Genomic DNA, 72,089 nt, shown 5'->3' on the forward strand with positions numbered 1-72,089 from the left:
AACAAAAAGTTCATTAACTAGTGAACCTCTGCTTATCGGGATTACTATTTCTCTTTTCTTAAAAGGTGCCTTTATCCTCTGATAACTGAGGTGTACATGCTTCAGGATATGAGCCTGGCTTAATATCTGAAATAGTCACGGATTTTCTTATTGCACCTGGGAGCCCTCCCACCTCACTCCTTGCTGGACAGAGAGAGCATGTAAAATGAAAGGACGTTGACAATGGCTATAAAACTTAACTTTCAAAGTGAGGTGGGCAGGGGGGAGGGGGAGGACGGCTGCAAGCAAATTTAATTCACAGACTGGGAATGGAAATGTCATTGCCTCACTCAGAGGGTTAATCACTTTCTAATTTAAACTGGCAAATTTTATAATGACACTGTGAAATTAGCAGCATTTTATTGTGTTAATTATCTACAGGACACTACATCATTGCTTCTAATAAATGTAAATGAGATTGTCTCTCCTAGGACAATATAGAGGCAAGGTGAATTTTTACTGGCTAAAAAGCTATTTACTTGATTCCAGGCAAATCTTGCCTTTCTCTCCTCCAACCCAACCCATAAAATACATTACATGATTTACTGTGCTACACTGTCTTCCCTGAATTTGATTCCCATAAAGTATAGATATTTTGTAGAAGGTCATTACAGTCCTTTGCTCATTTGAGCCAATTTCCACGCAAGGGAAAGCTTAAATTCATTAAACTGCACATGTATGGCTAAAATGTAAGGATTTGAAAATCTATCAATAATTAAGAGTGCAATCCTATGCATGTTTAGACAGAAAGTGTCCCACAAATCTCAGCCTCCCCCAGCCAGCATTTGGGGGAGTTATAGGACATTTTTTCTGTCTAAACATGCATAGGATTGCATGTGTCCTAAATATTTCAGACTGAGAGATAAAATTGTTGTTGAGAACACATTAAGGGTGCAATCTAGACACACTTATCTAAAATATGGATTTTGGAGAAATCTACCATGGAATCAAATGAGTTTAGATTTCTATGAATCTGACCCATGGATTCCACAGTGGACTACTTTTTCTGAGAATGTTTCCTGAGACTGACTAGTAGACCATTTGTTTGTTTGTTTGATAGTTTTGGTTTTTTAAACTTTCTGGAATTTTACACATATCTAGTAATTGAAAATACATAACATTAAAAAAAAAACTGGCAAACATATGCATTTCTTCCTTAGGCTGAAATGTGAAAATGCACATTTGGGGGGGGGGGGATTTGTGTATTTGGGGGGAAATTTGCATGTGTGTGGGGTTGCACTTTTGTGCAAGTGCAAATTTGTAAAAATTCAGGAAACTGAAAAAAACAACACAATTCTGTCAATGAGTGGTTGACAGAATGAAAAGTACCTGACACTCTGCAAATCCCAGACAGAACAGATTTTACAAAATCCATAAGTAAAGTTAAGTAATCTAGGAGTAAGTCCCATTGATCTCTGTAGCTTATCTTTTGGACTCATCCATTCCCTGAACTGTCATCTACGAGCACCATTTCACCTGGTTTCAGCAGACTGAGAAATGGGGCAGCACACTCCATTGTACTGGCCTGGCTACAGTGAACTACCATTTGGATTCTCCTTCCCAGAATAGTCTTTGTGAGCAGCCAATCTACTTCATCATTCACTCCTTCCATGCATTTCTCGCAAAAAGGCAGCTCCATGTGTTGTAAAAAGCAGCGGCATCATGCCACTGCCTTATCCCTATGTTCACGTGTTGAGCATTGATGTCAACAAAAGGGAAGCCTACAGGCACAGAAAATACCTGCATTGGCTTCCATGAGATGGGAAGTTCGACTGATCGGCTTTCTGATCCTATGGAAACCTAGGCCCTCAGCATTCTATGCATGTAAGCATCCCTTTTGCAGATGTCCACACTCAATGTGTGGACCTTGGTGATTAGAAAGTTGTGTGACTTTGGGGGGTGCGGGCAGTAACAGAACCCCAGGACTACTACAATCTATGGAGCCCCCTTTGTGAGTAATGCATAAAGGGGGCTAATATGTAACTTGCAAACACTGGTACCTGTTTTTGCTTTTTCCTCTCTCCAACCCATATATTTTTCCTTTTGTGTTGTGTCTTTTTGGTTGTAAACCTGAGGGCAGGGACTGCATCATTTTTAAAATCTTAGCCTAGAAAGTGGTAGATGATAAATAAATATGCAAATAATCAAATATTGTGAATTTTTTGTTTGTGTCCAGAATACTGAAGAAATGCAGATGTGTTTGTTTTGCTATTGGCCTTTTGAATGGTGGTGAACATCATAAATGTCAGGATATATTTCTTGATAGAGCATGTAGGGGAGGCTAAAGTCAACATTTGGCTGAGTTGGCTTGGATAGTATTTGGTCTTACAGTCCATTAACTCCAGACTTCTTTACAGTATAAACAAGTGCATCCTGGATCCTGTGTTTAGGTGGGTTCTAACAACCTGCTAACAATAGACTCCTATGGTGACAATCACATTTCACGGGAGCTATTGTTCCACTGAAAGCTGCTATTAAAAGAATTAAGAAATTAAAAGAACAGCTCTGTTCACATGTTACAATCAACGGAGGTGAGATTAAGATGGTGTATGTGACCCTCCCATTCTTGACCTTGACACATTTATTGTGACATGCGACAGGATGTATTATCTTACAGTAAGCCAATCCATGAGTTAAAACGTGGTAATTAGAGCAACAGGATAGTGAAAAGGAGGCAGAAAGATCTGGAAATAAGGTCTTATGAGGTTGGGTGTATTGAGAATTTTAGTCTGAAGATGCGAAGATTAAGGAGAGGGGTGATAGCTGACTTCAAACATCTGAAGGGCAGTCACACAGAACATGGAGCAGATCCATTTTATATTGCTCCTGAGGCAAGGCTAGAATTAATGGGTGGAAATAGCAATAGAACAGATTTCAGCTAAACGTTTGGAGAAGCACTTTAACAGTAAGAGCTGGTCAACAGTGTGACATATTGCCTTGCAAGATGGTGGACTCACCTTTGCTGGAGATACTTAAGCAGAGGCTGGATGGCTGCTTGTCAGGGATACTGTAGTTGCAACTCAGTTGCACTGAGCAGGGCCTTGGACTAGATGACCTCCAAAGTACCATCCAGGCCTAAAATTCCATTATTCTGTGAATTCTAATCACGTGAATATTCATGTTCAAACATTCATGCTTTGAAATTATGCTCTGGTCCTCTTGTGTGTGGTTATTGGACATCATACCTTAAATAACTGACTCTAGAATCTTGAAGTGGATTCTTTAGATTAGGAAGTGGAGCTCCAGGGTTTTTCTTCAGCACTCTGCAAGCATGGAGGTACAATGAACAAAAATAGCACAAGGGTTGGAGGCAGGGGACCCCAAATATTCTTAGTAAGTTCACAGATTATGAATGGAAATAGTCTAAAATCTAATGGACTTTTCAAAAATATTACTAAGTACTTATGTGAGGTGGTTTAAATATTTAGCTGTTTACTACTCTAAAGAGTGAAATCTAAAAGGACTCACCAGGACTGCATTATAGTGGTATTGAAGTGCACTTTTAACTGTTGGGGCAATTGCACATTCCATATACCATTTTCATAGAGTTATTTCCTGCGTTTTATTCCATGTTATCCAAATGTCATTGTGTGTCCTATGAGCACAAGAGAGATATAGTGTTGCCATGATGGGACTGCAATGATTTGACACAAGGTGTAGATCTGGCCCAGTTCTTTAGGCCAGGGCTGTCATCAAAGTAGGCATGGTCAGGCAAATGCCAAGGGCCCACATCCCTGCAGGGGCAGATTGACAATGCCCCCTGCAGTTGTTCCTTCTCTTAGTTTATGCAACTTCGTTGTTCATCTGCCTCTTGCTCTAACCTAGAATGTGATGATGGTCAGAAGGAGGAGCAGTAGATGCCCATGCTTATAGAATCATAGAATAGTAGAGTTGGAAGGTGTCTATAAGGCCATCAAGTCCAACCCCCTGTTCAGTGCAGGAATCCACCTTAAAGCATTCCTGTCCCGCTGCCTCTTGAATGCCTCTACTGTGGGAGAGCCCACAACCTCCCTAGGTAACTGGTTCCATTGTCGTACTGCTCTAACAGTCAGGAAGTTTTTCCTGATGTCCAGCCGGAATCTGGCTTCCTGTAACTTGAGCCCATTATTCCATGTTCTGCACTCTGGGATGACCGAGAAGAGATCCTGGCCCTCCTCTGTGTGACAAACTTTCAGGTATTTGAAGAGTGCTATCATGTCTCCCCTCAATCTTCTCTTATCCAGGCTAAACATGCCCAGTTCTCTCAGTCTCTCCTCATGGGGCTTTGTTTCCACTCACTGGCTCTCTGCCTGTCAAGCAAGCAATAGCAATGATAAGAAAAAGGATGAGGAGCAATGGCAGCTGGAGAAAATGGCCATAAGAAGGCAGATTCACTGAGGAAGGGAGCCATTGAGGGTGTCTTGCCCAAAGGCCCTCCAAAACCTTGTGCCAGCACTGCATAAGGCACAGCCCAACCTGAGTTTTCAACCCAAAATCCCTTTATCATATGTTTTGGGGGACATTTTAGATGTACATCTTTTGGATCCACATCTAAGTTTTCCTAGTGGCATTACTTAAAGAAAAAAGAAGGGTTTGACATTAATATTATCTGATTTCATTTTATTGCCATGGCATGCCTGCTTCTGCTTTGAATATCAAAATGATAACCAAATCTGCTCCTCATTATAATATGCATTCTATCTTGTTGGCTGTGTACCACAGAACATGTTGGCTACACCTGCACAATCTGATTTCATTTCTCAAGGCAAGGCCTTTGATGTCTGTGTAGTGAAGTGACTGGTTTTGCTTAAAAGTTTCCATCTGGTTCCAAAAGTGTAATGCCCCAAGCCTTTAACCAAACTAAGCCATACTGTTGTACTTAATGTCTTCTGAAAAGAATACAGGTTGGACCCATTCTGTGCCCCAGAAGATGCTTTTCCTCCATTTGCTCTAAGATATTTTGCTTTGTTAAACCTCTGGGTCAACTTCCTAATTGCTCTGGGTAGTCAGCAACCTCTATTATTGAGAAAACAAATTAAGCACTTCCCAAATTCTCTCTCTACACAGACTAAACTGAAATCCCTTGATTCCCCCCCCCCCGATTGCACACATCTGGAGTTATCCCAAACCTACTCCAGGACTGTGCAATGGCATGCTGCTGAGACACTACACCAGATGTTAGCTCTTTCGTTCACTAACACATTAATTCTGCAGAGTACTTAGCTGTATTTGGAACTTTAATCACCTGAATTGTTCCAGTGAAGCAACTCAGGTGATTGTTTTCCATCTCTTACTGTTTCTCTTGGAATGAAGGGTGACATTATGATCAGCACAGTCCCTAGCTTCTGACTTCTCTGTTTTCTTTCAAAGACCAGTCATTAGCAATGCTAATGATGAATGACCCCAGTCTCTTTGGAGGGCCTAGGACAATCCATTCTGCAGATGCATTTTCAGTGTAAAACATATTAATCTATCCACCAAAGGTGTACCCAGATCATTTCATTTCACCTTTGTCCCATTTTGTTCCAGGGTTGACCTTTACATTGATCTTTTTCATATGAGCTTCCTCCTCCCACAATCACAGCACTAAGTGTTTTATTCCTATTCTAAAATATTTCTGATAGTTTTGCAATTGTACATGAGCAGAAAAGATTAGCAAGATTTTTATGGTCATATGTGCATGGGTACAACCTGTAAATTCAAAAATAACCCAAGAAATGCAACAACACCATTCCACTAATGAAGAAAGAAGGGGTGATATATATATTAGTCACAAAGCGGATACAGTTTACTGCCCAGATCAATCACGTTAAGAAGTATTCCTCTTGAATAGAGAAGTGGAGAACTACACAGAAATTACGACTTCAGATGATCTTATGATTTGTTTTGCATTGCACCACTTCATTGCATGTTTATGACTAGCCAATTACAGGAAACAATGCCTGTTTGAATGCAACCTAAGTCAGACAAGAACAGATCATCAAGAATTTGATACCCAAGATAGACGAAGGCTGCTAACTTATACCCACTTACCTCGGAATACTCCCATTGAACTCAGTAGGATTTGTTTCTGAGTAGACATTTATAGGATAGCCATTGTTAACATAGCTACAAGCATGAGTTGCCATTGAATTATACCCAAGCTGTAATTTGAACGTGGATTTCTTATTTCTCCCTAGTGGAACATGTAAATCCTTTGAGAATGCAATAAAATCTGCTGCTGTTCCAGTCAGTCTGAAGAGCTATCAAAGCCATGAGGAAGCTCCTCAAAAAGGAGGACAAGGCCTTCTGAAAAAGAATCAACATGGCTTCCACAAATTTAAATCCTGTCTCACTAAAGTTTTAGAGTTCTTTGAGAATATCAATAAACATGTAGACAGGGGTGATGTGGTAGACATTGTTTACTTGGACTTCCAAAAATCCCTCACCAAAACTCCTCACCAAACTTAGCAGTCATGGAATAAGAGGAGAGGACTTCTTATGGATCAGTAACTAATTAAAGCAGAGAGTAGGAATAAGAGGAAAATTCTCCCAATGGAGGGAAGTAAATAGTGGGGTCCCACAGGGATTGGGATTGGGACCAATTCTTTTTAACTTGTTCATAAATGATCTGGTATTAGGGGTAAGCAGTAAAGTGGCCAAGTTTGCCAATGACACCAAATTATTTAAGATTGTTAAAACAGGAAGGATTGTGAGGAGTTCCAAATGGATCTCTTCAAGCTGAGAGAGTGGGTATCTAAATGGCAGATGCCGTTCAATGTTAGCAAGTGTAAAGTGATGCACGTTGGGACAAAAAACCCAACTTCAAGTATAACCTGATGGGATCTAAGCTGGTGGTTACCAACCAAGAAAGAAATCTTGGGGTTGTGCTGGACAGCTCAATGAAAATGTCAACCCAGTGTGTGGCCAAAATATAGAGCCTCCAAGTTCAAAGGTAGTATGTCACTGAATACAAGTTGCCAGGGAAAGGCCTTCATGTCCTGTTTGGGAGTTTCCAGATGAACAGAGAAACATAGTAAGCTGCCTTATATTGAGTCAGACCATAGGTCCATCTACTGTAGCCCAGTATTGTTAACACTGACTGGCAGTGGCTTTCAGGCTGGAGCTTTTCCTGCCCTACCTGGAAATGCAGGTGATTGAACCTGGGGCCTTCTGCAGCTAAACATGCACTCTACCACTGACATATGGCCCTCCACTAACTATGGGCCCTTTTCTAAGAGGTATTTGATTGACCACATGGGAAATACTGGACTAGATGTCTGATCCATCAGAGACATATGTTTATGTTCTTATCTGGCTTGCTAAAGTGGGAAACAGATTGCTGGACCAAGCAAGGCGATGGTTATATTCAAATGCAAAAATAATATTTTAATTGGCCGGGGAGAGATTATCTTGAGCATTTTAATCTACAACATCTGTAAGATAATTCTCCCAATCATTTTTATCCTTTCTTTATTCTTCCCCTTCTGGCTGCTCCACTCTAGCTCTTGACAGTTTTCCTGTCACCAGAACAACAACATCCCCAATGGATCATGTAAGCTGCATTCTATGAGTTCAGGGATGACTAGTAGATTTCCAAGATATCATCCGGATTTTACCTTCAGCGTTTTGAGGGAGACACAACTTTAAAAATCCCTGACTCTATCTGTTCTGTTGAATAGAGTTAGCACTTTGTTGACCCCCATGCAGCCTCTGTAGCTGCAGCTTATTCAAGGAGTGTGATTTTATAACCTAATCTCTGTATTTAAATGAGACTGAATACATATTATCTGAATTCTCCCTAATAACACTGGCAGCTAGGAGGAAAACCTCAACCACTTGTTATTTCTGAAAGATTTAAGAGTTCAAATGTATGAGTGCAAATTAAATAAATAACCCACAAACAATTGCTGAAAACGTTTGAATGTGGGCTCATATTGACATTAGTAGAATTGCTAACAAAACTGATAGAATTGCTAACAAAACGGAAGTGTGTCTTTGGAGTTGAACACTGAATATTTATTTGTTTTATATAACAATTTTTACCCCACCTTTCTAGTGCTTTCATATCACTAAGGATGGCTAACAACAATTAACACCAGTTAAAAAAAAGGAATAATAATCCATAAAATAAAATATAAGGTTTAGCAGACAAAACAATAGTCTCAGATAGAAAATTATCTACCCAATAAAACAAAAGTCTAATGAACAAGAAAAGTCTTCACCATCTGGTGCAATACAGCAAGACGGGGCAGAACATTTAAAAATTTGGGTTAGAAAAGGCCCTTTCTTTGTTATGACCAACTAATATTCCACTATAGTTGGGACATAGTGGAGGGCCTGTCCACCAGATCCTATGGCATGAGCAGGCTGGTATGGGAGAAGGTAGTGCCCGAGGTATCCTGTACCAAAGCCAGTTAGTGCTTCAAAGGTTATCACCAGCACTTTGAATTGTATCTGGAAAGAAATCGGTGACAGCAATACTGTGGGTGAACACCCATCAGCATTCTCACTGTTGCATTTTGTACCAATGGCAGCTTCCAAGCACTCTTCAAAGCTATCCCCATGTAGCACACATTAGACTAATCCAATCTAGATGTAAGCAGGGCATGTGTCACTGTGGTCATGGCTGACCTCAGCAAGAACAGATGAATTTGGCACACTAGCCTATGCTGGTTAAAGAAACTCTTGGCTACAGCTATGCATCCAGGTACAGAGCTGAGACCAGAAGCATATCTTATTCTTCTGCCTTCAATTCCTATATTAAAGTCCTAACCAGGATAGGTATGGGTGGATTATTAAGTATGAACATGGTTGTATACACAGGGATTCAAACCCCAACTTTTAAGAGCAGAACACTCAAAACTCTGGGCCTCAGTGACTTTGGTGAAGACAAAGTTTATTTAACTACTGTAGAATAGTATAGGATACTATCGATAGCTAGCAAATACCAGTTTCTACAGAAAAGAAGCAGAAATGTTGTGTTGGCTGATAAGCTATAAGAACTTCAGTGCTACAAGGTGGGGGCTCAGCTGGGTGTATGACTTGTATGAACAGAATCTGAATACCGGCAGAGAGAGGGAGAAAGAAATAGCAACCAACACAGGCAGAACAGCAGATAAGGGGAAAATATTAGCAAGCTGTTACAGCAAAATTTCAAAGTGAGAAGGAAAGTTGTCAAGAGAAGAACAAATGCAGATAAACCCACAGAAAGCAAGACAGTGTATAGAGGGAAATTATGACATTGTGGAGATGTTCTTGAGCCAGGTACAATCAATCAGGGATGGACAAATCTGTCAATTTCAGGTTCTCATTTTCCTAGCTGTAAGTTCAGTTTCCATAACACTTAAAGGATTTCTTAAAAAAAAAAAAGTCTGCATGAAAATTTGGACATTTTTGTGCACCTCTGTAAATTCTTGAACACAATTTAACCTAATATATAATTCTTTGCAAGCAGCTTTTCTGAATAAATCTATATGTAATTTCCCCTGATACCTTCATTTTTGTGTGTACTTCCCCTAAGATACACATTTTTGCATGCCAATAAAAAGAATGGACAACTGCATTGCAGAATCCAGAGAAGTGCAAATGTTGAGGGCTAATTGCATTTTAGTTTGTGTATTGGTTCAAAGGTACAGAAATAGGAAATTTGCATTCAAATGTGAAGCAAATGCATTTCCCTCCCTTCCCTACAATCAATCCGTAGAGATGGAAGCAAGGTTACTTGCACTGTCCTCATGCCTGACCTTCACATATTGATTGGGCCATCTGCATAGAGCATATTATTCCTGCAACGAGCAAGGGGTTGGACTCAATGGTCTTATAGGCCCCTTCCAACTCTACTATTCTATGATTCTATATTAGATAAGCTCTATGAACATTGTCATATCCTGCTTTTCCAAAGGTTACAGACTCAGCAGAGACAGCCTATACATAAAGCTTGTATTTGTGTAAGCAACGTCCAGAAAACCTAATCAATGTATGGAGGTTGAGAGACGGACTATTTAGGTCTTTCTTCTTGTATGTATTGAGTCTGCTAAGTTTTTGTTTTTTGCTTTTTTTAAAAGAAATCTGAACTTATATATTGCCTACATCAAGATTCAGTTAGCATTTTTAAATACAATAAGGAAACATGTGAATACAAACGTGGAGAGAAAGATTGCACAATGTCTGAAACATTTCAGAATGTCACTTCAACCAATATAAAGGATGGGGGACAAATCAACTCATGTTTTAATATGAACTTACCTAATTCCTCAATTTAGAACTACTACATGAACCAAAACTCAGTTTTTCTTCGAAATTTGCACTTCTACGAATTTTGCAGTGGAGTCCTCCAATTAAACATTATGTTAAAATTCAAAAATACATTATATTCAGACAATTGCTTGCAAAATGTGTACATTACAGGCAGAATCCAAAGGGTCACTTACACCGATGCTCTTGCACTCTGCTGATTCTGCTGTGCACTTGGTTGCTCTCGCCAATTCTGTTGCACGGGTGGGAGCCCACCCCTTGCACAAGAGTGATTTAGCGCTTCCCAGGGGAAACCCTGACATGAGCAAAAATACTTTTTTTTTTATTGGGGCAGGTCGGTGTAACTCACTCATGCGAGCTCTGCCAACCTGTCCTTTCCAAAAACAAGCATTTTTGCTCGTTTCCAGTTGCCCTGAAAGTATTAAAATGCATCCAACGCTGCATGTTCTAAGAAAAATGTACACAAAAATTCACATTAATTTTCATGCAGACTTTTTTAAAAAAACTCCATGTTTGGAATGGATGAACCAAGCTTAAGACTGGGGAACTTGTCAAAGATCGAGAAGAACTGAAATTAAGATTGGAAAAATGAAGAAACGAGAGTACGGAATTTGACAAATTCATCCATTTCCATCTTGCACCAACCCTCTAAAACAACAACAAAACAGAGCTGAGCTGAAAGACAAAAAATATCTTGGAAGTCAAGGTTGCTTGGAAGTGGCATTGTCTCTTATGAATGTTCTGTCTGTTTGTCCCAGATGCAGAATGTGGTGAGGAACATACATGCTTCACATGCTCAGAGGAATTCTCTCTTTTAATATTTCTCCGTAAGTCCTTGAACAGAGTCCTGGGGGCTGTCTATATGGCGCTGGGTTGCTGCTGTCTTAAACAAAAACCCCGTGCTTTCTCTGCAGTGGGGTGGCATTGGCTAATCCCGGCACAGAGGGAGGGCACAGGCTTTCTGGCGGCCATTGACATACCGGGCCTGCCCCTGCCTTCTTCCTGAGCAGACGGTAACTAATCAGGGGTTGCCATCCACCCGGGAATGCCTCTGCTGCAACTCCAGAGCAAGGATAGACAGCAGATGCACTGTACTCGCATCATTCTGGGGCGGGGGGAAGTTGGAGTAAATCCCCGACTTTTTAAAGTTGCAGCTTTGCGAGGAAGCCTTGCAATGGCTGTGAGGTGGCTGCTGCATCGCAGCGCCATTGTGCACCCACCGCGGGACTTTCAGACTGTCTAGGCAGACAACTGGATTCTGGGGTGAAGCTGGGGTGAGTTCTAGGGTGAAGCTTGAGGTGAGCCTTTGTTAAAAGGAAGTCCTGAAAATGTATTTTAAAGATTTAGCTACTGTGAAATGAAACCCATTGTGGGTGAACATTGGGGTTTCTAATTATAGATGTACACACACACACACACACACACCCTAAACATACCTCTGTGTGTGCATATTATGCATGGGAAGCTCCTTTGCAGGATGCATTTTATATTATTAGAAAGCAACAACCAGATCTAGAATATTCATAAACTGGCTGTAATAAAAAAATGGGTTAGTCAAAATCCCTTGAAACAAACTGAAACATTTTATAATAAACATGTCCCTTCTAACAAAGAGAAACTAAAGAGGGTGTGTAAAATATATTAGGGGAAGTTTCTGGCATTAACTGTGGCAATCTCAATCCTATGCATGTTTAGGCAGGAAAATGTCCTACAACTCCCAAGCTGGCTAAGGAATGCTAGGAGTTGTGAGATTTTTCCCCCCTGTTTAAACATTCATAGGATTGCACCTTAACTGGATGATATCATGGTATTTTTCACAGAGCTGATCTTCTTGATAATAAAAAATGTTCTGAACACTGTTTTCCCCTTAAGAAATATTTTTCAGATTTGCAAGACCTCTGTTGGATGGGAGGGCGCCATCTTACAAATTGCAGAGTTAAGTTCCCTCATTATTGTATTTGCTTTTAAAAGCATCATTTTTGAAGAATAAATGTTTTGGGAATAAATGCTGATGTTATTGTTTTCTAAAAATTAAACATCTATAATTTATGTGTTGCTGCCAGCTATGAAATAGATTTAAAGAAGGCTATTCTTTGCAATTTTAAATCCATTGACTTGAGTCCTACTCTCTGGAATGACAGATGATGAATTGATGTCATCTTCTAAACTCTCCAAATATTTGAATATTGCTATCATGTAACAATTATGTCTTCTCCAGGATAAACATACCCGGCTCCTTTAACCTTCAGTAATCAGCCCTTAACCATCTTTGTTGCCCTCCTCTGCACATATTCTACTTCCTGATATACTTAGAATGATAGAATCACAGAATAGCAGAGTTGGAAGGGGCCTACAAGGCCATCGAGTCCAACCCCCTGCTCAATGCAGGAATCCACCCTAAAGCATCCCTGACAGAGGGTTGTCCAGCTGCCTCTTGAAGGCCTCTAGTGTGGGAGAGCCCACAACCTCACCAGGCAACTGATTCCATTGTCGTACTGCTCTAACAGTCAGGAAATTTTTCCTGATGTCCAGCTGGAATCTGGCTTCCTTTAACTTGAGCCCGTTTTTCTGTGTCCTGCACTCTGGGAGGATCGAGAAGAGATCCTGGCCCTCCTCTGTGTGACAACCTTTTAAGTATTTGAAGAGTGCTATCATCAATCTTCTCTTATCCAGGCTAAACATGCCCAGTTCTTTCAGTCTCTCTTCATGGGCTTTGTTTCCAGACCCCTGACCATCCTGGTTGCCCTCCTCTGAACACGCTCCAGCTTGTCTGCGTCCTTCTTGAATTGTGGAGTCTAGAACTGGACACAATACTCTAGATGAGGCCTAACCAGGGCTGAATAGAGAGGAATTATGATGCCCAGAACTTAAACTATGATGCCCAGAATTCAACACAGCACTCCTACCGAGTTCTGATTAAAGGATTAAATCTCAATGTACTTAAAAAATGCATTCAGATAATTTACAATTTAATCAACCAAAAATTGCTAAAGCCACTGATTGTTTAAAGGAAAGTCCTTCTTCTATATTTTATTTTTCATTCCCTGTTACAGTAGCATACATTAAAAAAACGTTTGAAAAGAAGCATGTCTGTGACCTTAACTTGAAGTCTTGGTGATCAAAATTGCCCCCCTATTATTATTATTATTATTATTATTATTATTATTATTATTATTTATTTATTTATTTATTTATATAGCACCATCAATGTACATGGTGCTGTACAGAGTAAAACAGTAAATAGCAAGACTCTGCTGCATAGGCTTACAATCTAATAAAATCATAGTAAAACAATAAGGAGGGGAAGAGAATGCAAACAGGCACAGGGTAGGGTAAGCAGGCACAGGGTAGGGTAAAACTAACAGTATGAAGTCTGCACAACATCAAGTTTTAAAAGCTTTAGGAAAAAGAAAAGTTTTTAGTTGAGCTTTAAAAGCTGTGATTGAAGTTGTAGTTCTCAAATGTTCTGGAAGAGCGTTCCAGGCGTAAGGGGCAGCAGAAGAAAATGGACGGAGCCGAGCAAGGGAAGTAGAGGCCCTTGGGCAGGCGAGAAACATGGCATCGCCTAACATTTTAGTTGATTCATCTATCAATTAACCTGCTTATAGCTTGCAGCCTTTATATTTATACCTTTGCATCAAAAGAATTTAAGACAATTTTATGTTATATATTTGGAATAGTGATGCAGAGAGATTAAATGCTTTGCCTCAGTTACTATGTTTAAACAAGGATTTGCCCAATTTAACAGCCCAATTACCAAGCACAGAATCAGAAAGAGGTAAATGCTTCCCAGATGTAAATATGAGCAGATCTCTCAAGATGCTTACATTTTCCGGGGTTTAACTTCAGAACCAGAGCTGTCCCTAACATTCATCAGAGTGGGGCAGCCTCCACATGTTGTGAATGCTGAGAGTTGAGGAAGGGCAGCAGCAGCCCCTGGACATTCCTCCTAAGCCCCCATTAATTTCTGTTGGAGGACAAAGCTGTGTATGCTTTCCACTTCTGCTGTGTTCTGCATCCTTAAACTAGTCTGCGACCCTCAGGTCGAGTCTAGGATGGTGTCCCATTGCCAGTGTTGAAGTAAATTTCAACTTTCGGTCCAGTGTATGTGGAACAGGGTAGGAATATAATCTTGTATTTTGCCTGAAGTGGCAAAATACCTCAGCAAAATACCTGCGCCCACCCCTACACAGAACTTTCAAAGTCCTGCAAACACATTATTTTTGGATTATTGATAAAATGGATAAAGTGCAGTTTTAGGAACATCACAAATATTTAATGCATACTAATATATTTCTGACTGAAAAGTTCATTCCTCAAAATATTGCTGGGTGAAAATCCTCTTTTTTCCATTCATTTTATTTTATTTTATTTTATAAGGCTTGTTTTTTTTAAAAAAAATCTGATAAGTAGGAGAGTATGAGGGCATACCATGAAGTATTTGACTTAATTAAACACAAATCCACATGAATTCAGACACCATGGTCATGCTTAACATAACTAAAAGAAATGTTTGAGTAAGTATCTAGAAGGCTTGAGTGAAGAAAAGCTGGGGACATATTTTACCTGGATTTTAGAAAATGCTTTTTGATACAGTGCCTTATAGGAGGCTAATCCATAAGATGATTGTTAAATACACTAGGAAGGTGAGCTGCTCAACTAGAAAAGCAGTGGCTTGTCAGCTGAATAGGTAGAGGGTATGAAAACCTTTATGGTGCCTTGAAAATTGTCACTGTGGAGCACTTGGGATGATACCTGTCAAGTTCTCTGCCCCTCCCTGCCCAATCTACATCATCTAGTAGGCATCATCCAGTGAGCCATCATCTGTCAGCCTGGGACCTTCCAGGCCAGAAGATGTGGCTTTACATTGAGGAATTAAGGGAGCTACAGGAAGCAGCATTACGAACATAGAAACATAAGAATAGCCATGTTGGATCAGACCAAGGGTCCATGTAGTCCAGCGTTCTGTTCACACGGTAGCCAACCAGCTGCCCACAGCAAACTCACAAATATGAGTGGAATGAGTAGGACATGAATGGAATACTACTCTCCCCTCATATTCCACAGCAACTGGTGTACGTATGCATACTGCCCGATACTGGAGGTAGTATATGGACATCAGCTGCTGATAGCCTTACCTTCCATGAATTTCTCTAATCCCCCTTTAAACCCAGCCATCACTACATCATGTAGAAGCAAATTCCATAGTTTCACTGTGAGCAGGTTATCTGTCCTGAATCTCCCACCAATGAGCTTCGTCGGTTTTAGTATTATGAAAGAGGGAGAAAAATGTCTCCCTATCCACTTTCTCCATGTACAACTTTGTACACCTCTGTCATGTCTCCCTTTACTTGCTTTTTTCTAAGCTCAATAGTCCCATAGGGGAGTTGCTCCAGTCCCTTGATCACTTTAGTTGCCCTTCTCTACACTTTCCCTAACTCTACATTATCCATTTTTTGGTGCAGCAGCCAGAACTGTACATAGTATTCCATGTGTGATCGCACAATAGATTTGTATAAGGGAAGTATGATTTTATTTTCAATTCCTTTCCTAATTATACCTAACGCAAAATTTGTTTCTTCACAGCAGGTTGATATTTCCATTGAACTGTCCACCACAACCCCAAGAACTTTTTTGTACAGTCACTGCTAGCTAAGATCCCATCAGCATATATATGAAGTTGGGATTTTTTGCCCCAGTATGCATCATTTTATATGTGCTTACACAGGTTGGTCAAAGCGCTTGTTCACAATGATTCCACTGCATACGCCAGGACCCATCACTTCTGCAAAAAAGATGTAATGCTTCCTATGGGAAGCCTCGAATAAAGCAGAAATGCTTGTTTCTGGATTGGGAGAAGTTGCTGGAGCTCCGCTATGCAAGCTCCACAAAGCTGCTCTCGAAGCTCTAAATTTCTGTTGTGCAAACATTGGCTCACATTTCCAGAACAGAATCAGTGGGGGTGCAACAAAATCTGCCAGGGTGCAGTGCCCCATTGGAACACAGCCCCATTTGGAGATACTGTTTTTGAGCTCTTTACAATCCCTTTTTGTTTTAACCCACCTAAATAATTTAGTGACATCAGCAAACCTGGCTACCCTACTGGTCACTCCTAATTCCAGATCATTTCTGAACAAGTTAAACAGCATTGCTCCTAATACATATCCCTGTGAGACCTTACGGTTTATATCCCTCCATTGTGAGAATTTACCATTTATTCCTACTGCCTGCTTTCTGTTCTTCAACCAGTTATCAATCCATAAGAGGACCTTGATTCTTATTCTATGCCTGCTATGTTTGCTCTGGAGTCTTTGGTGAGGGACTTTGTAAAATGTAGGGGAGGCTGAAATTGGCTCTGCCACTCCTGCAGCCTGGCCTCCATGAACCGGGTCATGTGAGCCCCTGCTGAGCACTCATGAGGCTTATGAGTGCTTGGCAGCTGCCATTAACGCAGCAGGGGGAAATGCGGCCACCATTAGCTTCCAGAAATCATGTGTCTCCACCCCCTGCACCAATGAGAAGCTCAAAGATCCTAATTAAGGCAAGGATAAAGGTTTACCTCATAAAAAGCCTTTTGGAAGTCCATATAAACAATGTCTACTGGATCACCCCTGTCCACAAGTTTATTGACACTCTCAAAGTAATCTAGAAGATTAATGACATAGGACTTACCTCTGATACTTTTTCATCAGGCTTGTTCTTCTATATACTTACTAATTTTATATTTAACAGTGCCTTCCATCAGTTTACCCAGAACAAACATTAAGCTATTCAGCCTGTAATATCCCAGATATCAACCTCTCCTAGCTAACAGCCTCCCCTAACCAACAGTTGAAATAGATGAACCATCCTCCTCCCACCCACAATCGTCATCATAACACAATACATCAATAAGGCAACAACAGTATATTGGTGGTATTCTGTGCATCTGTACTTCTGATGTCTGTAATAAATGTCCTGCTGGAAGGCTGAAGAAATTGATAAGAAAGGGGATTAGAAATTGCACTGAATTTTATCTGAACAAATTTGAAGTGTTTTTGGACATTCCTAATCTGGAAAAACTTCTGAGGAATTTCAAGAAGTGACTTGGAATTAACTTAGTATTTACAAGCTCTCTCAGTGAGCATTTAGAAAAGAGTTCATCTGTTCCTGAGAGTTCTTTTCTAGCTCATAATGTTGCCATACTGATAGTGCCATGCACATGTGCATTACTGAATTGCCCTCTCCATGGTGGAGAGTCCCAAAAGGAACACATTCAGTAGCGAGATATGTTTTCAGTATGGGCAGGGGAAGGACAACAACCATGCTTGGAAGAAAAAACTGAGAGAATTGGTCAACATAGAGAGAAGACGCTCATGAAGCAAAGGCAATTTGGTTACATGAGCTCATCACATCTCTCATAATAATCAGTATGAACTTCACCTAGAGTAAAAAAATCTTGTAAAATAATTTCTGACTGTGGGCTCCATCACACCAGTGTTTTAGCGCACTCTTGTCATGCGTGGTTTGCAGTTTTGCAGCATGGCATTCAGATGACATTGTGCCTGTCCTGCAGAAACCCCACCTCTTCCACTCCCTTTTTCGTGTTTTCCTAGAGTGGGAAAAGTCTGGATTATTTTCTCCAAATAGAATTAAAGCACCCTTCAGCGACATACTTGTATGCAAACTGTGAGATTGCTATATAGTCAATCACACTACCTCCATGTTTTGTAAAGTGGGTGTATTTCCCTGGTCGATCTCTGTCTGCCATACCATTTAATATTAACAATTCCCTCCTCCTTACAAACTGGGCTAAACAAAACCCTGATTGTAAGCCTATGCGGCAGGGTCTTGCTTGCTATTTACTGTTTTACTCTGTACAGCACCATGTACATTGATGGTGCTATATAAATAAATAATAATAATAATAATAATAATAATAATAATAATAATAATTACATTTGGAATCTTTAGAAGATCGGTAGGTGCCATAACCTGAATAAATGTCTGGCTCCAAAATCTGATTGTAATGGGTATACAGTTTTGCATCATCAGCTCCAATACGTGCATTGAAATCCCCTGCAATAATAAATACTGTAGTAGGATATGACAGTTCTAAAGACTCCATATAGTTCTCTAATTCTGCCCAAATGGTATTTACAGTGGATTTTTTTAAGCAGGGTGGTATATAAACATTGACCAGCATTAAACATATTTCTAAGACAAATGCTAAGGCCTGTGGCTGATGCAAATAAAGGAATTCATTCATTCATTCATTCATTCATTCATTCATTCATTCATTCACCCTTCAGCCCCCATGTAGTGTTGTCCTCTCGCTTGTTGGGTGGTGCTTTGAAGGGAGAGCTTGCAGATGAAAGGGGAGGGTGGGGTATTTCTCCTCCAGCACCATGTCAAACCAACGGACTTGTTCTGAATCAGTTGAATGGACTTCCACTGCTCCAACCCCACTCTCATTGCCTGCAGAAACAGAGCCCAGCTGACGAAACGTTAAATTGGTAAATCACTAGACAACAAAGCCAGAGCGGGTCGGGCGGGAATAAGCCCATGCCCATCACAATGTTGCAACCAATGAACTGGAGGTGGAAAGAGAAGGGGCTGGGCAGGGTGGAGTGGAAGGGCAAACAAGCAAAAGGGAGGTTTCATCGGTATAGGGCGATACTACAAACCTATGAGAAAGGGGCCATTACCTTGACGTGCTAATGAAATCATGGAGACAAACCAGGGGGTAAAAGTAAGTGTGATGAAGCCCTGTGTAGCTACAGAGGATCTGGCTTTGTAGTTCATATAGTTTCTCAGCAAGCAACAAGAGTTTAATTTAGAAATTCATTTGGAGTGTGCATTTGCTTACATAACACCTGGTAAGCTTGAACACTTGGTACATGTGCAGAACCTCACTTTACTTTCCATGTTGTAAAAGAATTGCAGAATCAAAGAATGTTACAATTGAAAAAGAACCTGGAGTTCCTCTAGTCTAATCTTCTGCTTAATGCAGGAAATTCTGAGGAAAATGACACTCAATCCATAATGTCGCTCAGAAATATAGAGTGGAAAATTCATAGTATAAACCAGTAATGATTAATTTCAGTCTCATTTGTAGTTTCAAGGAAGGGGGAAAGAGTTTGTACATAGCTAGTAAAATTTCTCAGGCAGGGGTGGGGGATTCTGCACATCCCATTTAATTGTGGCCCTGCCACAAGTGTTTACCTTTACAGAGAAAATGTACGATTTAAAAATCCTTTAAATTCAGATTCCATCTACTCATGCTAAATGGAATGGATCTAAACCACAAGACACTTTCACTATTAATCTCCCAACAGAGTCAAGGAAACTGTTAGAGAAAAGAAGGCTTCCTTCAGAATACTGAAGTTTGACCAAATGAGAACAAATAGGAAGGAACACAAACTTCCACAAAAGAACTGCAAGCAGAAAATAAGGGATGCAAAAAGGAATTTTGAGGAGCATATCACTGTCTCATATCAAAGAAAGGCATGTTTCCCTATCTAAGGACTAGGAAGGAGAACAATAGTATTTAATTTCCTTCTTTGTAAACTGCCCAGAGAGCTTTGGCTATGGGGCGGTATATAAATGTTAATAACAACAACAACAACAACAACAACAACAACAACAACTAATATAGTTTGAAAGCAAATAAAAGAAAGCTATCTACATAAAATAATGGGCTATCAGGTAAAGATTACTAGATATTTTATTTTATTTGTACCCAATATTTTTACCACGATTAATGGCACTAAAGGTGGCTTACAATAATAAATAAAACTTGATTAAAACAATAATAAAAGAATATATTAAAACACAATAAAAATACAAGTCCAGCCCATAAGTCTTATTTCAGAGTGTAAGTTTTTATGTTCTGCAATAACTTGTTCAATTTCCGACTGTAAACACAGGAATGTCTGGTGCATCCAGGATAATTTCTCTTCCAGAGTACTCTAGGAATTATCCCACCAAAATTAAGGGCACAATCCTGTCGGATGTGCCCTGGGTACTCGTAAGCCTCTGAACCTGGAGGTGTACATGTATCCAGTGTAGAGCTCTACATTTTAGCTAAACACACAATTTCGTCCATGTAGTGGAGTCTTCGAGGAGGTCTAGGAAAGGAGGCTGGGGACAGCTGAGCAATTATTGTAGCCTCATGTCTCCAGTCTCCTCCCCTCCCAGTTCCCAGGAAGACCTCCTTTTTCCCCATTTCCATGCTCCATTTTGTGAATGTGGAGAGGTTGCACATGATGTGTTGTGGTTGCGTACATGACAATTATTTTGGAATGTTTCTACAGAAGCTGTAAGAGGAGCATTTTGTGCTGTGACGTAAGGTGGCCAGGAAGAAATGGGTGGTATTACAGACTGGAAAGTCAAGAATAATACCGAGATCCTTCTCTTGCCTGGTCTTTAGATTGGGAGACATACTCTTCTTTGGTATGAGACCCATCTATTGTTTTACTCAGTTCTGCTCTCTTTGCCCAGGGCAAAAAGTATGTCCTTAATAATTTAGTCTTACAGATAACCCAGAATCATCATATCAGAGCTTTAGCCTTAAACCAAAGCTATTCATGGCCTGAACTTCACATTGCAGCTTTAAAATTAATGACCTTGGGAGCAGAAATCCATTTCAAATCTCCCTGCCCCCACCCACACAATACTTTTTTATATCTATAGACCATCGGGGCTTAGATTCATCATTTTTCTTACTTTCTAAAGATTGTGAAAGATGAAACTAAGCTGCTGTGACTAAGAGCTTGTGAACAGTTCTTGTGATCTCGGCTTCACTGCCAGTCTTCCCAATGCTAGAAGTAAATTATTTCTCATTTGACAGCCAGTCTCAGTCACACTGCAATCATCATCAGGGATCTTATACAAGCATCTTGCTCCCTGTGTATGTTCTATGCAAAGTTTCTCTGATTGGATTCTATCGATGGTCACTGATAAAGCTGCAGCTCAGAATATTATCCAGTAATTTAGCAGAATACGGCAATGCATTATCCCCTGCATAGTACCGTAGGCTTGGTCCCAAAGATTCCACTGTATGAGTGGAAGGCACTTCCACTCATACAGGTGTGGTTGCTGATTTACTCTCCATCTACATCCCCATCCACAAAAAATGCTCTGGAGGATCCCTTGCACGTCTCCTGAATGTTGTGAGGATGAGAAAATTTGGTCATCAAGTTTTTGAATCCAGAGCATTATTTGGCCAATAAGTAGTGCAGAGGAAGGCAGAAAAGTTTTAAATGGATGTTGGCTGTGCAAGTTTTTTAGCCAGAATATATTTCTTCCTGCTTCTGGTTGGCATATTCTGCCCTACAGCAAAAGGATCCTGTTTACTTTGTCTAGCTGCCCTCTCAGGCCCCAGCTGTGACTTTACAAGATCAGGGCTTGGCAATGAATGCTGGTAGAACTAGGTCTTGTAAACCAGCCAGTCTAAGTGCACAGTGTACAGACACTGTCAGGCCGAAAAGTTCAACACCCCACATCAAGCCAATCAAACATCCAGCCAAGGTGGCAGGTTAAGAGGCAAAGTGAGTTCAGATGAGATCACCGCCAGTCTTTGGACAGAACTAAAGGCAAGCTTCTGAATTCAAGGATGAACAAGCCAAGCAGAAATCTGGATCAGAATGAAGATCTGGATCCAGGGATAATATACAGAGAAAGCTGGAGTAGGAGCATGAATCAGAACAGTGGGTAGCTTATTGGGAAAGCAAGGGATTACTGCTGACCAGTGTGTAGTTATAGGGATCCAAGAGTATGCGGGCCCAAGCAATCTGGGTGTTGTTCTCCTAGTTCTGGAGTGGATAAATGTAAGGAAGCTTGCAAATAGTATTCCTGGAAGACAGAATGACTTTCTTTGGGCAGGCTGCTTTGCCCAGGGATTCAGAGTTTAGTTTCATAATGCTACAGTCCTTCAGTGCCTATAATCTCAGAGTGTATTCACTATGTTAAAAGGGTTTCAAACACTTCCACCACCTCAGACCGCAAGGCGATGTTGATCTGAAAGGCTGACCACAAAATTTCAAACTTCATACCATCAGCAGTACCATATTAACATGCTTATGTTTTAAAAGGCACAACCTTTTAAAATACCGGCTGCATTTGTTGACCTGTTTCTGAATCAGAGGCATGGCTCAGTGGTAGAGCACATACTTCAGATGCCAGAGGTTCAATAGTTTGCATCTCCAGGATGCTGCCTATAGATCTACATACACAAGCACATTGCAGATCTCCACCAACCCATGTTTGGACAGGCAGACAAACTTCCAAACCAAATCAAGCTCAGGAACATTATTGCCAGCATAGTACCATAGGCTTGGTCCCCAAAGTCCCACTGTGTAAGTGGAAGGCACCATTCTTTCTATTCCAGCAGAACCTAGCTGTGCAATGTACTGATTGGCTAGCTCTGGCAACAATTCATGTGCTGATTGGCCAGTACTTGTGGCACTCTCTTTGCACAGAACAAGTTGCATAGAACAAGCACATTCTGGCCTCTGACATTGGGAGATTACACCCCCATGGCTCCTAAGAAGGGTATCATGGCAAGGGGGAGACCCACCTGGCCCCATCCAGTGGCCAGAGAGGGAGAAGCTACAGGGAACTTTTCTTGAATTTCCTGACACAACCAAGACTCACCTCGAACTGCCAGTTGTCCTGGGATGGGAGAACAGTAGTGAGTCCAGCTAAGCTGTGTGTTTATGTGCAAGGGGGGTGTTGTTGCATTATTACAACCTGTTGTGAGCTGCCTTGAGAATCATTCAATTAAAAGGCAGGATATAAAACTTCAAAATTAATAACAATATTTCAAGGGTTTTTTTTGGTTATTTTTCAAAGATTGGCTTTTAAAAAGGTGCTCTTTAAACATTAACATGGATAAATCGGTTGGGGGGGGGAATGTCCCCATCCCCCTGGAGGGATATATCTGTATGGAGCCAAAAGAATCTCAGGTAGTAGGAGTACTAGTGAAGCCCTTTGTGTGAGAACCTGGGGAACACAGAGTAGTAGGGAATGTGGTGCTGAAAGACACCAGTGCACCCTCAGACACCTGTTTTGGTGTCTACCAAGGTGCCCTATCCCTCCCATTTAAAATAAATTAACACATTTTCTAACTGGAAACTGATTTCTATTGGTGCTGAAAACTGGGTTCAGAGGAGTAGATTAGTATGTGGGGGCTCAAACCTCACTTCTCTCTTCTACAGTTTCTCAAATTATCAAATGTGGTCATGGCCCCAAAAGGTTGCCCACCCCTGAAGTAGACAGTACTGGTCTAGGTAGACCAAGGGCTAGATATAGGTATGTTTACTTTAAATCTAGAGAATCGTTTTGGGAATTTTCCCTGTTCAGATTCTATAGCATTTAGGAGGGAAATCAATCCAGTTGTTAATAGAAAATAACATCCAGTGATCCATTCCTTTTTAAAGACTTATTTTTCCTAAAAGAAGATAGATAGATAGATAGATAGATAGATAGATAGATAGATAGATAGATAGATGATGGAAAGAAGAAGAGTTCATTTTCCATTCTACAGTATGCTTGGAGATATATTCCAAACATTCAGGCCATTGCTTCGGTAATCTTCTGATGATACCATTGCTAATCATATCCAGCACTTTAAAATCATAATGAATGCATAAGTCCCACAGATTAATAATGTCATGCCAAAATATTTCTATTAAGGTATATAAACTTGAAGCAGCTGGGAAATATCTGTCAGATTAGCTCTATTGTTTCTGATTTGCCATTTTTCTTGACGAGCATGCTAGATGGACTGGAGCACGATTACGATCACGATCATTTGCCAGCGTTTGAATACGCACTTGAACAGCCCCATATTCTGGTTTCATATATTTACACCCTAGGAAAATCAATTCGGTTTAATCCTCGCGTTGCAAGCTAACATTTCTTCCCAAGGCAGCTTAAGTAGTTTTATTATAACAATTGCTACCCCATAGGGAACCAAAAAATTAAAAAAATAAAAACCAAAATAAATAAATAAATGCAAATTTAAATGCCTGTTATTTTAAGAGGTTGCTGGGAAATTTGCACTATATAAGCAGAATGAGAGATGCAGGATGCGAGGAATTACGAAGGATGAGATGGGAGAGAAGTACTGATGTGGCTACGCTTCTCTATCTTTATTTGTATGCATACAGACGCGGCACTAGATGAATGCAATTCGGAGCATGTTTTTAGTCCCAGGTAAATTCATAGAACTGCAGCCTTATTTGGAATTCCCCTCAGCCCTCTCCATTGATATGGAAAACAGAATGTCCCAGCTCCTCTGTATGTTGGCCTGAGTCTTCTCAGAAATATGAAGCCAACCTCCTCCATTCCCTAATTCAGGAGTGGGCAACCTCCATATGTTTTGGCCTACAACTCCCATTGGCCATTGTTAGCATAACCAATGGTGAAGGATTATGGGAGCAGTTGGCCAAAACATCTGGAAGGTCGCAAGTTGCCCATTCCTATCAGTCAAGACAACACTGTACCACTTGCCAATTGGCTTTTGAAAGCCCTGAGCTCCTTCGTAACCTTTCTGAAACTCACCCACCAGAAAAGCACAGATAATCATCCTCTACTTTTGTGCATCTGGAACACTTCCTTTCAGTTGCTACACTAATTTTTGTTCAGGGTTTGAATATTGGTTTTTTTGTTTTGTTTTTACCTTTGTAAGACTATGCACACATTGTGTCAAATCATTACAAATGTGAAATAAAAAACAGAACTCTATGAAAGCAGTATATGGAATGTGTAAAGTAAAGTAGTTATCAGCACACTTCAATACCACTGTAAACAGTAGTGTAGATCTAGCCCAGGATTGATTTTGGAGACCTATACATTTTTTTTTAAAAGGAGAAGGAGTGCATGAGTGTTCGACCACAAAACATGTGTTTTTTAAATAAATAAATAAATAAATTTCCCTGCTCACCCCACCTCACCCCCAATGGGCACAGAGCTCCTGAGGAACTCCGTGTTCCATGCCCATGTCCCAGCAACTTGCAGTTACTCGTGAGGAGCCGGGACAAACCATGACGCCCGTTCACACATTCCATGGTCTTGGGATCATCCTGAGACCATGGAAAAAGCAGGCTAAAAGGGTAGGGCAATATCCCAGGCAAGGGAGGGATCATCCCTCCCTGCTTTCAGGATGCCCTGTGTGTCATGTGAATGCACAGGAACAATCCCAGGGTGATCCCAGGGATATCGCCCCATTTAGCCATGCCCATAGTCTCTCCAACTTCTACTGCTTTGCATCCATTCCCCATGGCCCTTTCTACACCTAAGGATTATCCCAGGAAAATGGAGGGATCATCCCTGCCTACTCCCGGGATCCCCTGTGTGTCATTTGGATGCACTGGGATGATCCCGGGATGTTATAGCTTTTTTACTCCCTTCTACATTACTCATGTAAGTGATCCTAGCAAATTGACAACATGAAAATCAGTTGGTTTGCATGTCACAGAAAGCCACATTGAAAATAAGCCATTGTGGGTGGGTTGTTCAATTGCTAACCCACATGACTCCCATCAAACAATACGATGGTCTGCTGCTTGCCATGGTTTGTTTCCCCCTTAGTCTTTCCACCTGCTACCTGCATGTATCCCAGGGGCCTTTGCAGCAAATTCCTCATATCATCGTATTCCCTACATTAACAAACTTTCTAGTGTTGGTCCACTGTGTCCTCTGGGCAGGTTTTGCATTTGCTGGCTCTCAAGGGAAACGTTTTTCTTTCTTTTTTGGTCCTTTGCAAATGACACTTGAGAATTTCCTTAATGCATTCATAACCTTATTTAAAAATATATTTTTTACCTTTTTGGTCTTTCACAAGTTCGCAAGTGTGTAGATTTGTCTGTCTGCCATTTACATTCTTCAGCAGTACAGTTGTTACCACAGTAGTCCAACATAACAATATCCCCTCTCCTGTATTACATCTTGAAATGAAACTTGTCAATTTCCCCCTTCACACTTGTACTACTGAAGAATGTAAGTCGCAGACAGGCAAATCTGCACACGTGCACAAGTGCAACAGGAGGAGAAAAAAAGCTGATGTGTCACTTTAAGATGTAATACAGGAAAGGGGTTATCATTGCGCTTCTACACTTGTATTACTGAAGAATATAAGTAGCAGACAGATAAATCTACTCATTTGCAAACTTGCAAAAGACAAAAAGTGTTGTTGTTGTTTTTAAAAAAGTGGTTATGAATGCATTAAGGAAATTCTCAAGTGTCATTTTTATCGATGCATTGGAGGAAGGGAGGAGGGCACTGACAAGGGAGGAGGGAGATGGCTCTAATGAGATTGTGAGAAGCGGCCAAGTTTTTTCGCTGCTCATGCCAGATGGCTCTGTAGACCTTTCCAACAAGCCATGAACAAGCCACTGTGATGGGTTTGGATGTCATGACAAGCCACATTGAAAATAACCCAACAATAATAACCCATCTTTAAGCCATGATTTCTCAGGGTGACTTGTACATGGTTAATAAACCATACTCAAGCCATCATGTTGGGTTTGGACAACACGGCAAGCCACACTGACACAAACAAGACTCACTACCCACCATGGGTTGTTGTGTCATATGAACCAGGTTTACATAACAGAGGCAATTATATATTTGCCTAGGTACTGATGGTAAACTAAGCTAATTCAGAGTGATGGCAATGCTGAAAAGGTTACATTTTAACAGATGTACTGAAAAAATCACCATAATGGGGGAGCATTTCAACACTGCCAGAGAGAGAGAAAGAGAGAACTTTTGACTCATCGATGCAGCTCTATGTAATTTCAAACAGAACCAAAATGAAGCAAGGATGACTAATACTTTAGTGAATTATTTGAACTAAAACTTGGAGGAAGACTTTGTTCCATTTCTGTCAATATTATACCTGGCTGGTTCTTAACATTTCTCAAATTTATGGGATAGGTGCTATAGGAAAATTTAAGTCTATCACATAGCCTGAATTTACCTAACACGAGTTTCAATGCCATTTTTATCAAGAGTTCAGTGTTCATACAAAGGTTTTCCATCATTTTTATATTTTTTCACTTTAAACACAATATATTGTATGAAAATCATATAGATAGGCATTCTATTCAGGCATTAAATCCTAACACATGGCAACACATGCTGACATCCTATATATCCCAATGCATGCCAATCTCATATCCTAAGTTCCTGATCTTGTTGCATTGACTTACAAGGTCTGAAGAAGCGTTTTTCTTGTACCCATATCTTAACTATTCTTTCATGTAGGAACAGAATTACTTCTACATTTCTTGGTAACCAATATTTTTACAGCAGCCAGCAAATCCAAGGCCTATTCTATCTTTAGAGGTTCAATCTGTCCATTGAAATAACTGAGTAGGATTGTTATTGCATCACAAGATATAGAGGACTGAATGATTATGAAAATTGTACAGACAGAAACACTAAATAGTTTGATTAACAGACAATGCCACCGTATGTGAATAAAATATGCTTTTGTTTGCCCACATCTCCCACCAAGGTTGTACCCAATGTTAGTCGAACTTAATTAATTTCTGAGTAGGAGTAACATGATTTTAAGGTTGTCAGAGGAATCCATTGGGGGTGGGAGTAGAACTCAGCAGGTTTTTGGTGGCTCAATCCCCCTGACTCCATTCCATCTTATGCTAGCTGGCCCAACTTGGCAAACAACAAGTATTAAAATAAGGGTTCAAGCCAACACCTTCTATTATCTGTTATAACTGTGAATGCACAGATCAGGCTGGGCCAGCTCATGGACTTTCGCCACCACCATTGCCAGACGTGCTGTATGCAAGTCTCCCCCAATTCTCTTAGGCACCATAGGGAGAAATAGAGACTTGTGCACAGTGACTCACCATGGCTGGGAGTCCATAAGCTCCAGTGGGGAGCCCATGGCTTGGTTCATGAATGGAGTTTCTGGGGAAATCTGTCAAGCCAAAAGAGGGACAGGTTTCTCTGTACCAGGCATCCGAAATAACTTCCCATTCCTTTTTTCTTCATATCTTCATATCTACCTCTATAGCTGTATGTGTCTTTTCCCAGTTAACTTTCATTACTAAATCCAGCATCTTTTGCTGGGACCTTTGCTATCGTGGAATGTTTCTTACTTGGGGGGCTTAAAATAGAGTGTGTTCACTTGAATCCTTATTTTAATACCCCCAAATATGTCCTGAAAGGTCCCCTGGCTCAGGCTGAGGTTAATGTTAAGGTGTGGGGCAGTCTACTGACTAACTTGTTGCTCTTGCCTATACAGGGAGTTTCTCCCATCACTGCCATTTAGTTCTACTCAATGCAAGAAAGCCAGAACTAGAACATCCATCTAACCTCTGCTTGAAGACCTTTAAATCCAGAACTAAAGGGTTGTGTTTATCCATCAGTGGAACAGACAGAGCTGGTGGTACAGACCCCCTTTTCCACTGCAGCTCCCCATGTGCCCCCAGAATATCCTCTGGAGGGTTGGTGCACACACGAGAGCAGATTTGAAGGAGCACCAGGAAGTGCAGGGGAGTAAAGGAACGGAAAGTCCACTTGCATAATGTTGGATATTGCCCATGGTGCTATAGTTTGGGATTTGGGAGTTTAGTTCTAGATTTAAATATAGTATACAACACATGACAATTATTCAGGCGGTAAAGATGAGGGGTAGAGGAACTGATTACTAGCTTATTTTTACACTCTTTAAATAAAATAATGCAAAATCTCAAATACATATCTTTCTTATAAACTGCAGACATACATCAGTGTAACAAAATTGTGTTTAATCGGGGGAACGATTCAGTTCTTAAGGTCCAAATTCTCTCTCTCTCTCTCTCTCACACACACACACACACAAATCAATAAAATAAGAAATTCTTTCATAAACAGTTTCCAACTTAAACTTTCCTTTCTTGCTTTTTTTTAAAAAAAATATTTTAAAAAGCCCTTGGAATGTATTTTATCATCTGTCAGTTTTGCCCTATGATATGTCCTCTTAAATTGGATCTGTAAGCCCTTCATAAAGTTTAATAAATCTTCAGCATTTCACCCTAAGGAAATTATATTAAAAACCTTCAAATGTGAAGTTGGGCCCGCAGACACACAGCGCTGGGAATTATATCACCATAATCAGCTTGTAATGAAAGCCTCTGTCGCTGTTCTCTCCCAATCATAATCTGCCTGTCTTATGAAAAAAAAAAAAAACCGGGGGGAAAAAGAAGGGGGTGTCTGGTTCATCTGCAAGCTTTAATTGGAAGATGTCTTCATTTCATTCCAGCCTACTGGGATAATAACTCAGCCCTGTGTTTAAACACAGGCCCTTGCTGCTGATATTTTTTCATTTAGTAAAGCATGTCTCTTTAAATGATTTAGCAAATCATCAAGAATGCCAAGCCTCTGTGATTGGCAGCTGATTGCTAGTGCACCATTTGCATGACATTTGTTCTTCAGCTAAGAAAGCTGCAGCAGGTAAACAAGCAGGCCCTGTACTGGCTCCCTTTGAGTCCCTTCCTGTTTATTTTCTCATAATCAAATGACATTTATGGAGAGGCAAATGCAGCTGCACATATATGGAGGGGAAAAAATGTAATCAGGCTAAACATGATGACTTCATTCAGGTGATATTTTGATTAGAGAAAGGACATTTTTATGACATAGGATTTCTTCCAAAGAAAATCAGTCAAATTTCATTTTATAATCTCTAGCTTTTTAATATAAAGGTTGGATTCCAACAATAGACTGCTGGTTGATGGTACCATGAGGATTTGATTACAATATGTAGGATCAAGCAATAGGGTCTCTTCTGGCTTCTTAATAATAAAGAGGGACTTCGGGGCAAAAAAAAAAAAAAAAAAAAAAGGAAAGGAAAAGGAGCTACAAGCTGTTTCATTACATCTGTATAGGTTTTCCAGAAAATGACTTCAAAAAGAAGTTATCTGAAGTTCAAATATTGTAAAACTCATATTCTGGCTTCTCAGAATGGCAAATATTTTGGATAAGAACAAAGTGAACAATTAATATATAGGAGACATAGACCATATGTATTTCATAATAGGCCGGTTCAGATGACATGCTAAGTTCTGGTTAGGCTGCTACACCTTTTGCAGCAAATGGTTAGTGAGTGTGTTTAAACCGTGGTCATGTAGCCACCATGATTAAGAATAGTTAACACAACATGCAAAGTGATGGTTCACATGACATGCTAGGGTGACCATATGAGAAGGCGGGCAGGGCTCCTGCAGCTTTAACTGTTGTGATGGAGAGGGAATTTCGCCAGGTTCTACATGCATACAAATCACACCTGGTGAAATTCGCTTTTCTATACAATTGTTAAAGATACAGGAGCCTGGTCCTCCTTTCCATGTTTAGCTCAAAATGCTTAACCACTGTGGCTTAGTGTGTGTTGTGAACAGGGCCATTATAGCTTTCCCAACCTCGTGCTCTCCAGATATTTTGGACTGCAATTCCCATCAGGCCCAGCCAGCATGACCAGTGGGCAGGGTTGATGGGAACTATAGTCCACCACATCTTGATTGAAACCAGGTTGGAAAAGACTGGTGTAACTTATACAACAACCAGTATTAGCATTTTTTCAGCCATGTCCTGCCACTGGCATTTTGTTTACAACATTCCATAAGGAAGGAAGGAAGGAAGGAAGGAAGAAAGGAAAGAAAGAGAAAGCAAGCAAGCAAGCAAGCAAGCAGAGACATGGTGAGACATTGATTGATAACCTTAAGTTGCTGATATCACACTGCCATGCCTTCTTACAAGAAGGTATGTTAATCCTAAGTGCAAAAATCCAGACCACATGTTACCTAGAAGCAAGGCACTTACACATATGTGACCTATGTTAGTTTTCCAAGAAAATGGAAATCAAATGAGGGATACCTCTGATGGTGATATGGTAAAGCCTAGTTCAGCCATATTTGTGACAATGTAGACATGATACTATTTTATAAGGGACAAAGTTTCAAGTATTCAAAATTTAAAATCATCAGAGTAGGCCAGTTCATCTGACTGAAATGTTCTTCTCAGTATGTTGGTATTTTGGCCATGTGTATCAGCCATCATCGGACCTATTCCATGTGAGTGGCCATATATTTAGACTATAGTGAACCCAAACCAATTCAGGTGTATGAGTTAATATGGTTCTATAGCATTTGCACCTTCTTTATGATTAGACTGTCCTCAGGAGAAAATTGCTTGTGTAGCCTTTGACAGATTTGCTTTCTTGCAGACAGACTCATTCATGGAACAATTGGGTTTAGTGTGAGCAAATAATAAGAAAAGCACCTTATAATCATTTGGAGTACATCTAGAGGAGCTGATCGAATGGTTCAAGAAACTGCTAATCCTGGGGAACTTGAAGAAAGGTATGGCAGATATGTCAAAATGATTAAGGTGGAGTAGCATCTTCAACCTATGTTGAATTTGTTCACAGAAGCAAAATTGATATTCCACCTCCTTTTCCTTAGACATTGTGGCAAGCTGAAAGAAGTCATAGAATAAATAGAGCAGCAAAAGAAAGAAATAATAACAACTCAGTTTACATTCCAAAGCTTGCCATGTGTTGTCCTCAAGAATCAATGTATGACTTAGCAATTTGCGTGAAGCATGATATGTATAGGTAAGTGCACCCCAGTGAACCATTGAGAATTAATAATCATCACTTAGAATTAATAACTACTAGTAATGACTTATATCTCCCATTCAAAGACTCTTGAACATTCAGGTGATAATGTTTCTATGTTCCAGGGAGAGCAACCCTATGGCCCCTAGACAACATCCTGGAAGCCATGGAACACTATGGATCACAGAGCAATGACCATAGAGGAGGAGATCCAATTATGGATCTTCCTTCCCCTCCCACTCCCTCCTCCTAGTCACCATAGAAAACTTCTCATATGACGTCGCAACTGTGACATCATAGGAGAAGTAACTCAGGAAGAAAAGGGGGCACATTGGTGGGTGGAGAGGGGAGGGAAGAGGAGAGTCCACACTGGTTAACAATGGAGGATAGGGAGATTGCAGAGAAGCTGAATGAATTCTTCACATTAGTATTCACTGCAGAAGATATAAGACAGATACCTGATATTTTCAGGAAGGGCATCTGAGAAATTGAGGCAAATAGTGATGACAAAAGATGAAGTTCTCAACCTTACTGACATATTAAAAGCAAATAAATCACCAGGCCCAGATGGTAGCCACCCTACAGTTCTCAAAGGACTCAGATATGAAATCGCTGATCTTCTAACCAAAATATGCAACGTGACCCTAAGCTCATCCTCTGTACGAGAGGACTGGAGGATGGCCAATATAACACCAATTTTTAAATAGGGATCCAGGGGGGATCCAGGAAATTACATGCCAATTAGTTTAGCATCTGTTCCAGGTAAATTGGTTGAAAGCATTATTAAAGACAATATTAGTAGACATATAGAAAGACAAATTATTCTGAAAAAGAATCAACACAGCTTCCACAAAGGTAAGTCCTGTCTCACTAGTCTTTTAGAGTTCTTTGAGAATATCAATAGACATGTAGACAGGGGTGATGCAGTGGACATTGGGCATGTCTAGACCAGGGGAGGGAAGGGGGAGGATCTCGTGATATTCTGCTCATGAGATCCTCCCCTTTGTACAGAAGCACACGTGACATCCCAGGAGGAATGAGGAATGTCATGCCCGCCATTTTTTTTTTTACATAGGATGACCGCACATGCGCTCCAATGAAAAAGTAATTTTTTTACAAAACAAAAAACACCCAATCTCGCTCCCACCATGATGGGCACAGAGCACCTGAAGAGCTCCGTGCCTGGTGCCTGGTGCCTGGTGCCCAGTTCCCGCCTCCTCACGTTTATTTGTGAGGAGCTGGGACAAAACCGGGACAGGCACCCACATCTCCCATAGTCTTGTGACGATCCCGAGACTGAGGAAAAAAACAGGCTAAAAGCGACCCAAGATATCCCGGGGAAATGGAGGGATCATCCTTCCCTGCTCCCGGGAGCCCCTGTGTGTCATGTGGATGATCCTGGGATGATCCTGGGACGATCCCTGGGATATCAACTGGTGTAGACATGCCCATAGTTTACTTGAACTTCTAAAAGGCTTTTGATAAAGTCCCTCACCAAAGACTCTGAGCAAACTTAGCAATTATGGAATAAGGGGAAAGGTCCTCTTATGGATCAGTGACTGGTTAAAGAACCAAAACCAGAGAGTAGGAATAAATGGCAAATTCTCCTAATGGAGCGAAGTAAATAGTGGGGTCCCGCAGGAATCTGTATTGGAAAGAATTAGGGGTGAGCAGTGAATAGGCCAAGTTTGCTGATGACACCAAATTATTTAAGATGGTTAAAAGGCATTGTGAAGAGCTCCAAATAGATTTCTTCAACCAGAGACAGTGGGCATCCAAATGCAGATGCAGTACACTGTAAGCATGTATAAAGTTATGCACATTGGAACAACAAATCCTAACTTCAACTGTAACTTGATGGGATCTGAGCTGGCCAACTTAGAAAGAGATCTTGGGGTTGTGGTGGACAGAATGATAAAAATGTCAACCCAGTGTGCAGCCACTGCAAAGGAGGCAAACTCCATGTTAGGCATTATTAGAAAATGAATTGAGAATAAAATTGCCAGTATTATACTGCCTCACACAAATCTATGGAACACACTAAGGCCATGGCTAGACGAGGGGGTAGTAGGGCGACGATCTCATGATTTTATAATCATGAGATCGTTGCCCTGATCTACACGTGGAGCGCAACATCACAGCCGCCATTTTGGTTTTTTTAAAAAAGGGAAAGGAGAGCAGGAGTGCTCGAACGAGAGGCAGGTCTTTTTTTAAAAAAAAAAATCCTTGCCCTCCCCCACCCCACCCCCGATGGGTACAGAGCTCCACAGTGCCCAGGTCCCAGCTCCTTGCGGTTACTCATGAGGAGCCAGGACAACTCAAAACACCCACCCACACATTCTGCGCTCGCGGAAAAAACAGGATTAAAGGGTAGGGTCAAATCCCGGGCCAAGGGAGGGATCATCCCTCCCTGCTCCTGGGATCCCCTGTGCATCATGTGGCTCAGTGGCCCATCGAGATGCTTTTTGCATTTTAAATGGAAGTGAAAGTACCTCTGTCCTCCTTTTGCCCTGCCTGATTCTTGCCAGGAGGACATAGGATAAGCAGAGGGTTCCAAATTCAGACCCTTTTGTCTATTGGGAGTACAGCCCATAGGTTTGTGTCCTTAGTTATGTGAAGCATTCATACTAATAAGATTACTAGTTCAAAATTAAGGAATGATTTGGTGGTACATTCTTGCAAGCAAGATTATCTTCTTCACAGAGATGAGGAGCTGCACTGCTATTTCTGTTATTTCTTTAAAAAATGGAATTGTGAAGGAACAGAACTGCCTCCTAAATTTATGTATAGTTTGTTTTGGGTGTTATGGGTTTAAAGTTCATTATCAATGTTAACTCCAAAAGGTCAAAGAAACAACAAGTGTCACTAACAGGGTTTAGCAGATGGTTAGCAAGAGAAGATGCCTGCAGAAGAGGGTTTGTTTATATTATATTAACAAAATGTCTGTAGGTTGCTAGAAATAGTTTTGTTTTTGCAGAAATGTTTTCAAATAGCGCAGCAGAAGGAATTTAGGGCAAGGGCTTTTCTGATTGGTCAACAGTAACAAGAAGACCAGCTTTAACTTATAAAAAGTTGAGGCCCAAAGTGATTTTTTTAGAACATAGAGGAAGATTGAAATGAAAGAAAATCAGAAAGAGAAAAGAAAATCAGAGAGCTGCTTTTGGAGAATTTGAATACTGGGGAGAGCTGAGAACTGTGACAGTAACATATTGCTGGAAAACAGAGAAAATATAAACATAGCCTAGTTAGGAATTAGCTGGGTGCATTTACCCTGGTTATTTTACTGCCTTTTTGCTCCTATGGGTTAGTATGTGTGCTGTTACTATTCAGATGTTAAAACCTTTTCCCTATTTCCCCCCAAACTTTAAAACTTTCATTGGTTTAACTGTGTTTTCTTTTCTTGTTGGTTACCCACCCTACCAAGCCTAAACCTATATTACTGAAGAGATTTGTGAGAAACCCAGAAGGTGTTATGCTGTTCAGTGGAGGCAGCTGGGGGAAAATAAAGAATTCCACCTGGTGGCAGCAGAAAACTTACTGGAAGGCTGGGGCAAACAAGATTGGGACACTCTCTTTGGCCTAGTCTTTCTTTCACTCATAAGCCAGTGTGTAGCTTGTTCCGTGACAGGAATAATTTAGGGTGACCATATGAAAAGGAGGACAGGGCTCCTGTATCTTTAATGGTTGCATAGAAAAGGGAATTTCAGCAGGAGTCATTTGTATATATGGAGAACCTGGTGAAATTCCCTCTTCACAACATTTAAAGTGCAGGAGCTATACTAGAGTGACTAGATTTAAAGGACGGCAGGGCACCTGCAGCTTTAACTACTGTGATGAAGAGGGAATTTCATTAGGTTCTCCATATATACAAATGACACCTGCTGACATTCCCTTGTCAATACAACTGTTAAAGATACAGAAGCCCTGTCCTCCTTTTCATATGGTCACCGTAAATAATTAGATAAGTACAAGAAATGGGCTTTAGTACAGAGGACCCCAGCCTGGTGGATCTCTGTACAGAAGTATGTTTTAATGGTATTATCCTAGCACTTTGGCTAAATAATCCGTTTTGTTCCAGAAAAGGTAGCATGAGCCAGAGGCTCAGAGGCTGTCGGGAATAGGAAGAAATCCCTGCATGGCTGGAAGGGGAGCTAGAAACCAATGTGTATGTGTATCCTCCAGTGGTTAAATTAAAGTGTGTTGCTCCCATTAAAATACAGATATGTGCAGATGCCTACCTAGGGTGACCATATTTGGGAAACCAAAAAAGAGGACACCTAGTGTGTGTGTGGGGAAGCAGCTTTCTGAGTCCTGCAGAAAGTACGTTATTCCCCCGCCACCTTAAAGAACCCGATTGGAGTGGAGGAGGGGAAAGGATTTCATTCTGCACCACCACCATCCACTCCAATTGGGGCCTTTTCTATAATGTCCACAAATGACCCACTTTCCCCTTTAAGACCTCAATTGGAGCTCGGGGTGGGGGAATGATGTGCCTCAAGAAAGCATGTCACTACCTCCTGCCATGCTAATGGCAGCCTTAAAGAGGAAGGTGTATCATTCCAGGACATTATTGAAAATTATAGAAAACCCCCCCTGACACCATGGAAAGAACAAAAACCAGGACAAATCCGGGGAAATCCTGACAGTTGGTCACCCTATGCCTACCTGACTTCCAAGTCACTACCTCAGCTAGGCAACCCAGAGACAACATTTAGATCTGCCCATCCAGAGCCTTGGTATATGCTATGTCCCAATACCAAAATATCTTCACCCTGAGATAGATCAGCTGGTTAGAGGACCAAGTGGGCACCTCTCTTGATGCCATTTATCCTATATTTCTTCACCTAACATCTCCCAGACCCATGGCTTTTGTAATGCTCACTTGGCTAGCTTTAACACCATCAAGTAACAAGGAATCTTCTTTAGGTTTTCTTTCACTGATCCCTTTGTTCTACCCCATCTTGAGTCCAGGCTCAGTGCCACTGAGTCCCTTGTACTCTTTGTTTTGAAATCCATAACTATACATGGGTTTAGACTCTTAACACATGGAGCCGGGGCAGGCTCTGCTACTCTACGACTTGGGCTGGTTCTATACTAACCAGGATGTGACACTTTGAAAATGGTTTGAAAACTGTATATGGAATGTGTCCCAGGCCCCAACAATTGTCACTACTGTTATAAACCATTTTAAAGCAGTTGTGTAGATCCTGCCTTGGTTCTGCCCTGTTTACTGCACAGTATAAAAAGCCTAAGCTCCGAGAATCACCCAGGGTTTGTTTTGTTCTTAATCCATTCCCAGCACTTTCCCCTCTCTCCTCATCCTCCAGGTTTATGCAGCCAAATTGTTTTGACCCCAGGATTCCCTAATAATGGCTTAGCCTCTGTTCGACCTCCTCATCCTCACTAAGGTATTATGTTATCCATTGGCTGTTCCTGGATAACTTATTACTCAATAACATGGATTCATAACCAAAACCTGGGAGACCAGTGAATGGCCTGTGCCTACTGTCAGTTTCTCAGTATCTGTGACTAACCAGGAAGTTAGGCCCTTTGTGTCCCTCTTCCTTTGAATAATGTAATTCTAACTGCTTTGATTCCATTCTCTTTTCCTTCTTCTTTAATTCCTTTGAATCTATCATTTCTACCTCCATGTGGCCCAAAAGCACACATGATCCCCAGTGTCTGGCTTCCGAAGCCTCGAGCTGCTATTTTCATAGCACCCTCTTCTTCACTCCTTATTTGTAAAATGTCGATTTCCCCATCTCTAGGTTATATCTATTAGAACTAATATACTGGTCCATGTGCTAGGGAGTTGGAATACTAACTATGCATTTTTTCCCCTCTTCTAATACATTTGTGGTTAAAATAAAAGCTTGTAGTTGTGAAGCTTATTGGCTATCTTTAAGGGAGTTTCAGCACTCAAAGTAGCTATTCCTTCATCTGCATTCACTGTGACACTTCTATACATGTGAGTTTGCATACATGTGTCAAATAGGGATGTGCAGTAACAACAACCACTCCTTCTAGCAATATAGGGCATGTCTAAATGAGGGCTTATCCTGGGGATCACCCCTTTGTGTGTCCACATGATGCACAGGAGAACCCAGGGGCAGAGAGGGATGATCCCTCCCTTTCCCCAGGATAAGTGGGACGGCTTTAATCCCTACGTTCCCTGCAGTCTCAGGATTATCCCGAGACCGCGGGACATGTGGGCAGCTGTCCTGGGTTCATCCCGGCTCGTGAGGGGTGGGAGGGGGGAGCGGGATCTTTGTAAAAAAAAGCCTACCTTTTTGATGGAGTGCACCTGCACTCATTTTTGATAAAAAGAAATCCAAAATGGTGGGTGCGACGTCCTCTTCCTCCCGGGTCATCACGTGCTGCATGTGGACTGAGGGCGAGAATCTCACAATCACCTTATTGTGAGATTCTCCCCCACCCATGCCTAGGTCTAGACATCCCCACAGTTTCCCAGAATGCACATGGTGAAGCTGCAATTTTTCTCTCCATATCCTGTTAAGACCACCCTGTTCTGTTCCTTTATGGTTCTACAGGTTCTACCCTGCACTTAACTGCTGAAATTCCAGTTTAACTTGGAGGATTTTTCAAATTAATTCTGGAATTGAAATTTGCTATTTTGTGCAGCTTTCAGTTTCGTCAGCCCATTCACATCAGCCTTTCCCAATGTGGTGTCCTCTAGATGTTTGGGAATACAATTCACATCAGCCCCAGACAGCATGTCCAGTGATCAGGATGATGGGAGTTGTAGAGCAAAACATTTGCTGGACTCCACATTGGGAAAGGTTGATTTATTGCCCTCCACCATGTATTACCAGTGCGCACCTGTGCATTCATAGAACACTGGGGGGGGGGGGGAAATCTTCATACACTCATATGGATGATTATATCAAGATTCTTTTTGAGCTGATGAGCACAAGCTTTCCCAGAATTGGTAAAACACCACACTAAAAGAATCTTGATGCAAAATATATGATCTCATTGAGATTGCCTTTTGTGGAAGTGGGCGGGTCATGTTTTATCAATCGGCATATGCATGTGGGTGATGTACAGAGGGGGAAAGATGCAAATGAAGAGAGGGACTTGAAAGCTCTGGTGAACTGTGCATACAGGGTGCTTTGTACAAAAATAAAGCAGTAAGAAAAACCATTTGGCAAAATGGAGGATTCTTAATGCATCTGTTTCACTTCAGAAACAACACAAGGTAATTCGGAACATTAGGATGTGTGACTTGGGTGTGTATTGGAAAACAAGTCACATCTCTGTTTTCAAATTCTTTAAACAGAGAGAAATTGTGCATGTGTGTATTATACACACACACACACACACACACACTAAAAATGGTAAATTACATCAATTAAATAATGATCAAAATAATGATCAAGCATAATAAAAAAAAACAGTCAGGATTAATCAAACAATGCTTTATTCATTAGAAACTCCAGTTTTTCCGCACTTCTCCAAAGGTGAGGGAGGGGCAATCATTTGCTTTCTCAGCTGCTTATTTTAAGTCGAGGCATGCTGTTCAGCGCTTACCCAAACAGGTGGAAATTAGCATTCCGGTAAAGCCTTTAACATATCCCGGTGGAGGTGAAAGCATTTTCAGGTTCCCGAGGCCTTGTAGTTGGGCAATAAATATTAGTTTAACATCCTAACATCGAGAAGAAATTGGTGTGAACACTGAAGGATTTTTAATAGAACGGACTTTCATTCCACATCTGAAAGAACTCTGAACTGGTACCACTAATGTGGATTTGGCTGTCCGTTCTTTTTTCTTTTGCTAAATAGAATTTAGCCTAGTCTAAACATAACCTCCACAGAGCTTTCACATCCTTAAGCATTCACATAACTCTAAATTGAGTATATCTGGACTCTGTGCCGGGGGGCAAACTGACGTCTTTGCAGCACTGAGTAGTTCTGTGATTGCAACAAAAATTTAATTTTGACAAACAGCCAAAAGACATTTCAAGTTTTTCAGCATGAAATAACATTTCCTTCCAAAATACCACCACCAACAGCAGCAACAAAAAAAGTCTGATTTAGAGCAACTTAATGGCACAACTTTGGAATAATGTGCAAATATCGGGAGGGAGGAGCTGGTCCATAGGAAATGACCTCAAGGGACCACAAGCCTGAGAGAGAGAAAGGGGTCTTGTCCAAAAGGAGTCACACACCCCGCTAGGTATCCATAGACATAGATGTAAATAAATCATAAACCCCTTTTTAATCCTGGTGGGTTACAGAGCAATTCTATGGCACTCCAGACAGTATTCCTACCATGGAGGAGATCTGACTGTGGATGTGTCCCCCCACAATCCACTCCTCCAAACCCTTTCAAAGTTGCTGCAGAAAGCTCTGTGGCTACCTGACCCAAGGTTAACACTGAGATGTAAGTACTCAGTAAGTACCCAACACTGGGAAGTAAGGGAAGGTGAGGAAGGGGCATGCCAGAGGGTGGGGAGGGGATGGACCATAGATCTGGAAGATCCAATGGCCTTCATGCCCCCCCTGGCTCAAAGTTCCATCAGGTGGGAAATGCTGAAAAAGGAGAACAGAGAGGCAAAAATAGCCTCCGTCACCCCTCTTGCCCAACAGGGTATGGGATTCTCAGAAGCTGTTGAGATGCAACACTTCCATCAAGCAGAGGGTAATTGAGTAGGATTACACCATTGATTCATTATGTTATTTATACCCAATTATCTTAGTTCACTTGTGGCATAAAGGTAAGTATTGGACGTGGAAGAGCTGAAGTTCAGTGGAAGAGTACATGAGTTGCAGGCAAAAGGTTCTATGTTCAGTCCTTGACATACCCAAGCAGGATTGGGGAAAAGCAGGATTGGGGAAAACCCAGGATCTGCTGTCAGTCAGTGTAGACAACACTGAGCTAGATGGACAAATAGTCTGATGACTTAGTAAAGAGAAGCTTCCTAAATAATACCATCGAACGTCTACTGTGAAAGCTAACTCACCCTTGCTAGTCTATTCATTGTTGTTGTTGTTGTTGTTTTGTCTTGATTTCCTTAAGGGAGGTTAAACTGTTTAAACTTGTCCTGCTCTGGTGAGATTTGCTCAAGGACAGACTTTTTCATGTAAGCACCTCCATGTTAAGCAGTATGGAAGAATACCAACCCTGCATTTCCGGAGTTGCAGTCATGTCAGAAGCTGACAGTAATTTATTGTGTTTACAGAACCATCCTGGAAGTGTTTTAGTCCACACTTAAAGTTGTGTAGATTAATGTATCTTCTGAAATAATAGCCATGGTTGTGTGCATGCTATCCATGGGGGGTAGAGGGACAAAAGGGGGGGAAAGTTTTCTGTGCCTCAGCAAACCAAAACCGACACCAAGAAAAGCCTCATTCTGGCCCCAAGCCCTAAACGACTTGGGGCCAGGCTATCTGAAGGAACGCCTCCTCCCATATGTACCTGTCCAAACCCTAAGATCATCTTCAGGGGTCCTTCTCCATGAGCCACTGCCAAAGGAATATTAATGCTCACTTGGCTAGCACCTATATTAGACTCTTTTAGACGCCAGATGAAGACCTTTTTATTTTCTCAGTATTTTAACAGTTTATCAACTTTTTTTTTTAACTTTGCTGTTTAAAATTTGTATTTTAAATCAGTATTAATATCTGCATTGCTGCTTGGTTGTGCTTTTATATTATACTGTGCTTTTATACTGCTGTTTGTTTTAAATATTGAATGGTTTTCATGGTTTTAATTTTTGTAAACTGCCCAGAGAGCTTCAGCTATTGGGTGGTATAGAAATGCAATAAATAAATAAATAAATAAATATTATCCAAACGCAGACCACATTTCTATAATTTTTCCTATTGTGACTAGGGATGCTTGAGAAATTTGACCTTTGCAAATTCTGATGCGGACTGACCTTTTATCCTCACCTGCCAGGCTAACCTGCATCATGGAATTTAATTATCTTTTGGGTTTTGCATTTTTCCAAATCTTATGATGCTCCAAAAAATAAAAAAATAAGGTCATCCAAATTGTGTTCTAAAATGAATATTTTAGAATAAAACACCTTTGGAAATGTGAACATTTAGAATGAATATGGTTATAAATGTTTGAAAATATATGAGAAAATATATTCAAACTTCATTTATAGATTTTATATGAACTTTCATGTATGTTTCAGGCAGGGGAAAGACTTGCATATTAATACAGAAAGGGGATGGAACATACTTATGAATGAACGTATGTGAAATTAAGATGGACCAGAAACAGAATGATCCGTCCATCCTTAATTGTGAATAATATGTTTCTCCTTACTTTTAATGGAGGCTCCATTCAAAATTAGCTTGGTAATATAAGTCCCAGGGTGGGTGGGTGGTGGTGTACCATTGATTCTATGATGGAGAAGCCATCAGGCAAGCATCTCAGGCTTCCCCACCCCCCTGAAGCTCTGAAGCAAAAAAATTGGTGACTTACTCTGGGCATGTCTAGATGATTGGATATCCCGAGGATCACCCCAGGATCATCCTTGTGCGTCCACATGATGCACAGGGGATCCTGGAGCAGGCAGGGAAGATCCCTGCATTTCCCTGGGATATTGCCCTACACTTTTGTCCTGTTTTTTCTCGCAGTCCCGGGATTATCCCGAGACCATGGGATGTGTGGGCGGCTGTCCCGGTTTGTTCCGGCTCCTTGCAAGCTCTGTGCCCATCAGGGTGGGTGGGTTAGCAAGAGGTGCTTTTTTAAAAAAAATACCTTTTTTGCTGGAGCGCTCTTTCATTCACTTCCTCCCGTGTGTAGACTGAGGGGGAGGATCTCGCAATCAGCATATCACAAGATCCTCCCCCTCCACCCCCCTGGTGTAGACATGCCCTTTGACTTTTTTTCCAGAGTATGGCGGAGATGGCACATCACCATCTGTCGACGCACTCTGGGGTTGTGGCGGACACACGGCCAGGCAGATGGTGACCTGATTGGTTACTATCTGTCTGGGCAGGGGGGAGGGTTGTGGGCCAGTGAACCAGCAATCCAAATGGTGACTGGAATGCCCCTGCGCTGCCTCTGGGTGAGAAAGAAGTTCTCCCTTCCCTTGGCTTCAATCCCTGCAAGGTAAGGGGAAAAGACAGGGAGGGATGGGCAGCAGCAGCTCCCCCCTATGATCCATGTAAACCATGCACTCACTCCTTGGCATGGGGATAGCATGGCACAACCCCACAGGAGCGGAACTGAGGGGTTTGGGGGGGCCTCGCAGCACCAATGTGCCATCTTCAGGACAGCCCCCAAATACCTAGGGAGAAGAATGGCTTTAGGTTTGGATAGGAGACAACTACATAAAATGGTTGCATGAGACAATCAAAAGAACTGTCCCACTTCTTACGTTCTTATGTTCTTAAGATACTTATGAAACACAAAGCAACAGCAGTGGCGGCAGAGAACTGGGTAAAGGGGCTGTCTTCTGCCCCTTGCTCTGTCTCCTATTACCCTTGAGAAAACCAGCTGAGTGTTGCATAGACCTGCTTGGAACATCAAATCCAATGAGCCCCTTCTCCAACCTGGGCCAGATCTACACTACTGCTTTAAAGCGCTTTATAACAGTTTTATAGCACTTTAAAGCAGTTAAAGCGCTTTATAACAGTTTTATAGCACTTTAAAGCAGTTAAAGCACTTTATAACAGTTATAAAGCGCTTTAAAGCAGTAGTGTAGATCCGGCCCTGGAGGAAGTGTGTCAGCAGTGCCTTGTGAGTGTACTCCCAGATGAAGTATAACACTACAGTCACCACCAGAGGCAGCTGCCTCCAGTGGATTGTCCTTTGCATGAGAATCCTGGGGATTGCCCTTCTTTTTTCTACCTTTTTTTTATGAAGCTGTGGTGAGAGGTCAGATTTTACATGAAGCTGCTGTGTTGGATCTTGTTATACTTTGCTATTATTGTGTGTGTGTGTGTGCACGCCTGGTTCCATTCCTGACTTCTACTGGATTTAGGGTGGATTTCCCCCCTGCAATAGTATGTTCCAATAATTTGTTATACTGGTTTCCGAACTGGGGGTATAAGTGTGTATTTTTGGCTGCGTTATCCACTTGTTTATTGATTTAATGCTTATGAATTTTATACTGAATTGATTTTCCCCCTCACATGTCAAATTTGAAACTCTCTAGGTTTATCGTAGCATTTTTATTAACTTTTCATATTGTTTGGCTGTATTTTTATATTATTGTATTCATTTTTGCATGACGCTGTTAGCTGTTCCAGCTTCCTTTGGGAGAGAAAAGTGAGATACAAAGAAATAGTAGTTGTGGTGACAATGATGATGATGAGGTAGGTGAAAAAGTGCTTGGTCAAATAGTCAGATTATGTAATTTACAGAAATAGAAATTAATTTCAGTGGGAGTAAGAACTTCACAGTTCAAAATTCTGTGCATCCACCTACAAAGGAGTTTGCTTTGTTAGACATGCCAGTTCACGGCAATGAGAGTTTCAGCAGGAGTCAGGTGTGAAACATTAAAGAACCTTTGTGCATGCGCCTACATCGCAGTTTTCTTTGAGTGCCTGCCCTGCTGAACACTGACTCTGCATGCGGAGAACCTAATTTTACATCCTGAGCTCAATAAGAACTTCAGGGTGAAGTGCCATCTGATTCATAATGCAATTGAGTTTAATGAGCTGGACAAATTTGTATTCCAAACCAAGTAATTTTGAACTTCAGTGACATCACTAATTATTTTGCATAATTTATAATTTGTCGGTCAGAGGGAAGAGCATTTTTTTATCCCCTATCAATGGAAGTCTTATCCACCACATCTCTTTTTTTGAAAGAAAGAGGAAGGGAGGAAGCTAAGTTTCTCAGGGAGATCAATTCTATGCCCTATAGCATAGTCCAGAGAGATGCAGCCTGGTGCTTTCCAGATGTTTTGGATTACAATCCCTACAATCCCTGACCATTGATCATGCTAGCTGGGGCATATGGGAGTTGTAGACCAAAACATCCAGAGGACACCAGGTTCCTCCCCTGGCTTAGTCTGCACTTTTTCTACCATTCTGTTCAATAATAGCGTGTAGACATGCCAATAATTATTACAATAAGGCTGCTTAAATTTTCCTGGGTTTCAAGGTTGACTCTGGCTACAGATTATTGTTTGATAGAATGCAAAGGCACAATGCTGCTCAATAGACTTCAAGCTGCAATGCAAGAGATATGTTACAGGGATGATAGTGGAATGCTCTCTTGATCATTCTACCATTAATGAAAGTTGGCCCAAAACGACAGCATCAGCATGACTTTATATTGTTGAAAACATGGTCTAAACTATACAACCGAAGAAAGATTGGCTAACAAATCCTTCTTGATATTGTTTCAATTATTGTTTCAGGTAGATCTAAATGATAGCTAAACAAGCCATACATTACCATTTGTTTATGTCAGATCAGTGACCAGTAATTGGAATTCACTCACTCACCTGTTAGAGAGAGAGAGAGAGAGAGAGAGAGAGAGCTGGTTGTACCTGTAAATTGATAGTCGAGTATATAGACATTTCCCACACGTTCCTCCTCTCCTCCTGCTTCTGTGATGGAAAAGGGTGCTGTGCAAGCATCCCTTCCTGACAGCAGGAATGTCAAACCCCTACAAGTTACTTCTGCTTCCCTCCAATGTATTTGATGTCTACTGATACGCAGCCAAAATGACATCTCCACCTCCCCTGCAGCCCTGCAAAAGTGCATTCAACCTCCGTCCAGCTCTTGCTGAGACAATAGATGGAGGCCTGTTTGTCCCTACTGGAGTAATTATAGTATGTCCGCTTTTGTTATCCAGAGTAACAAAGGTGCACAGTGAAAACGGCAACCACATTTAATTCTCTGAGGTGGGGGGTAGGGTATCTAATTCTCTTTTTCTAAGAGAACACAGTGGATGTTTTTAAAATTGTAGAGTCACACACTTCTTACTGTTCCAACCATGTTCCATGAGAAGCTTGCTGAGCTGGGAAAATGGCATCTGTGGCGGTGATAATAAAATATATTATATTTTCTGCATTCTACTCTTGTCTTACCTATGAAAAAGGGCTTCCTTCTATTAATTGAATTAATAGAAGCATAGACATTTGATGACCTATGATCAGTTGTGATGGATAAGGGGAAAGAGCAGAGGGGGAGAAACATACCATTGCTTTCCCCTTTGGCTTGGCCAATTTGTAAATCTCTCCTGAGGACTCCGTCTGAGAGGCATTTCCACTGAGACATCACCCATGGGCCACAGCCATGTAGCTTGACCAACAGTACCATCTCTCAACTGACCAATCTGCTACTCCAGTTAGCCCATTCATTCATTGTCACGGATAGCCAAGGTTGCTAATAGGGCTTTCTATTGACTCTGCACTATTGCAGTAAGACTCTCATTACTTCACTAGCCAAACCATTTACTTCTGTGCCTCCGCTGATGCAAACGTCCCCCCTTCTCTTTTATCTCTATGAACATGTTACCTCTTTCCTTAAACTCTTACACAAGGCTCTGTGTCAACCTTCGCATTAACTTCAAGTTAATGTGTTTTCACTTTCAGAACTCTCCATCAATTCAGCCTCCCCTTCCTCTCTGCCAAACACCATTTCCTCCACACGCTCATCTACTGACAGAACCCTTTATCTCCTTCTTTCCGTCTTGTCTCCGTACTTTCATGCTGCTCCCTCTGCAAGGAGGAATTCCCATTCTTTGTTCATTTTGCTGCCTCTTTCTTCTCCAGCCATTTCAATGCATACTTTTTTGTGAACCGCCCAGGGAGCTTCAGTATTGGGTGGTATAAAAATGAAATAAATAAATAAATAAATTCTAGCAATGTTTTCTGAGTCATTATAATTCTCCTTACTTGTCATCTTCCTGTCCCATACTTGATTCATGATCAATTCCACCCTGCCTATCTTGTTCATCTGTAGTAACTTACAATTTGTAATGATCTGCTCAGTGCAGAGGGCACTATAAATGTCAAGCAATTGTTGCTGCAGCAGAAGTAGTAGTACACCCAGCAAATATTCCAGGTAGCAAGTCACGTCCCTTGTCCATCCCCATATCAGGCTCCTCTACTGGTTGATGCTGATTTTTGGGCAAAATAGTTAGTTTCTCTTTCACCCACATTTGAATATTTAAAATCTCAAATTCTTTCCAATCATCATCATCATCATCATCTTACCCACCTCTCCCTCTGGATCGAGGCAGGGTACAACACAAATACAAAACACCATAAAATACATATAATTGATTAAAAACATATAAAACTGATACATTATTAAAAGGCATCTTAAAATGCAACTGGGTAGAAGGCATTTGTAAATTTAGTAAGTTCTTATCAAACAACAAACAATGAAATTCTTACCCATCTGTACTGGTCAAATTCAATAGGTAGAGCAATTCCCAACATGTCCCTCTACCTGTCTGCCAGGTAGCTATTAAAGATGAGGAGCCTGTCAGTTAAAATTAGATGAAAGTCCTAATACTCTGTACAGCACCATGTACATTGATGGTGCTATATAAATAAATAAATAAATAAATAAATAATAATAATAATAATAATAATAATAATTCTGCACCTCAAACATAGAATTGAAACCCACAATCTTCAGCACTACATGCTCAGACGCCTCTGACTAGATGGATGGAATCTGTCAGTTTCAGTTTCTCCTACATTTTTTAAAAATCTCAAATTCTTTTCATTTCATTTAAGAAGAAAATTGCAAATTATGAAAGCCCATATCAAAAAACAAACTGCATTGAAATCTCGCCCATCCCTACTTGAACCTCTTTGGATTGAGACCTTACAGGGATTCCTACCATGGACAGTTCTACTTCCTATGCATTTTTTTGCAGTCAAAAGGGCAAGGGAAGAATTAGACAATAGGTCTTGAACATCAGCACAACCAAGCACTAGGAATTAAATTCAAGCCAGTAGATGTGGTGCTTGTTGGATTTTTTTTTTTAACTGTCAGATAAGATGCCTATCTCAGCTTTCTGAAACAAAAATTCTTCTTGAATCTACATTAATCAGGGCAGGTGATGCTCTTCAGTAATCAGGAGCACCTGCTGGATTTCTATCAGGAAAAGAAGAAGATCTTTTAAAGGGGTGGTGATGGGAAGCAATTCCCACCACACCCACAGTTATTCCATTTGGTATTGCTGACTTAAAATACCTCCATCTTCTTTGCTAAGTTTTTCCTAAACATGAGGCCTGATTGGTATTAGTGATGTTCTGAGTCACAGAATCATTTAATTGTATAGAAAAGATATTTATTATTTATTGCATTTATGTCCCACTTTTTTTCCTCCAAGGCGGTGTACATAATCCTCCTCCTCTCTATTTTATCCTCACGACAACAACCCTGTAAGGTAGGTTGGGCTGAGGGTCTGTGACTGGCCCAAAGTCATACAGTGGGTTTCCATGGCCAAATGGGGACTCCCAACTCCCAGTCCAACACTTTAGCCACTACACCACACTGGCTTGATTGTGCTGGTACAACTTCTTGTAATGGCCACTTCTTTGTTTTCATTCCTTTGTATTATGTTTATTATATCTAAGTAAAACTTTAATTGGAAAAATGATATCTCAGCTACCTGTTTGATGAGTTTTCTTTATATATGATGGATCATTCCAATGTTGTACCTACCTAGGTGTTATAAGAATCATTCTGCAGATGTAACACTGCTCTCAGGTTTGTGATGTGCTCCTCCCATCTCATATGAGCACCTTTCCCTTCTCTTCAGTTTCGGCAGTAACTATGCTTAGTATTGTGTATGTGTAACCCTGATGCAGTAACAAAATACAATGGGCTTAAAGCCTCCTCCAAGTGGAAGTAATGTCTTGGAACCTGCCAGCAACAAGTAGGGTCTGCCTGGTGAACCATGTGGATGTTTGTCTGAGGTTATCTGGTGACAGACAAAAATGGTATCTCTGTGGTGCTTTATACCGCTCACCCCAAGCAATTTGATACAGGCCAGTGATAGGTAAAGGGGGGAATAGAATCTCTATTTTTTGGCATTCTGTCATGTACAATATTATTTTGTGACATGGTTTTACTCAAAAGAGGGGGGAAAATACTCATGGGCTTGTACTTCTTACTAGTAAAGGAAGTTTATATCAAAAAGAAGCCAAGCCTTCCATATAGACTGTAGAATATGGAAGAGGAACTGATGACTTATATTATGTAATCAATAACCTTTTTCTTTAATATATTATGATAAAGGCTTTCCATGTTCATTTGGGGCTGCAAATTACTTCTGTAATACACAGACTTTAATATTTACTTATCTGCATGTATATTATATATACAATGCATTATCAATAAGAAACACCTGTTTGTCTGTTTTGGATTTTTGTATGAAGGAATGCCCCATTTGGATAAGTGGAAAGAAACTCAGATGGTGTTAAACTCAGTTTAACATCTCCACCAATGTTAAAGTTAAAGATATTTAGTTTAAAAAGCCACTTTTAACCAGGGTCTTAAGCATAGTCGCTAAGTACAGTTAGCATTAACATCAGTGTGTAGAGAGCTGAGGAACAGTAAAAGCTATGAGATGTAGCTGTGAATCACAATGTATTTTTGGAGGAAGGGTAGAATTAAAATATTGTGCACAATTTGTTGCATATTGTAGAGTTGGAGGGTTATCTGTAGGATTTAATTGCACTGGACACTTTACTCAAGGAAAACAGTTGAGTGTCTCTAAACGATGTAATACAAAAGACGCTACTAGTTTAGCATTCATCTTGACCATGAACTCATTACTCGAGTACCAGAATGTATCTTCTCTCAGCAATAAAATGTTTTCTGACAGTGCACTGAAGTGTAGAGTTGAAAGATAATCACTATCCATGAAGATGAGATAAATGGGTCTGTATTACCTATAATTAGGGAAACAAACTTAATTTAAAGAATGTTTATTTCACACGAACGGGCGCAGAGTGGTAAGCAGCAGTTACTGCAGCTGAAACTCTCCCCACGGCCCGAGTTCGATCTCAGCGGAAGCTGGTTCTCAGGCAGCCAGCTCAGGTCGACTCAGCTTTCCATCCTTCCAAGGTTGGTAAAATAAGTACCCAGCTAGCTGGGGGAAAGGTAACTGCAACTGGGGAAGGCAATGGCAAACCACCCGGCTACAAAGTCTGCCAAGAAAATGTCAGCGAAAGCAGGCATCCCTCTAGGAGTCAGCAATGACTCAAGTGCTTTGCATGAGAGGTTCCTTTCCTTTTTTTCCTTATTTCACACATTCCAGGTTATAACTGAAATAATACCTATTCTGGGATGACTATTAGAAAGTTCATGTTTGCAAGCTGCTTGAGGACAACATCTGGAATGTACTCTCAAACTCCTATAAGATGGTGAGTTTATTACTATTTCATATTAATGAATACTTAATATTTTTGTTTCTAATCCACAAAATAAATATACATTGACTCATCTCTCTTCTTTGTTCACTCCACTGCCAAGCTGTTTCACCTCTCTTTTTACATCATCGCATAAATATGACAATTTTGTTCTATCTCCACCACAAAAACTCTGGTCCATGCTCTGGCAATCTCTCACGTAGACTACCGCAATCTTCTTCTTTCTGGTATTCTGTTGTTTCATCTTTTCCCACTCGCATCACTCTGCTATCAAAAACATTAATCTCTCTCAATGCTCTGATCATGTGACATCCCTCCTTTATTCCCTGAATTGGCTTCCAGTCAACTCGAGGGCCCTGATTTCCTGGCGCCGAGTTGGTGCCACCCCCCTGCAAAACCTTGACATTTTACTCACCTAGGGCAATGTCCAAGGAGGAAGAGTGGGGTTTGCAGTGGTCATCTGGGTACCGGAGCCACCCCATGTCCTCTTTCTAGTGGAAGGCAATCACTGGTTACCTTCTACCAGGATTGTTCCCCGGGATTGGCCATGGAAATGAGGTCACATGGCAGAAGAGCCATACTGACCTCGCTCCCAATGAAAAAATTGGGGTAAGTCCCATATTTTTTCTCTGCGCATCTTCACGGGAAAACCACACCAAAAAAAATCTGTTTAAACACAGTTCATGAAAGACATTTAAATACTTGCATCACTTTTTCCTTTTGTACCTGTGGGACTTAAACATGCTTAACCTGCAGCTGATTGCACCCATATTTAACCTATGGTGTGGAAGGCAGCAATTTTTGAAACCTGTTATGTTGGAGTCCTGGCTGGCTGTGTAAAACTGGGCCTCTTGAAAACTGCAAAGACAACATCAACAGGGTTCAGTGTCAACATTGTCTAGACCTTTCTTTCTTCTTCTTTTTCTAGTTCACCTGTAAAAACATCAACATGTAATAGAATCAAACATTATTTTTCAGCATAGTTTATTATTTCTCAGCAATAATTTATTTGGGCAGGAATATCTGTGGTTTAACATTTTGAACATTCAGAATAAATTGTGAAATTTTGAAATATTTGGGGAGCTTGTGTGTTGGAGGAGAAGAGAAGAGCCTTCAGAACGCGCTTTCAGCTATGAAACCCTTCTGCGTACCTTCATCCACTGAAACTGAACTCCCAGATAAACACTTTAATGACTAATTGCATGAAAGAAGTGTAAACCAAAGCATATAATCCCTCAATTTAGGTATTTTGAAACAAAATACATTACTCTGTCCTTTTAAACATTTTATTCCATCCACAAGACTATAAACATCCTGAAGATGAAAGCGTATGTCACTGTTACCCATACAGGAAACGTCCATGGTTCGGCTGCCAGAAGGCCTCATTTTGATAGGGCATAGAGCCAGGTCTCAAGCAAAACATCCTTCATGAGCCAATCCCTTGCATCCTATATTTGCCAAATACTTGGCAGAACTTTCCCACTTGCTCTAAATAAGCTACTGAATACCTCACAGTAAAGGTGAATAGTGGATCAATCTGCTCTGTGAAATAGCTTGTGTATATGACATTAAAATATTTGGATTCACTTGGCGTGTTTGTGTTTTACATGCAAGGTTCTTGCACAATCCAGTTGGACACGGAAAATAGCCATATGGAAGCCAGCTTCTGCATATGGAACAAGTTCTTAGGACCATGACTTTAAACACATGCTGTTAAAAGCAAGCCCTCTTTTTGAAACCGAGGCTAAATGTGGCCTATGCGTAATTCAGACTGCTTTTATTTTAAAAGGTTATTGCATTACTGCTTTTAAAGAAACCTCTGTGCGTTGAAGTGATGAAGAGGAGGAGGAAGATGGCTCTTTAAAATTAGATACTGTTGATGATGAAGCTCCAAGCTGCTCTCTTCCTGAAAACAATAACCAACATTTAATGGTAAGAAATCATCTGCAAATTCCATTATGTTTGTGGGCTTGACATGCAGTGCTTATTAAATGTAGGAGCAAAGCCACTTTGTACATCATAATGTTCACATTACAAATTCACTGCTCATAATGGTGCAGCAAGTGTATGTGCAATTTCCCCCCCTGAACTTATGAAATATATTTCTGGCACCTCAGGTATTGATGTATGCACACTTGATATTGTCCCAGTGCAGTAAGGGAGACTTAACTGATGTCTGCAAGATTTGATTTATTACTGGTAAATATGATTACCTTCGTAATCTGATTTTATTATGTTCGGGGTTCTCACAGGTAAACTTTTAGGAAGAAGGCGAATTTTATTAAACCAGCTTCATGTCTGCAAACCAAATACTTTCAAGGAAACAATGGGAAGAAAAGGAAGGGAGAGGGAACCCAAGTCCAATTTAGAAGTTGTATTAAAAATGGAATTGTTAATCCTACAATTCAAAATTTCACTTCATAATAAAATGGCAAGGAAATAAGCACTACCTTATAACCAACACATGCCTGTATTGTATTGCATAAGTGGCTTAGCTGACTGTTTCTTGGGATGCTGGGTGTTACTGGTGGGAGACATTGTGCAAATTTATACTGTAGATTTAAACACCACAAAAAGCACAGGTCTTGCTACCTTACTGATAGCGGGTTGGATCCAGGATCTACAAGAGCAAGGACTCCAGTTACTAGGGCTGTGCTCCGCTTCGCTTCAGAGAGTAGAAGCAATAGCGAGGCAGCCTGATTCGCCTCTGACAAAGGCGGAGACGAAGCAGATCGAGAGGGCTGTAGATTGAGGCAAAGAGGATCGAGACCAAGAGGATCCTTCGCCTCGATCCGGAGCTCTGAAAAAAAAGGTAAGTGGGGGTTTACCTGGTGCTGCTGCAGTCTGTGTGGCGATGGCAGCAGAGCCAGGTAAGGTGGCAGATGGCGGCAGAGCCAGGTAAGGGGGCAGAAGCTTACCTGCTTCTGTCCCAGTCCAGCAGCGGCTTCAACTGAGGCTAAGGCTCAAACTAGAAGACCAGGCCGCAACCGTGGCCTGCCCTTCCACTTTGAGCCTTGGCCTCAGGTGAAGCCGCTGCTGGAACACGACGGACGCAGGTAAGGGGAGAGGGAGGGGGCCTTACATGGCGCCGGCGCCACCACCGCAGTCCATGCGGCGACAGCAGCAGAGCTAAGTAAAGGGGCCTGGTCTTCCTGTTTGAGTCCTCGGGCTCAGTTGAAGCAGCTGCTGGACCGCGACAGATGCAGGTAAGGGGGGAGGAGGGAGGGGGCCTTACCTGGTGCCGCCGCTGTGGAGCTCCAATTCGGATCCGGAGCTCTGCAGCGGAGCGGAATGGACCATAGGTGGGGCAGAGCGGGCCTGATCCGGAATTTGTGGATCGGGTGCAGAGCGGATCAGGGGGTCCATGCGCAGCCCTACCAGTTACATAAGAACCTTTGCCCAATTTGGGGAATCTACCCCCTCCCCCAGGCCATAGCTCACCCCATTCCTTGGGGTTCTTGGCTCTTTGTGTGGCATTTTCAGGGAACAGATCCAGAAGACTGGCAGATCACATGCTCCCCACTGCTGGGAGAGCCACCAGTCTTCCACTGCCACTACTAGGACCAGGCTGAAGTCGCTGTGATGAAGCATCTGGCTGAGAGCACCAGTGGTCGCTCTCCTGCAAATGATACAGCAGGCAAGCAGCAGGAGTAGCTCTATGGACTGGCTGCTGCCACCAGCCATATTCCTCACCCTGAGGACATATCAGAGAGAGACATGTGGCTGGCATAACTCTCCAGAGTGGCATACTGATGCCTCAGCTGAGATGGCACAGCTCTCCAGAGAGCCAGGCATAGGGTGGGAAGGAGGACAGGGCTCCTATATATTAAACAGTTGTATAGAAAAGGGAATTCCAGCTGTTGTCATTTGTATGCATGCAGCCCCTGGTGAAATTCCCTCTTCATCACAACTGTTAAAAGATACAGGAGCCCTGCCCTCTTTTGTATCTGGTTACACTCGGCTGGGTCCCTGGTTGTCAGCTGGTGAACCACTGTGTGCACAGAGTGCTGGAGCCTTGGTCTGATCCAGCATGGCTCTTCTTCTGCTCTATGTTCTAACAATGTGCAATTTCCAAACTTAAAAAAAATCGTAAACAAGGGATCAAGGGGAAATGCATAGTGCTATTTATCAAATCCTAACACCGCTCCCATCGCAGACAGGATCCAATGGTGGCCAGATTTGACACATTACTGTAACAGTGACCAGTGTGGAGCAGTGGTTAAGGAGTTAGGTTGAGATGTGAGACACTCAGACTCAAGTCCACGCCAACACACAGACAAGGCACTGCGGCTTCTCAAAAGGAAGGTTGCTATAGGCAATACCCAACGGGACCACTCGGCTCCCACTGATTGTGTTGCACCAGTGGGACTGACCACTTGCACAACAGGGAATTAGCAGTTCTAAAAGTAACCCTGCAATAACCTTGAACCCCCTTCCGTGAGCTCTGTTGACCTGCTCCATTCTAGAAACTGGTGCTTCCAGTTGCTTTTAAAGCCGCTAATTCCCCATTGCACTGGTGGTTGGTCCCGCTGGTGCACAGCTCACAGGAGGGTACTGCCCCATGAAGACAATGAGATAGGTATAAGAAGTATGTTATATAGCGAAAGGTGCTAGGGAAACACTAAATTATAAATAAATAAAAATACCTAAAGAGAAAATCAGCTTTCTCTAACGCCTTTTAAAATATCTGAATCTGATTAAAACGTCATAACATAAAGCAAAATTACAGCTTGTCTCTTCACAGCTGTATTTATATCTTCTTGCCCCCGCCCAATTCCTAATCTGTTGCTCTTTTCTTTTCAGTTTGCAGTTTTCACATTGTTAAAAGGGTGTTGAGATTGAATCTCCCCACATTCTTCAACAGGAAAAAGAAAAAAAGAAGACTAACCTTAATTCTTTGGCATTTGGTCTGCTTGTTAACTTGCTATGTCTAACCCGAGGCAATCACTCCAGGTTGTCACAACAGATGGAAACAGGTAGGGAGGCGTTTTGAAAGTGGGAGGAGAGTTTGTTTTATAATAACACCATTACAGGGGAAGAGAAACAAATTAGGAAGAAAACATCAAAACAAACAGTGCTTTAAAATATGGGGTTCTTTTTTCCAGTCAGTAGAAAAGTATAATTTCTTTTAAATATCCCTCTATACATTCTGTGTGCCTGATTCAAATGTACAGTTTTCAGGTGACTTTTGCTATCCCTCTTTCTGAAATCCTAATTAAGCCTTCCATGTTGTCAGTAAGATATATTTTTATATCTAGGGAAAAACATCATTACAGCATCTCTGGTTCCTGCTAACTCACCTGTGTTTCATTGTAATTAAAATGATGCTCCATCAGTGCTTCCAATGGAAGGGAAAACCCCTAATACTTTATACCAATTAAAGGCTCCAAACCCATAACTAGAACATGTTTTAGGCAAAGAGACATTTGACACACTCTCAATGAAGAACTGTTCCCATGCAATTGTTTCCCTTTCATCTTATTGGGACCTCTGTGCTAGGATTGCCTAGGGCCTGTTCAGAATGGACTTGCACATCTAAATACTGTGTTAAACCCCATGTAGTTGTATACGCAGACTCCAAGAATACAGGGAAGGGCCATTTCAGATGGTAATGTAACTGGCACTTTTTGTGCCCTGGAAAGACCCCTGATTTATTGTCCTCAAATTGGCACCCAGTGTTCCATTCTTACCTCTATCTGGTTTGCTGTGGGCAGTCTATACTGTCCATTCCTAGTTACGCTGTTGAATGCTAGGGATGGACAGATCTGTCAATCTCAGTCTCAGCAAGATGGTCAGAATTTAAAGGTCAAGCACATTCTGTCCTGTTTCTGCATCAGCTTGCTTTTTCTTTTTCTTTCTTCCAAAAAGAAACCCATGAGGAAATGTGTACATTTTTGAGTGCACCTTTTCCCCCAACGTACACATTTCTGTGCAAATTTTTTATTGTACATATTTCCTCAAGAATTTTACATGGTTTTAATGCAGATTTGTGTGCATTTTTTTTTTGGTCTGCATTTTTTCCTGAGATGAGCCGTGTCACAAAGCTTGCAAAAAATGCTGATTTTGGAATGCACACTTGCCTCAGGTCTCTTCAAGCCCTTGAAGACATCAAATTGGATAAATCTATTTAAAAAAAACACTTTAGTAGGGATGGGTGAAATCCCTACTGAATATCCATGCCTCTAAAAAGCAGACTAGCAACTACATTTTGATGTTTAGGTAACTTTAAATTGCTTACCACAAAGGACCACATAATAAGTCACATGCCTCTATACATGATGGTCACACATCACACAAAAAATGTAACTTCATATTGCATCTATCCATCCATTGCTGGTCTACCCAGATGTGATTATTTTGGGGTGTTAAGTTATGAGCAGAATAGATCCTGTTTGACTGGTGTTGAAGCAGTCATGCAACTATTTCAGTCGGTGTCCATTAGTTTTTAATTTCATAAGTTCATTTTACCACACTGCCACAAAGTCTCAAAAGTACTGGCCATATCACCTGAAATCTGGATTTAGGTGTGTGTTGAGGAGAAAATAGGAAAGTCAAATAGTAACTAATCAATGTGCATCCCATTTCCTCAGATTTGGAGGTTCATCAAATGAGCGATTTATCACGCACTCGCAAGTGCCCACTATTGGATGTGCGCACATGCTTTAGAGAATGTTGTCCACCTCCCGCATGCCTCCCATTCCTTCTGCTTGTTTTTTCCATAGCAAAATAGCCCCCTTTTAATCTGAATGCTTAAGATAACAGAATGTGGCATGATCTCCTGCTGTGTGCAGTAAAAACAGCAGGATAAAAATGACCCCTGAATGGGACCACATGGTCTTTATTTACTTCCTCTTTCTCCTCTGGGAAGAAAGAGGAAGTGATGAGGGACCAAAGCAGGGGTGGAGAAGCAACAGTAAGGAAATGCAATCCCCCCCCCCACACACACCCTGTGTGATGATGCTCTTGTTCTATAAGGTCCAGAATATACAGTGCATTTACTAGATGAATTTGTATCCCTAAGGCAGGCATCCCACCATTCCTCCCAACCATACTATCAAGTAGTTTCCCCATGTAAACTGTAAATGGTGGTGGAGAATCCACTGTCTGTTGGTCCAGGAAGCAATGTTTGGCTTTATGGCTGAGGGCTTCATTGGAAAAACATAGGGGGAAACCCATTCCCATGGTGCCTGAATAAGCCAGTGGTGCTGGTATTGGGTATCCCTGTCCAAAAACCAAGCTCATTTCACATCATATTTGTAAGTTTTCAAATTCCTATTGTTACTCCTGGACTTCATCTCTTGAATGTCAGAGAAAATACGAAAAAGATAGATAAATCTATCCAAAAGTGATGAACATTCCATATTCTTTCATATCCAAGGAATGGATGAATTCCATCTATGTAATTCTCAGAAACAGATCAAGGGAAAATACACACTACATTATGAATGTGTGGGTATGTGTGTTGACTGTGTGTGAAATACATATTTAGAACCTGCCGGTGGGAAATAAACACCAGCTATAAATCTTTTTATTTCTTCAACTGTATTAATTATTTCAGCTAGCTCTAACAAAAAAAATTAGTTACTCTGCAGACATAACCCTCTGGTATGGTGTATATATAATATGTTATGATGGGCAGCGTAATGGATTTTTATTTTCATTCACTAAGGCTGCCTGCACACAATCCATTAGCAGTGTAGCTCTGCTTTGCCACTCATGAGTTATGCAGTCATTCCTAACTCATGAAAATAAAGTATGCCACCCTTTCCAACCATCACAAGTTTATATTTATGAAAGGGCACAATGCAGAATATATTAATGCATATGTAGTATTTATTTGCTTGTCTGTCGGCTTGCATGTGCATATGCATATATACATGTAAAGCTATACTGTTTGTGTATGTATATATTCATGTGTATATCTTAAGTCCTATATAAATAAAATAGAGATGTTGCTTGGTAAAAGGATGACAAATTGTGAAGAAACAAGTCATTTTAATTGGACATGTCAAGAATGCTGTTTTTGTCAACAGGTATTGAGCAATACATGAACAAAGAAAAATCAGTTTGTTATTTTAAAATAACCAAGAACAACAAAAAGAGGCAGGAAAATAAAAGAATTAGTTGAATTTTGTCTAAGTCGAAGGAAACACAAGAAAGTTCTTTCAGATACCAGGACATGGTTATATGTGGTAAAAGGTGAATATGAATTCTTTGAACACCCACAAGAGCCAGCACCACCAAGAAAATGAAAAACTCTTCACCCATTTTGGGCCATTTCCAGATAATGTATGTGTGGGTGAGCCATTCCTAGTATTCAGATGGAGAGGGATGGGCTCTTTTTAATAATGTCAGGATTAGGGATATGATGAGAAATTACAAAACAGCTGAACCCAAGTGTAACTATTTACCCTGGGGCAGGGTTACTTACTTGAAAGCTCCTTCTCTCCTCTCCTTCATCGATGCCTCTCAAAACTCAAGAGATTATATTCTGTAATTTCACCTTTTCCGCAGTGTGGCCAGTGTGGCCGTAAGACTTAAATTAAAACAGCGGTACAGTGGCTAGAATATGAACTGGGCTATAGGAACCCAGTTTCACAGGAACAGATCAAGATAATTTGCTACCTGAGGCAGAGTAACAAACGCGCCCCCTCCCCGGGAGCATAGTACCTAATGCTGGGCAAGGTATTTTGGTACCAGAAGTAGAGAATCTCACAAGTACCTTTTCCCCTTCATGGTAAACAAACACACAATAACAATAAATTAAGGGTGCAATTCTATCCATGTTCAGACAGAAAAAAAGTCCTAGAACACCCAGCATCCCCCGTGCTGGCTGGAGAATGTTGGGAGTTGTAGGACATCTTTCTGTCTAAATATGCATAGGATAGTGCCCCAAATTAACTATTTGCTGTTCTTTCGTGATACCAAAATCAGCTATTTGAGGCGTGGTAGGGACAGATTCAGCTCTGATGCTTATTGGGTGATTTCAAGCAAGTCGCCATTGAGGTATTTGGTACCTGAACAGAGCAAACAAATTATGAGAAGGAGTGCTACAGCCCTGCCTAACCTATCTCAGAGGCTTGTTGTGAAGATGAAATATAAATGTAGCAAAGGAATAAATGCACGCACCCCTTCCTTTCTGTCAGGAAAGAGCTATTCCATAGACATTTAGCTTTTGAGATCTGAATTTTAGTTCTGTTCCTTTTGACATGGTGAGATCATCACAAGTTGACTACGCTTCCCCCCTCTCAGTGTCCTGCCCCATTTTGGTGAGGAAAAGTCATCTGCTGTGACATGTTTTCTTAAATTCTCTGGAAAACATTCCAAAATTGGATCACGTCATGAAGTAGTGTGTGCAGTCTTGTAAGCAAGACCACTCACCATGATGAAGTGAGTGATGGAAATGTTTTTGTGTGAAAATGGCAGCTCATGGTGACTTCACCACACCAACCACAATGCCCTACCGTCAGATGGTGCCCTACCATTGCCTCACTCACCATAGCTAAACTATCAGCATGTAAGTTGCCACAGCCATAAATAGAATGATTTTCAAAGAGTGACTCTAGGAACCTTGGGACACTTTGCACATTTAACAAAGCCTTTGATGGTTAAACTTACTGGCACATTGTTTTAACTGTTTTTACTGCTTTTAAATTAAATATTGTTTTAACTCGGTTCATGGTTTAATTTGTTTTTAACTGTGCATATTTATTGGTTTATACTGTATGCTTTTATCTGTATGCTGCTCTGAGATCTTAATGATATAGGGCGTGATATAAATGTTTTAAATAAATAAATAAATAAATAAATAAATAAATAAATTTATAGAGTTCTTTTATAAGAAGTTCAATAATGGGGGACAAGCTTCTCTGAGGGGGCAGTGGGGGCATGACCTGTTCTTCCTATGCACTGAATGCAGTTACTCTGACGTGATATTAAGTAAAAGCACAGAATGAAGAAGTGGGCGCTTGGAGAGGTTGCGTGTTCAACACTGGCAAGAGAGAGAAACAGGCAGAGTCACAGAAGATGGTGAATGCATTTGAGGGTGGTCTCCTCAGTTTGTGAGAGACAATGACAAAGTTTAATGTACTTGACCTTGCATTTGAACTATGCCCATGGAAGAAGGGATGTTGGAGGAATCCATCTGGGGATGAAATTTGCAGAGCTTTCAGCAGCTAGTTCCTCTCCAGACTCCGGGCCACTTCTGCCTTCATACAGAAGATTGAGTCAGGCCAACTCAAAGGTGTCGAGTCAGGCCAGTTCACAGATTCCCCCCCCCAATTGAATTGCCATTTACACCCATTGCCATCACAAATTTGCTTTATACAATTTTCAGCTGTAATTTGCTTAATTTGTGCAAATTGTGTCTGTAATATGCTTCGTGTTAAGCATATTTAAAATTAAGCATATTTACTTCTGCGGCCACAATTTGTGTAAATGGCAATTTAAGAAAGAAAAAAACAAGAAAGTTCCTGGATTTGAGGAAGAAGTTTGCAGCTCATCTCACAAATGCAAGCTAAGCCAGGGACTCCGGGGAAATCTGGTGAGCCCCAAAAGGGCCAGATTATCCCACGACAACCATCCTTAACTGAGTGCACTCTAGGATGTGCTCAGAATCTTCTGCAAGACACAGGAGCTGCTCAGCAGATGCTTAGCAGGTATTCTGATGTGAAAGGGCTCCTGTGGGTAGGAAGTTTGACAACCACTGCATGAATGGATGTCTATTCTTCTGAACATCCTCATCATTTGAAGACTGAAAGGGTCAGCTTAGTAAAGGGGCTCTTTGCCAGCATGAACGAATGACAGGCAAGACATGTAGATAGTCAGGGCAAAGGAGGTCATAGTATGCCTTTGATTTTTCCACTCTCAGATCCATTTTCCTGTAAATTTTGCAGAGTGCATATAGTGCTGAAAATGTGCTGCCCTTTCACTTGCATTTATACTGTGTTCATGGCTGCCAATGCCCACTTTTGGTGCTGATGAGGATAAAGACAATACTGTAGGAGAGGTTAGATGGAGAAAGAAAGTGGAGATTTGTAACTAAATTAGCATCAGGCATGTAAAAGGATCCCTAGATCACTTAGTAATCATACATAAAGGAAGACAGGAAGCTGCCGCATTCCAGGCTAGACGAATGAAATCATGTAGCCTGGTATTATCTACTTTGACTGGCTTTTATCTTGGTTATTACTTTGGTTTTATTCTGTCTTAAACTTATGGTTTTATATGATATTTTATTATGTTATTGTATTTTATGGCTTTAAGCTTTCTCTTGTAAACTGCCCAGAGAGCTTTGGCTAATGGGTGGTATAGAAATGAAATGAAATAAATAAATAAATAAATAAATAAAGCTCTCTAGGGTTTCTGCAGAGATCTATTACGTCACCTGCTGCAACCTGATCCTTTTTTTAAAAAAAAAACCTATATAAGTTATATATAATCACTTTTAAATGGCAAAAGAGGAATTTTTAAGGTAAAAATATACCTGAACCTTTATATAGGAGTAATGGTTAGCATAGGTAAAAAGGATGTTGGGAAGGAATGAGTCCTGTATCCAAACAGCAGTGGGTGGGAGGAGGTATATATAGGCAATAAGACTATATACTCTAATTGCTAGGGAACATGGGGGAGAGGTGCTGTTGACTTGTGTCCTGCTTGTGGGTTCCTGGTCGAGAGATAGTTGACCACTGTGTGAATAGAGTGTTGGACTAGATGAAGCAGTGGACTCACCTCCCTCTACCTCCCTGCCCTCCTCACCATCCCTGGTAACCTCCCACTGCTGCCAGTGGGACTTAACTTTAAATCACAGCCTCCTCCCTGAGAGCTGAGCTGTGATTTAAAGTTACCACTGGGGCTCTCTGTTTTTAATATATCTATGGCTGTAAACTATGGCAGCTGTAAAGGGCCATTTCTCCTTTATGGCTGCCATAGTTTGAGGCCATAGATATATTAAAAATAGAGAGCCCCCTTAATAACTTTAAATTGTGACTCAGCTCTCAGGAGGATTTAAAGGTAAGTCCCGGCAGTGGCTCTGCATTGGGGGGTGGGCAAGGGACTGTGGGGAGTGAAAAGTTGGGAGTCCAATGGACCCCCCCAGGAACCCCCAAGGCTGACCCACTTTAGGGGGGCAAATCTCACTTCAGCTTCAGTGCCAAAGCGGGCACCCCTGAAGTGCCCAGAGTTGAGTCAGCTGTGAAACGGCCTCTGAGTCGAGTCAGGAGGGGGCTGTACATAGGCTGCTAACACAGTTGCTGTGTTCCCACTTACAGTAGCAGGACAATGCCCCCCCCCCCCAGCAAAAAACAAAACAAAAACCCATTAGGAATAGAGAAATAAGCTGTGTTACAGCGCCTTGCAATGAGAAACTGTTAGAAACTTGGAGAATTTCTCCTCAACAAAGAAAAATTCAGTGAAATAGTTCCCTAATTTCTCTGCCTGCAAGTAGGGGGAGGGAATTTTGATAGGCCGTTTGTGTAAAGCTCTAGTCTGAAGAAGGAGAGATCTATTCTTCCTTCCCATATCGTATGTTTTCTTTGTCTCTCTCCATCGTGGCTGTAATTACCAATTCCAGTTTATTTGGATGCTGTCTTTGCAGGGTATCCCCATCCAGTTATTAAACCACTGACCGGGAAAGGTTCTGCTACCAGATGGATTCCTTCCAACACCAGTGCTATTATATTAATGGGTTTAATTTAAACAGGACTAGCCTTACTAGCCAAATTACTGCCGTTTAAATCAATTGACTTTAGGGGAAATACCACCTGACCGCAGCGATTAGTCTTTAATTTATTACTGTATTGGATTCTGAGTGAATCAAGTTGCTAGCATCTGTACCCCCAATCCTTTGCAGCTCAGGGTATAACAAACAGTAATAATAGACTCCAGTTGATTGGGGGAGAAGGGAGGATGTATTTCATTAAAAACAGGAAACATCATCTTAATTTAAAATCAATCTTTCATGAGCAAAGATGAGGTAACTCGCACAAAAAAGGCACTCTATAGGAACCAGCCCTTGTCTTTGATGTCACCTCATTATATTGAGGTTCAAATGATCTAACAGATGTATCAGTTTAAAAAAAAGACTTTCTACTTTTTTAATTATATGTAAAGAAAGATGTGGTGTGCTCTCGCTCTCTCTCTTTTTAAGGGACTGGGGAAAAAACACATTTCAACTTGATTCAAACAGAAAAGCAAAGGGGAAGAAAATGCTTTAGATGTGCTCTTTTGATTTTTTCCAATCCCAGCTGAATAAAATGGAATGGGAGATCAAGAACACTCAATTAATTTCAACACTGGGTGTCACAAGAGGGAGAAACATGGTAGGGAGTGGGGCCTGGGGAGGAAGGAGCATTATAGATGCACAACATTTAACAAATGCATAGATTCAAAGGAGGAGGAATGTGGGGAGAGAGAGAGAGATAAAAAAGCATGTCTGTATTTTATTGCACTCGGTAAGCTTTTCGCTTGTATTTATAGCCGCAATTATATCTCAATGAGGTTTGTCTACAGCGTTGGCTTCACGCTAATTTTCCCCCTCACTGCATTCTTGGAATAGGCTCGGACTGTTTATGAACCAGACATATTGACCTCATTTACAGCTAGCAGTTTAAATCCATAATTTTTCCACCCACAATCCCTCTTTGACATTCCGGCGGTGCGGCCGGCTCAGTGAGACTGAACTAAAAGCCTCACACTTCATTGAACACCATTATGCGGCTTTATGCTTATAAGCCTGTTTCCCTCGGCTGCCTTTCAGCTTTGCTGGAGATCCGTTTGGCCACAGGCCGGCAGTGATTAACTGGAAGAATCCAATAAATCAGCCTGTCAGCCAGCAGGCTCTCCTCACTATGTCTACAAATCGACATTTGGATTTGCACTCATTTTTCCCCCTCCTTCTCTTTCTCTCTCTCTCTCTCCTTCTGTCTCTTTGCATCTCGCCCACCCCATTATCCTCTGGGGCTAATAGGCTCCTTTGCTTTCGCACAAGGTGAACTTGAACAAAGCCGGTTGTGAGCAAGACTAGAACCCCCTGATGATGACGCCGCCAGTTCTTTTGGGTTTGTGGAATTTGCCTCTCCCTCACCTCCCTTGTCTCTTGGAGTGTGAGTGGACCCTTCGCCCTTGCAGTACCACTTTTCTGCCACACTGGAGCGCTGTGACCATCAACAGCCACAACATTGGAACAATCTGTCCAGGGTTTAAACCACCAACTATTTGCTACACATAATATATAAAGTATTGCAAAATCTCTTTGATAGCCCTCTTAAGATGGACAACCATCTGTCAGGGATGCTTTAGGGTGGATTCCTGCATTGAGCAGGGGGTTGGACTCGATGGCCTTGTAGGCCCCTTCCAACTCTGCTATTCTATGATTCTATGATTCTATGATAAGATCATTTCTGTGCCACGTTCAGACAGCTGGAATAGTCTCGGGTCTACCTTATCATTCTACAATTTTCTACAGAGTTCACCAGAGTAACCATCTCTCAAAATATTGATGACGCTGATGCTGATGAGGGTCTCCTTTGGAAGAAGGGGCTTAAGTTAATGCAGGCTTACTGTTTTTAATAAATATTAAGCTGCTCGATTTGATTTTATTCTCTTACATAATGGGAGGGGGAGATTCAGCGTGTTTTAAACTGTTACCTGCACAAAGCCTTCCAGCTAGGGCAGGCTGTATGATTTCAAATAAATACCATACCATACCATACAATACAATCATTCTGCCTTTTATAACACCTGATCAAAGCTGGCAATGCCTATTTGTGGAGTAGATAAAGGAGGGGCAGGAAATATTTGGCCCATGCCTGTTACCCTTTGACAGCATCCCTGAGTAGCAGAGTGGAAGGGAACAGAATGGGAAGTTTGAACCTTCCCTTGCTAAATTAACACTGCTAAAATGAGATCAGCACAAGCCAGAGAAAATAGTGAAATGCAAACTGTAGTTCCCGAGGCACTGTCTGATCTGATCTGAACTGATTTTTATATATGAAAAAAAAAACCCGTCTCTAATTAGATTATCTTGTGCCTATCTCCTCCCAACCATCACTTTTCATTTTCTGCTAAGTATTCCTGCCATTAAATTAGCCTACTTGAAAGGACCTGCAAAGGGGCAGATCCACAATCAGGGATGATCTGACAGCAGCTCCAGAACCTGTTTTTCAAGATTGGGGCTCCACCCTGGAAAATAAAAGATGCATCCAAGCATGTACAGACTACCGCAGAGAATAAATGAGTTAATACAACTAGTCCCATGCATGTGAGATTTTATGGGTAATGGTGGGATTTAAGCCAAAGGTTGCAACTTCCATCAAAGCTTGGAAGCCAAGACCTCTCATTTTAGAAAATAAGTACCACTGACAACATCCTCAGAAAATGTCAAGCCAACACCCGCCATAGCTGTAATGGAAGAGGTTATCATTCTTGAACCCGCTGCCTGCTAAACATCCTAACTGATGTATTCAGATTTCAAACAGACTGCTCATTGCCTTTCTGGTTTGTTTGTTTTTAAATTAACACCCTGCTACTGTCTTCCTCCCTCCCAGTTTCCCTCCCCTTTCCTCTCATTCGTTAGCACAACCACCATCTCTTTTGGTCCAGGATTATGTCATCTTGGTGAGTTTGAGCATTTGTTTGGAGTCCAAACATCAAATCAATTGTGCATGTGTGGAGAGTGGCAGCCAACCAATGGCAAGGAGGCCCTTGCCTTTGAACGTTCCCAGTGGCAGCAGTGACAAAAGAGAGTTTGCTGGAGGCACGGTGACAGAACAGAGGGAAAAGGGGACAGATGAGTCAGAGGAGATTACTGGCCTCTCTCTCTTGGCAGCCACGCCGCCAAGATGACAACAGAGGGCCTTAGCCAGCAGTGGTGTGTACAATCATGTCAGCTGTCAACAGCCTCGGCTTTATGAAAAGAAACAGATACAGTTTCAGAATGATCAGTTGTCCTTAGTTAATTGAGTGCAGAAGAGCTATTGGATGAAGTGAACGGGTGGGAAGAGCCATCTTTTCCCAAAATTAGGCAGGCTCTACAAATTTCCTTCAAAGCATGACCGAAATCGTAATGCGTTTGATTGCCTGAGACCAGCTTTCTGGATCTGTGTTCTCTCTCTCTCTCTCTCCCCTCCCTCCCTGCTCCCTGTTGTTACACTGAATACATGCATTTAGCTTGAGCTTTCAAGGATGCAGGACTCCCTCCTTTTCATTCTAGCTACTGCATTTGAATGAGTGTAAGTAGGTATGTAGCAGAGCTGAACAAAAGTTTCCGGTAAAATACATACTTGATTTCATTCAAGTGGCATGGCCCTAGACATGGTGTTCCCTGTGACTTTGCAAAATTTATTAGTCAAAACATCCCAACTAAAGTGACAGAGAGACGCAAACACTGGGAGGTTCTCTACATTAAGCAAAAATCCCACATCCTTACTGGGCTTTCTTTTTGTGTAGTCTTTTCGGGATTATGATTGGCTTCTTTGGACGGCCAACATATGATTTAGAATTGCTCTATATATTCAATAAAACAGCACCATCTAGTGGCTGAATTATAACACAATGCCAGCATTCCTCACTGTCAATATGGCACCATTGATTGTTATTACAGCTTATCTCTGATATTTTTGAAAGCAGGATAAAAGGGGGAAAGTGCGGGAGATGTCCTGAATATTGACAGTGTTGTGTAAAGGACCTGTAAACTTCCATGAGTGAACAATCATGCGTGTGCAATAAATCACTTGTGCAGAGAAGCTCTGGATGTTCACACAATATACAGAACAGGCTGAAATCTTCTCTAGATTTCAGCTCTTTGTTTTCCCAATTGGATGTGGTAGCAACTATCTTACTCACCTGAGACAACTGTATGGTCATTGCAGGAAGTCAGCAAGCAGAACTTAGCACCTGTGACAGTACTAATCCCTTCCTGTCAGTTGAATGGCACTGAAGAAGCCCACCCAAACTTAAAGCTAAGTCCCAAAATTAGAGTCATCCTAACATGCTTTTAAATGCTAACAAACAGAACAACTCTGTACATGTTGTGTACAGCATATTATCAATTCAAGAAGACAAAACTATCATTCTGAACAAAAGAACCAAGTCTCTGGTGGATCACAATGCAGTGCACTTCTCCAAACCCTGATAAAATCTTGGGCTGATGTTTCTTACTTGATCCTCCATATTCTGTGGCTGTTCTTGTCTAGCAGATGGAAACCTGCAATTGCTCCTCTTCAGAGCTTCTAGACACTATACTGCACATTAAATGCTTCCGTGTCTTTTCTTGACAATGTGTTCATGCGCTGATTGACTGAGCATGTAATTTCTGGATATTCCATGGGCTGCTGGAAAGTAACCATAGGTTATCTTGTAATGCTGATACTTCTCAAATAATCTGATCTGAGCTCACGGGAGGTCTCACTATAGAATCGTGGAGGGAACTTTTTCTAATTACTGGAGTGAGTCACTTTCCATTCAAAGCAAAGAGGTTTCTGTTGGTGACATTAGAAAGCAGTAATGTGTCTATGTTGTAACAGCTTAATTATAAGTAAGGGAATAATAATCACACAATCTGTTATTATGCTGTAGGGTTCCCTCCCCCACTCCCTAGAGAATAACACTGCTGTTCACACTGGAAAAATAGCAGACTGTGATCACCTGCCATTGAATTGGACTTAGGGGTCCTTTTAATGACGAGGATCTCTTTTTAAATGGGGTATGTAAAAATACATAATTGCCCTGGTTTTCTGGTGCATGTCATGAAAATATAAATGTGGGTTATGCAATAATGTAAATAGGAAAATTTCAAGATATTTTAATTTTGTGCTTAGGTTAGCTTGCTCATAGATTTCTACTCCTAACCTATGCAGAGAAATACACTTATATAAACATAAGTTATGTGACAATCTCAAGTTCAAACTTTTAAAACAGGGATTAGGTTGGCTGTGCATTCCATCTCCCTGCACTCTACATCTCCTGGTGAGATAAATAGTCTAGTCACTCCTTGGTTGGACTCTGGGTTTCCTGTCTATGCTGCTTGTGTTACCTGGAATTGGCCCTGGAAGAAATAATGGGCATAAAATGACAATGAAACTGAGAAAGGAAGTGTGGAAAGAGATCCAAAGAGCTTTCCTTTGAAGAAGGAAGTTTCCACTGTATTGGGGAAATCTAGTTTCTCACACAGTTAAGAATTCTAGGTTTTAGTGCTGGTTCTGGGATAAATTATCTTTGACCTGATGAACAGAAACCTAAAGTTATATGGCATCATTGGAAGGTGGTGGTTGGAAATCCAAAGGTCTGCATGAACAAGATTTTCCTGAAGCTGAAGCTGCATGACTGGTACAATGTCATGCTAAGAAACTGAGCTCAGGAAACATCCCTGATTTTAATCTCATGTCTGCTATGAGATCAGTAGGTAGATTTAGGCTGGGCCCATGGTCCCTTTAAGAGAACATCCCGGGGAGAGGGAGAGGGGTTTCTTTGTGTCTGAAAAGGGAGCAGCAAGTAAAATGCCAAGGTGGCGCTGTGCGAGAAGTGCCTGGCATCTGATGTACCGAGGGGAGAGTAACAAGTTGCAGCTGTGCAATGTCTGGGAGCATTCCCCCTCCCTTCGGGTGAGGTGTGGGTTGCTAAGGGGTTTCTATTGGTCAGGGTGGGACTGGTGACAAGGGGGTCCCAGAAAGAGATAAAAAGCTTGGGCACCCAAGGGTCCAGCCTCTTTCCTATGGGTGTTAGGAGTCCGGTGAGTGCGTGGTGAGTGAGAGCATCCAGGCCGGGCCGGCTGGATGGCGGAAGCCCCACATGGCCGCTGAGGGAAGGCGTCTAGTTCGAGTGGCATGAAGCCAAGTCAAAGTGAGCAACAAGAGGGTGAGTCACAGTGTTAAGTGTTTGTTTTGTTTTAGATTAGGTTTGGGTACAAGTGGGCAAGGGACCTTGCCGGAGTTACGGCTGGTGGGTGGTTAGTGGGGAGTGAGTGTGAATCCAATTGGTCTGAGTGTGAAAAAGGGTGAGGGTGAGGTATTAGTCCCTGCTGTCCAAAGTGTGTCATTCCTTTGTCCGTGTTTTTCCCCCCAAACCTCTTACGTGTTTACCTTAATGTGTGGACCCTTATAGAGGTGTGTTGTGTGAAGAATAAAAGTGTTTGGTCCCTATCTCTGGTGTGGTGTCGTTCCTTGAGAACCTAGACTCCCAAAGGTTAAAAGTGGCAGTGAAGGGGCATGTGTCTGGGCTGGCTGAGTCAGACCCCCCCTTCTGTGGCCGGGGAATCGCTGAGTCAAGCTGAGCGGCTCCATCACAGCCACCATGTCAGCCTCGGTTCCCCATTGGCAATATGGGACTGATCATCCTGACCTACCTTAAAAGTTATAGTAAGGATTACAAGAAAACATATGTAAAGCACTTTGAATACAATAAAGAAGCATTATATGATGACAATGATTATAAACTAAGTTAGAATAGCAGTGGACCACTTGTTGTGTTCCTCCAGATGTTTTGGCCTATAAATAACTTCCCTTAGCTCTAGTCACCATAGCTAGTCATGAGGGATAATGGGATAATTTGTGGCCCTCCAAAATATCTGGAGGGCCACAAATTGCCAACCTCTGGACAAGAAAACAATCTTTAAAAATGTAGATAGCTGCTCCCCCTCTTGGCAAATATCAATGTCAGCACTCCACAATCCAACCATCTACCACCACCATATTTTATTATTTATTTATTAAAACAGTTGTATCCCATCCTAATATCACTGGGATCTCAGGGCAGCATACAGATAAAATCAAAACGATATAAACATAAATAATTTACACAGCTAAAAATGTATTAAAACTGATAGAAATTTTTAAAAGCAATAGAACAATTGAAAACAATTCAAACTATGTACAACCATGGAGCCCTTATGACTCATAAGTGAATGAAGAAAAGGAAAGAATAAGGCATTGAGATACCATCTGGCCCAGCTAGATTTTTATAGTCAAAGAGCTTCATGATGGGTGGCATTCAAGGATGCTAATTAGAACTACCAATACGACCAATCAATATCAATATTCTAAACATTTTTCTGTGGGTCTGAAGAAACCTGTGGATTTGTTCTTTTCATAGTTATAGCCTGATCTTAATCAAACCCCATCTCAAGAGATCCAGAAGGTGATCTTGGCTGTCCTCCGGAGTTCACCTTGAATGAGAAATTCCACATGAGTGGCTTTGGCCACATGTATAAGAATCTTAATGATCTGTGCCATCCTATATATATGTATTTACTGGAGAATGTACACAAATTGAGGGGAAATAATTAGTAATCTCTGCACTATGGTGATGATGAGACACCTGCAGGGTAATCATCCAAATCAAATATTTGTCTCTGCTTCTTCAGATGATATATCTCTTCCTGCAACTGTGGAATGGCAGCCGAGCAGAGCGTGTGCTGAAAGGTAAGCATGGCAGATGGAAGAAAGAGGGATTCTTCCCCTGCTGTACGGAGCTACTATAAAGTCTCTTCCAGCTCTCTCACCCAACATCATTTTCACCAGAGCACAATGACACAAAAGGTCTTGAATGCAAACCACATGAGCAAAGACTTCAGGACCTGGGCTTGTTTAATCTATGGGAACAAAGAATATGGAGCATTCTCAAATATTTAAAACAACCTTCCCCAACTTAGTGTTCTCCAGATGTTTTGGACTACAACTACCATTAGTCATTTTGACTTGGGGCTGGTGGGATTTGTAGTCCAAAACATCTGGCAGGTGGCAAGTTGGGGAAGGCTGATTTTAAAGGATCTTTGAAACAAGACTGTGTACAATTTCCCAACATATTCACTCAGGCTAGGACTGTGGTCCCAATCCAATCCTTGCATGCCACAGCGCATATTGGCTAGAGTATAAATAAAGCCCCACTCCATCTCCCTGGTTATGTAAACTATCTCACACATTGGTGGGACTAAGGGTATGCTTTCTAGGGAGCAAACCCCACTGAACACAGTTGAACTTACTTCTGAGTAATCATGGAAAGGATTGTGCTATAAATAAAGGTGTAGGGCTGGAAACACAGCAGTCATCTTAGTTAAGAAGTTTGTAGCTCACAACATCGCAATTGTTCATCCCTGATGAGGCAACCATTTAAATCTCCTCAACCGTTGAAATCTCCACCACAACTGGGCAGTAGGGAGAGATCTGCAACAAGACAGAGGGATCATTTTAAACTATCACTGATCGGTGTGATAGAAAACGGAGCACATTTTTACAACCCCCATCAAAGTCAGTGAGACAAACGTAGACTGGCTCATGCCCATTGTTCATACAAAGTAATTCCTAGCAAGTAGCTATGAGAAAGAAAGAAAAAAAACACTGCCCTAATTCGGATTTCACTCCTATGTGTTGAAGATGCCATATGCTTATCCTACATTATTATATGCTAAATGATGACAGACACAAATCTGTCACTGACAGGGATTTATTCTGTGTCCCTTTTTCTTTCCCTATCTGTTTTGCCAGCTAGGTTTTCTCTGTGTTTCTGAATCAGTTCAGGGTTTCTTGTCGAGAAAGAGCACTAGTCAAGTAAAAGCAAGATAAAGTCACTCCTATTGTGAATAAAGTAGAAAAGCTATTTCCGCCTTAATTTAATAAGAAGGGGAAAAACCATTGGCATGCTCTCATGAGTACACAGTGATTAACTGCCTTACTTCTGGCTCACTTTTTTTTTTAGTGATCATGGGTTACAAAATGAAGTAACATTGAGGGGATGTCATATTGATCCTCTTAGATACATTGCAGTTGTAGTTGCTTCACTTCTAGCTTAGCAATGCATTCCAGTTTCATGTTTCTCGTGCCCTCTTTTGTTTCATCGTGCCTTGGACAAGTGCTCTAATCTAACCATAAGGAGAGCAGTTGGAAACTCGTCAGCTA

The sequence above is a fragment of the Elgaria multicarinata genome, chromosome 6 (genome assembly GCF_023053635.1).
Source record: "Elgaria multicarinata webbii isolate HBS135686 ecotype San Diego chromosome 6, rElgMul1.1.pri, whole genome shotgun sequence".
Taxonomy (NCBI): domain Eukaryota; kingdom Metazoa; phylum Chordata; class Lepidosauria; order Squamata; family Anguidae; genus Elgaria; species Elgaria multicarinata.